We start from the raw sequence: 72089 nt of genomic DNA on the forward strand, positions 1-72089 counted from the left end.
CTTGTACCCCAGTGTTTATAGCAGCACTTTCAACAATAGCCAAATTATGGAAAGAGCTCAAATGTCCACCAACTGATGAATGGATAAAGAAATTGTGGTTTATATACACAATGGAATACTACTTGGCAATGAGAAAGAATGAAATATGGCCTTTTGTAGCAACATGGATGGAACTGGAGAGTGTGATGCTAAGTGAAATAAGTCATACAGAGAAAGACAGACACCATATGTTTTCACTCTTATGTGGATCCTGAGAAACTTAACAGAAGACCATGGGGGAGGGGAAGGGGAAAAAAATGTTACAGAGAGGGAAGGAAGGAGGCAAACCATAAGAGACTCAAAAACTGAGAACAAACTGAGGGTTGATAGGGGTGGGAGGGAGGGGACAGTGGGTGATGGGTATTGAGGAGGGCACCTGTTGGGATGAGCACTGAGTGTTGTATGGAAACCCATTTGACAATAAATTTCATCTTTTAAAAAAAGAGTATAATTGTTATATATTTTTACAACCTTAATGTCTGGCTTAATATAAAGATAGTTGGATTCTCATAGCTGCTTCTGCATTTAGCCTGTTTTGCAATATGTTTTTTTTTTTAGTTAAAGTATATCAAGAAAACGGAACCTCACAGAGATACATAATTGGAAAAGGGAGGAATATTTTATATGTTCAGATAATTGTTGGTATTCTGCTTTGATACAACACCAAAATTCAACAAGTGGTAGTTTCTTAAAAGTTAATTGCAATATAAAATATCAAACCACATCAATGAGCTTTTCAAACTCTGTTACATTAAAATTCTCTGACCAATCTTGCAGTTTGAATGGATGTTGGTAACATCATCTATCGAATATTTAGGAAGTTTTGGTTAACTGAGATAAGCAGATCTTCCAAATGTTGCCTCATTTCATTAGACAGTACCCCAAACCCATGTTCACTAATCACCACCAATATCATCAGAAAAGTCTTTAAGTATTGGAAAGCTGCCAAGCCTATTGTGATAGAGACAAGCTTTCTAAACTTCTAATTTTTTGCTTATGAGCAAAAATTGCATTATTAGCAACAAATACTTCCAGTTAGCTTGAAATGACAGTCATTTACGTAGAGAAAATGTTTGCCAAATGCCCAAGTCTGAATAACCATAGTTCGTTTTCCAGCAGTGTCTGGAAGGTACAATGCTGTTCTGGAGGGGAAATCTATTTTAGCTCGCAACACAAACAACAGCACAAGTGCTTTTCCTACAGACAACAATTGTGTTCCAGGCTCCTGCATCAGTACGCACAATGGTTGATATGATAAAAATAATTATAATTTATTAATTATAAAATTAATGATATATATACACATACATTTAAGTAGGCTCCACACTTAGCGTGGAACCCAACGTAGGGCTTAAACTCATAGCCCTGAGATCAAAAGTTGGATGCTTCCCCAACTGAGCCATACATGCACCCTTGAAGATATTCTTGAATTCTTGTTTTTGGCTTTTTTCCTGAGAGTGGGGCAGGAAAGAACACAGTGACTACGAACACAATTTGGTGTCCCCACCCTGATTCATGCTGAGACACAGCAGTTTCATCCATCAATGCAAAAATCAACACGGTGGAAAAGACAAATAACGTCTTAGTGTTATTATGGAAATACTTTTGACTTTGCTGAATTGAGCAGGTCTTGGGGACCCCTGAGAGGGTCTTGGGGACCCAGCGTTCTGAAGACTACACTTTAAGAACTTCTGTACTAGAATGCATTGCCAGATTCATTTTTACTTCCTGCCTGCCACTGACTTCCAGAAAGAAAGGGAAAGCTGAACTCCGCATGGCCAGCTCCTTCTTAGTCTCAATAATCAGAATCCATATTTCTTCCCCTCCTGGAGAGTGAAACAGGTTTCTGTCAGTACTGAAAGTCCTCTCCCTTTCTTACTAGTTACCTTGCTTATTGCTTTTTTAATCACTCAGTTTACCTCTCTAGGTAACAAGCTGTTTGCAGCAGTGACCCTGCACCAAGAGGGGACATATGACCTTGTCTTAGACAGTGGGATGCGCTTCCCTGGGTGTCTCACACGTGTCTGGTTGAATCCTAGTCCCCTAACCACTAGATATTTGTCTTAAAGTTGCTTAACCAGTAGGTCTGGGGAAGCAGTTCCTCCTGGAACAAAGGGAAGGTCTGCTCGGGGCAGATGTCTTCTTGGCACTGTGCCTGCATGTTCTGGAATCAGCATGAGAATTTGATTTTGACTATCCAGCCCAATGGCAGGCAGTTATGGTGGGACTGCCAATCAAAATGCACTTCCTCCCAGGCGTAAGGGACATGTTAGAAAATCAAGCATATTTCCCTAGAATCTGAACCTTGAGTTAAGTGACTTCGAGGTTGAAAATGAATGATCATTTATCCTGAAAGCAGACCCAAAGAGACTGTCGGCTAGCTCTTGCCATCTGATTCCTAGTTCTAGCAAAAACCACGGTTCATCCATTTTTATTCTTGTTCTCTGAGCTACCCCATATCCTCCCGATAAAACCAGCCAAAGTCTGTTTCTGTTGCTTGTACCAGATGACTCTGATTGATACACCCCTGAAGACAAATTGCAAGCTCTACCCTAGGAAGCATAAACTGCTTACAACTCCCCAAATCATAATTTTCCAGGCTCGCAAATGTTAAGATCCACCAGCCACCCATTATATCTCACTGAGGCCCAGGATCTGGGACTTGTGCATATTTTCACGGCTGCTGCACTCATTTCCATGCCACCTACCATCAAGCCACAGTGGGAAATCTTTCCACAGCTATTTCCTGGGGAAGCGATGATATTTCCAGAACCCTTGCGACATAACGTTTTAATTATTATTTGATAAGGAAACATTGTTTGCCGGATTTTCGTATCATGCTTTCAGCACAGAATATGTTGGGGGAAATGAGCATTTATGCTTTGGTGCATGACCAGCTGAAGCCATATAAATCCACCAGGTTATTTAAATATCATGCAAAGCAGAAGCCAGAGAAGTCTGAGACGTGACACGAAATTTGCTATTATCCTGATCGCACTGGCTAGCCTCTATACAGATGATAATGTGTCTATTGATTCTCCACAGTCAGCAGTATGAAGCTTTGTATCACCGAACAGAGTTTGATATGGCAGGGATCGGAAATACACCACACGGCGTTCAGGGTCGGGCGAATATCCTATATGTTGGGGTCACAGATTTGGATGGCTAAGGAATCAGGCAAAACTGAAAGTAGCAGACTGATGGGGACAAGGACCAACCAAAGAGCTCATGTCTCCTATCAGGGGAGGAAGCTGACGTTCCACTCCAGACAAGGGGAGCCTTCCCTAAAAAGGAACATGTGAGCTTTGCAACCATTGCATATCACTTTTCACATCACAAAGGGGGATAGAAATAGAGTTGCTTTGAAGATCAAATGAGATAGGAATACTGAAACATGCTTTGTGAAACTCTGAAAAGGATGGGTTACCGTAAACTGTCTAGTCCCACATTTCCCAGCAGTTTACATGTCCTCAATGTAATTATTTAGTAACGCAGAGATGAAAGTTGCCATGGAATTCTGCTCTTTAAACAGAGACACTCGGAGACTTTGATGGGTCACAAACAATTTAGAGGGTCGAAAGTGTTAGCATAACTACATGCAGGCAGGGAGACACAGGGTGAAGTCTTCAACACGCTGATATCAGGATTAAGATGGTCCAATGGCAGTGCCTGTATTTTAGACCTCTCATAGTAGCTGTCTGCAGTGTCCTAAGTAGTGGTTTATTATTGTTGTTGTTATTATTATTACTACTATTTCCTCCAAATGTCACATGACCGGCTATAATTACAGTGAATTGACACCCTAAAACATAGTCAGATGATGGTGAGCAAAGAAGAAAAGACTGAAGTTCTTCTGGACAAGCTACTCTGTTTATTCTCAGCCTTAGCAGTAAGCAGACTGGTAAAGGGCATGCCAAAGCCCAGGGGAAAAAAAAATCCCCCACACAAAAGTTTTTTTTTAAAGGATTTGCATCTTAAAAGTGATCATCACGAGAAAACAGAATTGTGACTATGTATGGTGATGGATGTTAACTAGACTTACTGCATCGATCCTTTCACAATACATACAAATGTCAAATCATTATGCTATACACCTGAAACTAATATAATGCTATATATCAATTATATCTCAAATTTTTTAAAAAAATGATTTGTGGCTGGATTTCACCTGTGCTCACCCAGTTTATAACCATTGGTCCAAAGGGTACATCGGAAAAGAGCAGACCTAAGTATTGCATTCGTTGGACTGAATGCCAGGTGACAAGACATGCATGTTTTGTCAAATACCTTGTCTCTTTCAACATTCACAATAACCCTACCAAATATGTAAACATACCCTCATTTGCACATATAAGAAAAATGAGATTCAGACATCTTAAATACCCACTCCCTGTTACGTAAGCGGCAAGTGGTTTTGCCAAACTTTGTTCCCAGGTATGTCCAAAGCCCTTGTTTTTTTCCACAACAAATCAATGGCCTAAATGTGCACCCTGCACAAAGAGATGTTTTGGTCAGTCAGCCTATGAAACTTCAAAAGGTTAAATTCATTACAAACGTCCCATAACCAATAATTATCACATAAAAATCTGGGTTTCCAGTTTGGGAGAAAGACAAAATATTACACTATCTGCCAACCTTGAACGTGCAGTTCCCATCATTTCTGTCCACAGATGCCGGATGGTGGCTTTCCGTCTTTCATGGGGCCACATCTACCCTCTCATATCCCACTAACTCATATCAACTGTGCTTCATTTGCTAACCTTACTTGCCTGGTTCCTGTGGACACTGCAGTTTGCCCCATCTCCCTTCTGTCCAGCATGTGTTTTCATCCCAGACAAAGGGCAGCTGTCACATTCTCCTCTACCATCCCTGGGCAGAAAGTCTGGGGAGTACTGGGAAATACACACTGTCAAAGTACAGCTAATTTGCCTGTGGGGTTTCTTGAAATTGTGTGCTTTTGGCGATGTTTAAAATTGGAATGCTACTTTGGGGCGCCCGTGTGGCTCAGTTGGTTAAGCATCAGACTCTTGGTTTCAGCTCAGGTCATGATCTCACCGTTTGTGAGATCAAGCCCCCTGTCAGGCTCTGTGTTGACAGCATGGAGCCTGCTTGGGATTCTCTCTCTCTTTTTCTGTCTCTGTCTCTCTCCTCTCTACCGCTCCCCCGCTCATGTTCTCTTTCTCTCTCTCTCTCTCTCTCTCTCTCTCTCTCTCCCTCCCTCTCTCAAAATAAATAAACTTTAAGAAGGTTTTGAAGGCTACTTTAATCAAGGTACACTGAAATCAGTGCACTCTTCCCTTTCCTTACTGACCAGAAAGAAATGTGCATCTTTGTTCAGACTTTAGTCATGTAAATAGCCATTTTACTCCAATGGCTTTGTCCCTAGAGAATGCACAAAACTTAACTTAACCCCACTTAACACGTGGGGACACGTGACTCTCTTCAGTTTGTAGCCAAATCTGCCATTGAGGTACTTGTCAAGTTGAAGCAAGCAAAACTATGCCCCCTCACCAACTACAAACTCTGAATGCTAACAAGATCACCCTACATAATGTCTCATGTAGAGTCTTAGAGTGCCAAGGGTCATTGAGATCTACACAGATCAACGGGCTGCTGGGTTAAAATACACACACACACACACACACTGTCCAGTGAAATAATTCACTGGTAACTGGCTTTGCCTTACTTCCTCAGAGTCTTCCTTAACTAATCCAGTCTCCCCCTCATATCATTTGCTCTGAGCAGTCATGTATTCAGTCTGTTATAGGATTTCATACTTGTTGAATTATTAGCTCTCGGAATGGAATTGTAGAATTTAAGTGCTGAAGGCAACTTAAAGGATCATTTAATCCAGGCCTTTCATTTTATAGATGAACAGTGAAACCCAGAGCATTTAAATGGTTTGCTCAAGGTCACAAAGATAGCTGAAAAAGGGCACACTTGGGGCGCCTGGGTGGCGCAGTCGGTTAAGCGTCCGACTTCAGCCAGGTCACGATCTCACGGTCCGTGAGTTCGAGCCCCGCGTCAGGCTCTGGGCTGATGGCTCAGATCCTGGAGCCTGTTTCCGATTCTGTGTCTCCCTCTCTCTCTGCCCCTCCCCCGTTCATGCTCTGTCTCTCTCTGTCCCAAAAATAAATAAACGTTGAAAAAAAAAATTTTTTTTAAATAAAAAAAAAAAAAAAAGGCACACTTGACCCAGTTCCATGGTCTTTACACCCCAACATGCATCCATTTATGATGCACCCTCCCAAGCACAAGTCTGAAAATAGGGTGGCCTGGTTATGAGGTCTGTGATTTACTTTTAAATACTTTAGCTCAGACAGTGTGATATAAACGTGTGTGTTTGTTAGTCTCAGTGCACACTTTCGGGGACACTTGGTTGCCCTGATCAAGAAGTCGCAGCTAGCATTTAATCAAAATGCCACACACCAAAGAAGAGTATCACAAGGCTCTAGCTACCTTCAATCAACACCGGAGGCTTTGCTAATTATCATAAATGTTATTAATAGGCTTTCATTGGTGAAATTAGTGACTCTTTTATTAGCATAATGGATACTATAAATGGACCGCCACTGGTAAAATTGCTGAGGTTCAAGAGAAAATGTTTTCGAGACATTCCTCACCTTTTCACAAACAAGGTGAACCCTTCACCTTTGCCCAGAAGGATGGCATCTGGGGCCAGAATCAGAAATGGTCCTATGTCCAGCCCTGATTTCAGATTCTGGTTGGCTGATACCACTGTAGGGGCAACTGAATCCTGCCTCTAGCTGGGACATCTGCCCCAGCGAATCCTTCATTTAAGATGTGGTTAGAGCTCCTAAAGAGAAGAGAACTGGGGCTTCCTAAGATTATGGGACAGATTGCATGAACTCTTCTTGACCCTACTTACTAATGCATGTTTATTAAATTAATGTCCATATGTGGCTAGAATATGGCTGAACACTCACTTTATATATAAACTAGTTATAGTGAGATTGTCAGGAAGCGTCCACTGTCACTTACTTCTTATTGGCAGCTACTGACACCAGGAAGAGTCTAAGAGTTGTGAGTGACTACTACGAGTTGAATCGTATCCTTGAAAAATTCACATGTTGAAGTACCAGCTCCCACTACTTCACAATGTGACCTTATTTGGAGACAGGATCTTTACAGAGGTTATGAAATTAAAACGAAGTCATTAGGGTGGGCTCTAATCCAATATGACTGGTGTCCTTACAAAAAGGGGAAATTGGGAGACAGATCCAGGCACAGAAAGAACCCATGTGAACCAAAGGCAGAGAGGAGGAGGATGTGTCTATAAACTAAGGAATACAAAGATTACCAGCAAACCACCAGAAGCTAGGAGAAGGGCATGGAACGGATTCTGTCTCAAAGCCCTCAGAAGGAACCAGCCCTGACGATACCCTGACCTTGGCCTTCGAGACTCCAGAATTGTGAGACACCTGTGAAACGGTTGTTAAAGCCACCTTGTGTGTGGTACTTTCTCACGGTAACCCTAGCAAATTAATACAATGACCAAATAGGCATAGATCTGTTTGTAAAAAGACTTCAATAATTGTTTGGGCTGATAAGTCCAGTTTCACAAGGGTTGTAAATAGCAAATAACTGTGTAATTCCCCAAATATCTAATTGTGTTAAGTTGTACCCCCGCTTAAAAATCTACCCAACAAACTCGATCGGGGAAGGATGAGGTTGACACTACCTAAACCACTGTCAGTGCTTTCTAGCCAAAGTCTGCCAGAAACACACGGACCGTCAAACAAAGTTGTGCGCATTGTCTCATTGCAACAAGGGAGAAAGCACACCAAAGGCCGTCATGAGGTCTCACCCTCAGTAAGAGGGTGTTCGAAAAGACTTGAAAGATTTGGGCTTGGTAATGATTTGGGGGATAGCTCAAGGAAACGGAGCTTCGAACTTAATTGAGTGCTGTCAGAAAGCAGGATGATTCTATTATTGGATATTTTAATAATTCTCATCTGAAAGGCAGAAAGAGCAAAATGAAGCTAGAGCTGTAACTGGTAAAGAAGCAACAGCCACTCATATTAGCCCATAAAGGGGGGAGTTTTGTGGTTTAGGTAATGTTCTCCCTTTTACGTATGCTCAGACATGATTATGAGGTTGTCATCTTTTTCTTTTGCCCCATTACGGTCACAGAGTGTCTTGCATGATATTCGTGTTCTGTGAAATTGTTGATGTTTTAGCTGGGCGTGCCCAGCAAAGTTTTAGCTGGGCGTGCCAACTAGTCCCATGCCCAACAGAGCTTGCTTTTCTCTTTCTCACCTCACCTCTGATCAATCTTAACATTATTAAGAGACAGGGCAGCTGGATGACACATGTCGCCAGATATGATGCAAGAAGAAGTACATCACATTATCTTGGTATACCACATTATCTTGTCAAAGAAGAAAAAAACTGAATCTAAATCTAATTCAGCTTCTCAGCCAGCACTGTCCAGTGGAAATATAATTCAAGCTACATGTGTGATTTTAAAGTTTCTAATAGCTACATTTAAAAAGGCAACAATAGGGGCGCCTGGGTGGCTTGGTTGGTTAAGCATCCGACTTCAGCTCAGGTCATGATCTCACGGTCCGTGAGTTCGAGCCCCGTGAGCCCCGTGTCGGGCTTTGTGCTGACAGCTCAGAGCCTGGAGCCTGTTTCAGATTCTGTGTCTCCCTCTCTCTCTGCCCCTCCCCTGTTCATTCTCTGTCTCTCTCTGTCTCAAAAATAAATAAATGTTAAAAAATAATAATAATAAAAAAAATAAATAAATAAAAATAAAAATAAAAAGGCAACAATAAAGAGGTGAGATTAATTTTACAATATATTCTATGTAACTAATATATCCAAAATATTATCATTTTAATATGCAATCAATATAAAAATATTAATAAAATATTCCATTTTTTTAATCATAAGTCTTTGAAATCTGGTATTTTATACTTATAGTCATATCAAGTCAGATAAACCACATTTAAAATGTCCATTCACAATGGGGCATCTGGGTAGCTCAGTCGGTTAAATGTCTGACTTCAGCTCAGGTCATGATCTAGCAGTCTGCAAGTTTGAGCCCCGCATCGGGCTCTGTGCTGACAGCTCAGAGCCTGGAACCTGCTTCAGATTCTGTGTCTTCCTCTCTCTCTGACTCTCCCCCACCCACACTCTGTCTGTCTCTCTCTCTCAAAAATAAACAAACATCAAAAAAAAAAATTTTTTTTTTAAATGTCCACTCTCAGGGTGGCTGGGTGACTCAGTCAGTTAAGCATCCAGCACTTCATTTCCAACTCATGATCTCACAGTTCATGGGTTCGAACCCCACGTCAGGCTCTGCGCTATCAGCTTAGGATTCTCTCTCTCTCCCTCTCTCTGCCCCTCCCCCACTCTCTCTCTCTTTTCCTCCCTCTCTCAAAATAAATAAACTTTTAAAAAAAGGAAAATAATCTATCTTTAGGTTTATTATTTTAGTTGTGATAAAGTTTCACTGGTACATAAATAGGTCAAAACTTATCAAACTGTAAACTTTAAATATGTTTGGTTTGCTTCAATAAAGCTGTTTGATAAAACCATCTACTATAGGACCACAGATACTTGGGAGCCCAGTACAGATTAGAAATTTTCATATACATTAGCTCAACTGATGAGGGAGACAATTTACTAGAACTTTTTGTTGCAAGTGACAGAATCTTAATTCCTTCTGACTTAAGACACAAAAATGAGGAAAGGATTATTGTCAGGCCTGGTATTTAATTGTACCCTACTTATAAGCTGATAAATTAGCCTTTTAGTATTTCATGGATGCTGGCAGAAGACACAAAGCTCTAGGATCAGAGACACAGGACTTTACTACTCATGGTACAATAAGTAGCACAAGCATTAGCACACTTACTTTGGTTCCCTTAACCCAGAGTCCTTCAGGGTTACACAAAATGGCTCAGATGGATGCTCTGCACCCAGTAGGTTTGCACCACAGCTGAGGAACACTGAGCTTAGGAAATCTATCACTTTTCTAGCAAGCAGTAAGAAAGCTTGGTGGTTTTGTTGTTGTTGTTGTTGTTGTTGTTGTTGTTGTCTTTGTTCTTTTTGTTGTTGTTTTGTTTTGTTTTTGTCCCGGAGGCAGACACCAACTCATCCTTCAAGGTTGTTCACTGCAAATAGTACTCTGAGAAATGGCCCAGTAAAGAGTGGCCAGGGCCTTGTATTCTTGGCCGTAAAATGTATAGTGGTGAGAGAGACCCATGGAGGCCTCTCTCTCAACAAGTATTAGGTAATGTAGCTGATAAATTCCTCTAGAGACATTAAGTCTGTAGCTTCAGGATCAAGGAGCTCACATGATGCATTCATACCTCTCTTTATCTCTGAGCCCTTTTGTCTGCTGCGTTGGCATTATTCTCAGACAGACTCTTTTATGTGGTACAATGACCTCCCCCTGGCCAGACTTGGGTCACTCCCCTTTCCCTGATTTGTGGCCAGGGGGTAGACTGCTTTAGTCGGCCAGGATCAGAGCAACTCTGTATAGTTGGGCAGATTATACAGTAGACAAAATAACCACTTGTAAGAAGGTGCCCTTCATACTAGATATAGATCTGTATATGAATTGCAACAATTTACAACAGATATTCTGAAGAAGGTACTGTATCGGTTGTCCTGGCCAGGGCCATGTGTCCATCCTCAAGCTGGGAGGTGGGGTCAGTCCTACCCAAACTAGAGTGATTATCCAAAGTGACACTGAGGAGCATTTTCAGGAGTGGGAATGGATGCTGGGCAGACAAAAACAACCAAAGCTCGCTAGATGTGAGTACTATTACGCCTATTTCCTAGATGAGGATACTAAGATTCTGTAGTTGAGAAACCTGTTTAAATTATATAAAACTACAAGAAGGGACAGACTCAAACAGAGATGTGTCTGATTCCACAATATACTCAGTTTCCATTCAACCATCCCATTCACTGTCCTTAATAGGTCAAGTCTAAACTTACTTGGTATGCAAATTCCTCCAATGGATATTCTCACCTTACTCATCTAATCTCAACCCTCTCCATTCAACATTGAAGCCACCCTACAAAAGGAGTCTTTACTGCTCTCACACATTCCTGCTAGGAACCAATGATCCTTCTATTCTACTCAATAACCGTTCGCTCCAAAACTCGAAACCTATGCTTCCTTAAAGTCAAGTTCAAAACTTGCATCACAAACTCCAACTTCTTTCCACAAAAGGAAATCTTTTATATTAGTTTGAAGTAACCTCAACTCACCACTCAACGTCCCCAATGGGGCTTGCGTGCTAAGAAGCTAGAGATCATGCTTTTCCTTACCATACATAAGAGACAGCTTTTAGAACATCTAGACAGCCCCAAACTGCACTTCTTAGAATTCTTTCTACCCCCTAACAAGAATGGGCAACTAGCCGCCATTTTCACATTGAGTGAGGCTGTGCCAGGCTGGCCTTGGTGATTGGACAGGATATTTCCAGCTGACCTAACCCGAGTCGATCAGATTTTCATCTGAGACATGGGCTTGAATCCAAGACCTGGCTGTGCCTCATCCTTTAGGGGAAGGAGCTGGAATAGAGAAGACCATAAACTCAAAAATGTACAGGCTGGCTACATTTGACCTTGCGTTCTGGAAAGCAGTGAGAGTCAGTTTGCAGAAAGAGGAAGAAAAATAGACTCTTTATGAGGAAGAATCAAAGAACACAAGTTGCCTCTTCCTGGAGGCTTTCGGTTCCTGATTCCAATGTCAAGACCTTCTAGCACTGCCTACCCTTTTTTTTTTTTCCATGTGAGACTCCTGGGTTAGTCTGAAGTAAGTTCCATCTTCTGCAGTCAAAGAGCCTAGGCAGACCTAACCTAAGGCAGGGCATACAATAAGCACTTAATTTTACACTCGGTGAATGCAACAGTAGGGTAAATGATTAGCATGTTATTTCTCATTACGCGGCATCCAGCCACTCACTTACCAGGGTTTGCACTTTAGAGGTGGCGAAAGAGGTGCTGGAGGAGGGGGACTGCTGGCAGGTGGCAGAGTCCCCAGGTGAATTATGCGGAGCCTCCGTAAAGGCAGGGCCGCGGGAACGGCATGGAGGTGTATGTTGTAGGAGGCTAAGGAGACAGAACTAGGGAGAAGTGAGGATGACTCTCCAAGTCCCCGCCAGGTAACTAGGGGCCATAACGAGGCCACTCACCCAGTCCAGCCAAATAGAAGGGGAAGGAGCACGTGCAGGAAAGTAAGGAGAACTGGGGAGAAGCTACATGCACAGGCTTTTCTACCTTTCCTCAATTTCCGTAGCATAGACAGCTGGAGAAACCAATTTTAAAAATCACCTGCTTTCCATTATGGAGTCAGATTCTCCCTTTTATTACCATCTCTTTTCTCAGGCTCAATGACAGCCTGTTATTGGATTTTTAATCTGATGAAATTGATGTTGAAGGAGAGGAATGTATTATTTGAGGCCTCAAGGTTATGTCAATATTGCTGGTTCTCAATGATCCACATTCTGTGTTGGGCCCTACCTGAATGAGGCTCTCTGTGGAATCCTAAATGATGCCGGGGAGTTGGGGAGAATGGGGAGGGTATTCAGAACTGTCTCTCCCCTCTGCCTTTCTTCACTTCTCACTAAGGACTAAACCGTGTCTGTCTCAGTAAGGGAGGGATCTGAGAATAAATAGTCCAGGGAGGGTGGCTGACGTGCAAATCTACCTCAATAGCCAGCTCAGAAAGAGAGGGATGGGGGGAGGGGGGGGTGGCTAATTTGGGGCAGTATGTAAAGGGACAGGGCAGAAGCCTCCCCAGGTAAATAAAAGTTTTAAGAGCTCCATACCTTCATGTGTGCTGCTCCCTCTCCCTGGACTGCATTCTTTACCCCCTTCTTTGCTTGTCATACTCCTACTCCTGCTTCAAGACTCAAGTGAACAGAAACCACCCAATCCTGTACATTGTTAGTTATGTTACATACAAGGATATAAAGAAAAAAAAAAAAACCCAACTGGAATAATGTCCCTTTTTCTTAATATCTTCCTCATACTTATCCAGGAAGCATGAGTTTCATCCCCCTTTGTTTTCCCACCTCTACCATGGTTTTTATCACACTGTTTGAAACTTTCAAAAGGATTTCTGGCAGGATGGCTGAGTGATTAAGAAGGGCACAGATACTGGAGCTAAAACTATCTGGATCTAAATCCTGCTTCTGCCATGTACCAGCTGTGTGACCTGGGGCAAGAAATTAATTCTCCAAGGTCCTTACTTTATTCACTTATAAAATGGGATAATAGTACATGCATCATAGGGTTCTTATAAGAATTAAATGTTATGTGCCTAAAAGGGTGTCTGATGTACAGTTAGCGCTGTGCAAGAGTGAGCTCTCGTTAATACTATTCCCCTTTTGGGCTACTAACTCGCCCAGAAGTCAAGCCTGGGTCTAATTTTATCTGTGGCCTCCAAACTAAATAAATCTTTGCACTTGCTCAGCTGGCCGATGGCCACAACTACTTGGCTCACAACTCCACCTTTACCTTTGCCCAACCTTTGAATTTTGGCTTCTGCCAGGAAGAGTCCTTTGGGACACCGGGTCCCCCAGCTGCCTATTTTCTTCCCTCCATGGTCTCCAGGCTGCAGTCACAAACTGCCTTCGAGTTATTCTTATCACATTACCAATTTCAGTAAGTCATCTCCCAGATGCAAGGACCACCTTTCCTGGCTGGCTGGCTGATCTTTCATATATCATTCATTTTGACACCAACCCTACAGCCAAAGCAAGGACAGATGGGCAAGAACAATACTTTTATTTTTTAATTACACACAAATAAATTTTCATTTCAAAAAAAGGGAAAGAATAAAGAAACAGAAGCAAAGACACATGAAAAGGTGAAACTACAGAAACATAGAAAAGGCAAAACAAAAGCTCCCCCACATCCCCTCACACTCCCCTCCCTAGAAACCATCACTGTCATCAGCTCACTGTCTCCTTCCAGGCCTTTCTATGCCCTGTTAGGCATGCAAGGAAATAGCAGTTTTGTTTTGCTTGCTTCTTTATACATAAATGGGATTGTTTGAGGGTTTCTTGGTTGCAGCTTGGTTTTTTTCATATAGCAGTTTGTCTTCGAGACCTTGTCCAAGTTTCCAAGTTGCAGAGGATTTTGTAGGATGGTTTACATAGTCCATTTTCCTGTTAGTGGACATTGAGGTTGTTTCCAAATGAAATAATGATTTCATTCTAACACATTTTCCATCCTATGAAATTATCATTAAAAAGTATGAATTCAAATCAAAATAAGAAACAAAAGTATGAATTCTGGATTTTTTTGGTATTCTCTTTTTTTTTTGTTTTGTTTTGTAGCTATATACAACAATAATCGTAAAAAATTTATTCCTAGATTTGGTTCTATATACTTAAGTAGCATTAGAATAAAAATAATTTAAGATAAAGTAGGGGGTCTATACTTTGCTTTTTTTTTTTTTTTTTTACAGACAAGCTTTTGGACCTTGGACAGGTGTACAAGTTATGTAATGCTTTGTAAAAAATCATCCCCAAACTTAATAGCTTCAAACAACACACGTCTATTGTCTCACCATTTCTGTGCATCAGCCTAACTGGGTCCTCTGGCTCAGGGTCTTATAAGTAAATCAAATTGTCAGCCAGGCCTGGAATCTTCCCTGGCTATTGGCCAGACACATCAGTGCCTCGTGATGTGAGGCTTTTCTTAAGGTTACTTGCAATGTGGCAGCTGGCTTCGTCCACATAGTATACTCAGCAACAGACAGAGAGCTGGATGGAAGTCTTAGTCTTTTTGTAACCTAATCTCAGAAGTGACATTCTATCACTTTGGCCACATTCTAGTCATTTAAAGTGAATTAGCTGGTCCAGCTCTCACTCAGCCGGAGGGGATTACCTAGGGGGCAGACGCCAAGGGGAGGGACCACTGGATCCCTTTTAAAGGTCACTTACTACAGAGTCCTGGCCTCTCTCTACCTGTTGTATTATCTATAAATATATACCTGATAGGTCATGGTGAAGTTTAAAAGAATTAAAATATTAAGGTGCTCAGAACAGTGGCACAGGGTGAGCACTGGAGAAACATTAGCTAAGTATGGATACAAAAATAATGCAAATGCATACACCTACACTGTGCAATACACAGTACTAAGTACATGATGGTTGTTCAAGAAATACCCATCATTACTCAGAAGAAGTTTGAGCATGTGGAAATTACCCCAGAAACAAAAGTATTTTATAAAAGTAAAAGTTCCTACCATAATTACCAGAGGCCTCACAGTCACCTCCAAAATTTCCCACGAGCTTTCCCCTTATCAGAACTTTCCACGCAGCAAGCTTCAATGCACTCCTGAGTCATCTTTAAATCTCAACAGAAGCCAATCACACTTCGCTCTGAAAATGCACACCGTTTGCCTGATTGCCGAAGTTGCCCAATTTGCAAAACCGCACAATTTGTAAGTTACAGAAAGAAGGGCAAGAGCTCCTCTGTCTAGCTGGAGCAGTTTTCATTGTGCTCAGCAGTTTAGGTGAGATTAGGGGCTCACCTGGGAGGTTTTTTTAAACAAGACCTATCCTGATATTTGAAGGAAAGAAAGGTTTCTCAGCACACCCCTCACCATTTTTTTTTTTTTTTTTTTGAGAGAGAGAGAGAGAGAGAGAGAGAGAGAGAGAGAGAGAGAGAATGAGCAGGGGAGGGGCAGAGAGAGAAGGAGACACAGAATCTGAAGCAGGCTCCAGGCTCCACGCTGTCAGCACAGAGCCCCACACGGGGCTTGAACTCACAAACCGCGAGATCATGACCTGAGCTAACGTCAGTTCAACCAACTGAGCCATCCAGGCACCCCAGCCCTCATCTTTAAATGGTAGTACAAAGTGGGAGATGGGATGAGGAGAGGTGTCTGCTTCATACGTGTCCCTTTTGTGCAATCTGGGGCTCAGTGGGCGGGGAAGGAGGCCAGCCTGTCATCCAGCAGATGTGGTAAATGAGTCAGTAATCAGGAGATGACAAAAGATTGAGGACCCCCCACCCCCCACTCCCAGACCACAAAGTCACGCATACAACACAAGCTTGGCAACAACAGGAACCCCCAAGGGCAAATAACACAGTTCATCTTAGCATACATGCCCTTGTGACAGAGTACTCTAGCTCACAGTGCCCACTGTGCAAAGGCCACCCTTCTCTGATTCAAAAGCCCCATGCAGGCGCCTGGGTGGCTCAGTCGGTTAATCGGCCGACTTCGGCTCGGGTCATGATCTCCTGGTCCATGAGTTCGAGCCCTGTGTTGGGCTCTGTGCTGATAGCTCAGAGTCTGGAACCTGTTTCAGATTCTGTGTCTCCCTCTCTCTGACCGTCCTCTGTTCATGCTCTGTCTCTCCCTGTCTCAAAAATAAATAAAACATTTGAAAAATTTTTTCAAAAAACAAAAGCCCCATGGAAGGAGCAAGAAAGAAGTAGGACTAGAAAAGCCAGTCTGGCAGCAAGCATGGAGAGGCGATCAATGTGGGTCAACCAGCAGGCCTGTCCACTTTTGTCCTACCAACCTTTAGCAACTGCCCAGAGGAGTTGTTTTTGTTTTTTTTTTTTTTTTCTTTAATCACCCTAGTTGACTTAATCAAGAATGCATTGACGTAAAGGAGGAAACAAGAAGAAATTTCTTCATACCCCGGGAGGCATCTGACAGGGTAAGAATGGATGGGTCAGCTGTATTTTTAGAAAAATTGTCTCTGCAGAGAGCTGGTTTTCCTGTTCTTTGTTTCAACATCTCCAAAACCAAACTGCTTTTTGAACAACCACGGCCTAGCGGGCTGGAGAACTGAAGGCTCACGTAAACATGGCCAGAGTAGGGACCCTGTTTCTTCAGTATAAGCTCTGGGAGTAGAGGGCACCTGAACTGAGAGGCCAGGGGTGGAGGGAAGGAAAACAAATTCTGGTAATAAATTCGACACACTTGGGTTTTTTGGTTTTTTTTGTTTTTTTTTTTTAATTTTTTTTTTTTCAACGTTTATTTATTTTGGGGACAGAGAGAGACAGAGCATGAACGGGGGAGGGGCAGAGAGAGAGGGAGACACAGAATCGGAAACAGGCTCCAGGCTCTGAGCCATCAGCCCAGAGCCTGACGCGGGGCTCGAACTCACGGACCGTGAGATCGTGACCTGGCTGAAGTCGGACGCTTAACCGACTGCGCCACCCAGGCGCCCCAACACACTTGGGTTTTAAATTAAAAGTGGAAAATGTTATATTTTCCCAGATAAAAGTGAAACTATGGGTGAATTTTTCTGTTGTTGTCACTATTATGTTCGATGTGCTCTAAAAAGATAAAGATAAAATAAATACAATTTAATTTTTTTTCCGCTCAAGATCAGCTAAGGAACGAATTTATGTAAAGTGTACCCACAAAATTCGGTGCTTTATTACAGGCTCTACCACTATTTTCTGACTGTTGAGTGCGCTGATCTCAACTCCTTAACCAGGCTATAAGTAGGAGTTGAGGATAAATGAAAGGGATATAGACGAGTAGTTAGAATGGGGCTCTGGAGCATTTTCCAACATTATTAGCTGTTTCATCTTGAGCGAATTAATCTCCCTGTGTCTCAGTTTCCTCAAGTATAAGATGGAGATAACAACAGTACCCATCACGTAGGGTTATTGAGAAATCCTTAGAGCCATCCACGCCTGGCACATAGTGGGCACTCAGTAAATATTAGTTATTATTTTGTATCCCCCCAGGGTACCCTTCCACAAACTCAGCTTCAGTCGTATTATTGTTTTTCAAAAATCTACTGTGGTCACTGCCTCCCTTTGAGGTTAAAGGTCTTAAGAGGCCGACTGAGGTTCCCATGCTGTCCACTCGCCCAAGTCTCAGAAAATCCCCAAGTGCATTCTCTCACTGTGCTTTAACTCCTGATGCAATGTTTTCACTCCCCACCCCCAACCTAGTAAGCCGAAATCTTCTCTCATGAGTATCTGGTTATTGGCATTGCTCCCTCACTAGAATGAAAACTGAATAATAACCTTTCTCAGAACCCAAACAATGGCTGGCACATAATAAACGTTCAGGAAACACTAAATGATTGAATGACACCATGTCTATTAATTGTTTTTCAAGATTTAGATCAGATTTCACCAATTCTATGCATGTAGTCTTTCTAGATGTCTTTATAAGATTACATTTTATTTCTTCTGGGCTCTAACAGCTTTTTTTTTTTTTTTTGGAGGATTTTACTCATTACATATTCACTATTAATTTTTTTTAAATAATAGCTAACACTGAAGAAGTGCTTAGGATAGGCCGAGTTCTTCACATATATCAAACTCACTTAATCCTCACTGTCCCATTTATAAGGTAGGTACTATTTTTATTCCATTTTTACAGATGAGGAAACTGAGGCACAAAGAAATTAAAGACTTTGGCCGAAGACACACAGATGGTAAATGGAAGGCACCGTTCTTCACCCAGTCCAGACTTGTTCCTTTCCACTCACTGTCTCTCCTATGAAGAATCATCCGATTCCCATTTCGGTAGCACCTTTCCCCAGTTTCAGCGTCAGTGGTTCATATTATGCAGAACAGCAATTCCACGCGGCGCATACAGCATACATTAAATTAACATGTGGTTCACTCTAGAGTATCATCACCTCTCTAGGGCTTCGCGGGGTGTGCGGAGTCAGCGCCTACAACTTGCATTGGACTTCCGGGGGATTTCAAAGATGAGGATGCACCGCGTTGTACTGGAGGGTCACCTAGTCTTCCTGAGGCCTCAAGACCCAACCCACATTTCTGGCACTTCCAGTGATCTTGAACTCTACTTTTCGCCAACGCAGTCCATGATCTCCATCCCTGGCCTGCTATGCAAGTCAGTGGCTCTCAATTCAACGTCGCCAGGTCCGCTGGTAAATTAATAGAGCTTACCTCCTTCCCACCCTGGGACGCAGGACTAAGGAGTGGTCCAAACCCATCTTTAACAGCCCAGCACCAGGTCCTGGGCCCGTTGCAGACCCAGCCGGAGCCCCCTGCCCTATCCCCGCCCAAAGCTGACCCAGCGTTCCAGACTCGGCCCGCCCGCTGGCGCCACCCGCCTCCCCTCTCGCGCGGGTGACTCAACCCGGGGAAAGAGAAACCTCTCGGTTTTTTCCGACCTGGGCAGGGGCGCGCGTCCCGCCCCGCCCACCACCCTAGCCCCCGCCCGCCCGAAGTTGTCCTTCTGGTTTGCGCCCGGGAAGCGCCGGCGTGGCTCCCCGGGGTGTGGCCACAGGACTTCAGCGACGCCTTGCCAAAGGGCGGCCCCCTCCCCAACCCGGAAGGCAGACCCCGCGCGGCCGCGGCGAGCCGGGCATGCTCACTGGCGCGGGCCGGCCCGCAGCCTGGGCAGGAGAGGCCCTCGCTAGGCTGCCCCCCGCGCTGCCAGCTGGACTCGGGCGGAGCCGGCGCCCCAGCGCAGGGTGGCTCTGCCAGTCCCCGCGCGCCTGAGCGGCCGCACACGTGTCCAGGCGTCACGTCCGCGCGCGCCCCCGGGGCTTGCGTCAGCTGCCGCTCCAGAAGCTAGTGGGCCGGGGTTCTGCGCACCGCTCGGGTTCGCGGCCCGCGACGCCGCCGGGAGGAGGAGTCTGGGGGCGCAGAAGACCGTTTGGAACGCCGGGGGCCGCGGAGATCGTCGGCGCAGTCCAGTCCCTCTCCTGCAGGAGCCGGCCGTTTCTGCTGCTCGGTTCTGGGCTGGGCGCGGTGGCGTTGCCTCGGAGCCTGCCGCCCGCGGGGCGCGCACCGCCTTGACCCCGGCGGCCCCGCGGCAGGCAGGCACCCGCAGTTCCATGGTTGGTTCGGAGCGCGATGAGCCGCCCGTCCTCCACCGGCCCCAGCGCTAACAAACCCTGCAGCAAGCAGCCGCCGCCGCAGCCTCAGCACGCTCCGTCCCCGGCTGCGCCCCCGGCCGCCGCCACCATCTCGGCTGCGGGCCCCGGCTCGTCCGCGGTGCCCGCCGCGGCGGCGGTGATCTCGGGCCCCGGCGGCGGTGGCGGGGCTGGCCCGGTGTCCCCGCAGCACCACGAGCTGACCTCTCTCTTCGAGTGCCCGGTCTGCTTTGACTATGTCCTGCCCCCCATCCTGCAGTGCCAGGCCGGGCACCTGGTGTGTAACCAATGCCGCCAGAAGTTGAGCTGCTGCCCGACGTGCAGGGGCGCTCTGACGCCCAGCATCAGGAACCTGGCTATGGAGAAGGTGGCCTCGGCAGTCCTGTTTCCCTGCAAGGTAAGCCCAGGTGCCACCCGCGCACCTCCGCCTGGCGACCTCCCAGAACTCCTGTGTCCTCCAGCCCACTCGTATGAGCTGAGAGGCAGGTGGCATCTCTCTTATTTTAAAAAAAGAAATGTTTACACTTGTCCACCCTCCCCCACGCCCACCTGTCCACTTTGGGAGTAACTCTGAGCTGACAGTTGCCCGAGTGCTGACCCCGGAATAAATGGCACGCGATCGTTTTTTTAGAACGCATCACAGCTCTCCCCTCCAGGTGCCTGCGAACTCTGTAGACTCTGTGCTTGGTGTGCTCGGTAGGGTTAGACTGGACAAGAAAAACTTGGACCAGGAAGCTGGCGGGCGGGGTGGGGGGGGGTGTTGGGGAGGGAAGAAATAAGCGAGCTAAACGCACCCTTTACCAGCGCCCCGCTTGTAAGGATCGGTACTGGATTCCCCCTGCACCCCGCGCCTGCCCTCTGCGCACGCCTGACACGTGGGAGCCCTCGGGAGTGTAGCTAAAAAAAGGGCGCCTACAGCCTGTTTTCCTCCAGCAACACGAAAACCCTGCAAACCACGCCTTTCCCTCTCCTAGCCTTCCAAGGACTAGGGAGATGTGTGTTTGTACTAAGTGGGGTGAAAACAAGAGTTGATCAGGAATTTATCAGGAAGGGCACATAGGAGCTGTTACAGTTCTCCCAAGCCCGTGACTTTATTTATTTAGTTTAAAAAGTTAGCAATGCTCTTGCAAAAAAAATGCAAACCACTGAAGAAAAGTCACATGAAAGACCAAGACCTCTCACCCCCTTTCCCACCATTGTTAGGCTTACTGTGTATCTTTATGGATTTGTGTAGCCACGTTTACACTTTCACAGCTGAATATAGAATCCTGGATGTCAGCGGGTGTCAAGAAGCTTCCTAAACACACACAGACATAAATTCTTCTCCAGAAATAACTTGTGCAAATTGCTGTTGTAAAGTCGTATTATTATACGTATTTTTTCTATGTCTGAAACCGAGCTCTACCTCATTGTATTTTAAATGGCTGCCTAGTTTTTCATTGTGTGGACATATTATATAGCATCTGTTTACTTACATCTAGTAATTAAAAATCTTCAGGAGCAGTTTCTGAGACATACCTGTCTATAGTACCTCATGATCATCTAGATCTGGACCATAAAGTTCGTTTTCTAAACTTAGAAATGGAAATCATGTCATTAATAGTCTTTTTTTTTTTTTTTTTTTTTAAAGTAACTGTTCTGCCTCTTGGGCCATCTAAGCTGTCTTGCATTTCTCCTTGGTGCTGCTTATTTTTATAGGGCAAGAGCTTATTTTTAAATTAAAAATAATCCACCAGAGAATTGAAGCTTGGGACTCAAGTCAGTAAAATGAGTGATTTAATTTGGTCTGTGCCCTGCCACAAATCAAGTTTAAAATAGCATATTCAAATACAGGTTTGAATCCGTGTTTGGGCTATGGGTTTTCAGTTAACCTTAATAAATTACTCTGCTTTCAACCACCTCTCATATAATGTTGACTAATTCATCCAGCCCAGTAGTTGTTTCTCATGAAATTTGGATGTTTCTATAATTTTTTTAGGGTGATGAAGAAGATGGAAGCCTTGTGGTCAAGAAAAGATTTGGTGATAGTTGACATAAGAGTGGGTATTTGATGTTTGAGATATATCGTGGGGACTGCACGGGGTGTCCCATAGGATTTCGGAGGAGCTACCTTTTCAGCTCTTCGCTTTGTCCCAAACGTTCAGTGGCTTACAGAAGAAATGGCTTTAGGTGAATTACAGTTCACAGAGGGACATTTGGTTTCAGTCAGTATTCCATAACTTATTTTTAAAAAGCAACCTCATAAGAGCATTGTGTTGCTCCCAAGAAGAAGGGAAGGAAGCACTTATGCTATATAAAGTGTGAAGTTTCACTTTGAGGACCTAGGATTCTGGTTCCTATTGAAGCATGTTTTTTGTTCCTAATGTGTAATATGCTAGTGAAGCCCTTCTTGAAGAACAGTTCTCTTGGGAATCAGGGATATTCAGTGTTTCTAGACATGTCAGTGGTTTTCCAAGTCCCTATTCTATTTGAATGCATTTAAGGAAAGCCATCACGTTGCAAGCTGAAACTAAACAGGGTCAACCATTCCCCTACAGACCAGGCACCAAGTTTAGAAAGTGATCTTGGAGTCACTCTTGTGTGAGAGATTCATAAAGCTGGAGAATGCATGCCTCAACTTTGACCAGTAATGCAAACTATTGACAGGACAGCTCAGCCAATTAGTTTAGATAAACCAAACTTGGATATTATACAGCAAGCACCAAAGATAGGTCAGTTGAGGGTTGAGAGCAATAGGGAGTGATCAGACCTATGTCAGACTTCAGCAAGATAGGTCTGTGTAGCGAGCCCTTGGCTTGCGCTTACTCCTGGAAATCATAGGGACTGTCTTGTCACTGCCCCGTCACTGCCCCTACCTGCTCTCAGAACTTCTCTTATGGGCTGGCTCATGTGAGAAAAACAATGTTGGATGATATACCAGAGCCCAGATCTCAACTGTAGCCGGGAGCTGCCATTGTTTGCCTGAGAGACCATCTCTTGGGGCCTTGATTTCCTCATCTGTAAATAAAGGGATTGAACTGCTTGACTTCCAAGGACCTGTAGCTTCTAGAATACCGTGAAAAGAAGGAAGGCTATGTGGAATGGTTATTGGGTGCCTGTGTCCCAGCTATCTTTCAAGGGTCATTTATTAGTTTGCCTTTCTTTTTTTCAGGTAAAGAAACAAATGTCTATAGAGAGGTTAGGGTTAAGAGACTTGTCAAGATCAGTAGGCCTGTTCATGAACCTGCATCCCAAAGGCACACATCCTTTGTGCTACGTAGGGATTTTTGCTTTTTATTCCAAGGCCCCAGACTATAACTTAAGGTTGGCACCCACCAGGAACAAACAAACCATCTGATCAGATAAGTTTACCAGATGGGCCTCTGATGGGAACATCCCAAAGAGACAACATACATATTTGCTATGGAATTCACTGGGAGGAATTTTGTAGGACATGTGGGATGGGCAAGTCAGGGGGAAATAGCCCACAGATCTAACATTTGGGGGTATTTCATCACAGCTCTGAACTGCTCATGCTTCAGTTGGCTCACAAATGGATTTGTTGCCAAATAGCTTCCTTACATAGGTATGGGGCCACTTAATTAAAGGCTAAAGTGTTGCCAGCACCTTTGACAGAGGGAACCACATGCATTATTAGCTCAGGTCTCCTTTTAAGAAAAGGATCTCTATCAAAGTAGGGCTCTCTTGCACTTGTGCTATTTTTAGTCCATTCTATGGCTTGCTCTATGCCTGAGAAGTTTTGACATCCTCTTCCCATATCTCAAACCCACCAGCTCTCAGTGGAGCGTGGGTGTAGGGGGAGAAGTGAAGGTTGACACATTTGTACCCCCACTCAACAGTGTATGTTATCTGAATATCAGCCAAGTATTTCTCTCCACAAAGGTGGGGAATGCTAAACCACTCCAGCCCACTTAGACTCTGAAGCATTTTCTCTCCATTTTTTTCTTTGTTTTCTCTAAAAGTTTCTAACAGCGTGTCTCCAGATAATCACTGAACTGGAAAGCCTCAGTCAGACAAGTCTTCCCTTGCAGTTGGGTTGTGACAGTGTTGCTTTTGTTCCTGAAAATAGAAAGTTAAAAGCCCCTCAGTGTGGACAAACCTAAAAGGCAGCGGGGACAGGTGAAGTGAGGGAGAGAGGTGTCTGACCCGTGGCCAAGGGTTCAGGAGACCTCAGGGAGCAGTCGAGACACTTTCTGCTCAGCCCTGGCTGATCGGCAGGGGTGAGAGTGTGGATGCAGCCTGCCAGACCTTTGGATTTTTTTTTCAAGAAAAGCCAGAAATCTGGATTTTTTTTTTAAATGTGAAGTATCTCAATTTTTTTTTTTTTTTTTTAACATTGGCCAAATTCATATTGAAGGCCAGAACGTGCAAGCCAAACCACCCCTGTCTGCAGACCAAATTCCAGCTGCCAGCTTGCAACCTCTGGTCTGGTTCTCTTTTAGAAAGCATTCGCTGAGCCTGGAAGTTTGCCTTTAACTCTTACTCTCCGTGAACTTCGGAATTCTGAGCGGTCCCAACTGTAGGTGGTTTTATAGCTTATTTTCATCTATGTTTTGCCAAGAGAATAGTCTATCCTGGCCCCCTGGGGAGTCTGAACTGTTGTCCCAGTGACTAGACATTTGACTTTGAACAGGTCAGTTTATGTCTTTGGACCTGAGTGTCTTTAAGAGAAGGAGTTGGACTAAATCATTTTACCATTATTAAATCATTATACCATTAGGAAAAATGTTTTTCCCCCTAAAATTTCACAATCTAGGGAAAAGAGTACTAGGCAAAAGACAGAACTGGGTTCTCATCCTGGCTTTGTATGACCTTGGTCCAGTCACATACTTCCCTGAGCTTGTATGTTCATCAGTTAACAAGAATGGAGATAACACCAAGCTGGTAGGTTGCTCCGAGATGTGACTAGAATTGCTAAGTCTTTTGCTTCACCAGATCAAATGGAAGGTGGGTGGGATCAAGGCGGTTGCTGGGTGATGGATGATCAGTTGCCCAGAAGTCTGAGAGGATAAGCCACTTTGCCAAAACCTTTTCAAAGGTCTTTTCTTCATCTTGAAAACTCCTCTAAGACAAAGACCATTTACTTTGGCTATTTCCCCTGTGGCCTTCACTACTGACCGAAGTTGGCTAGGTTTACTCTTGAAAGCGTGTGCAGGCAAGCACCAGAGTCCACGTACATCTACGGTGAGGCTCCAGATTTTCAGGAACCAAATTGACAGAATTTTTGAGTGTAAAATTAAGAACAGAAGCACTAGAGGGGCGCCTGGGTGGCTCAGTCAGTTAAGCGTCTGACTTCAGCTCAGGTCATGATCTCACGGTCTGTGAGTTCGAGCCCCGCGTTGGGCTCTGTGCTGACAGCTCAGAGCCTGGAGCCTGCTTCGGATTCTGTGTCTCTCTCTCTCTCTGCCCCTTCCCCACTCTCTGTCTCTTGCTCTCTCTCATACATAGGGGCACTTGTACCCCAATGTTTATAGCAGCACTTTCAACACTAGCCAAATTCTGGAAAGAGCCTAAATGTCCACCAACTGATGAATGGATAAAGAAGTTGTGGTTTATATATACAGTGGAATACTACTTGGCAAAGAGAAAGAATGAAATATGGCCCTTTGTAGCAACGTGGATGGAAGTGGAGAGTGTGATGCTAAGTGAAATAAGTCATACAGAGAAAGACAGATACCATATGTTTTCACTCATATGTGGATCCTGAGAAACTTAACAGAAGACCATGGGGGAGGGGAAGGGGAAAAAAGTTACAGAGAGGGAGGGAGGCAAACCATAAGAGACTCTTAAAAACCGAGAATAAACTGAAGGTTGATGGGGGTGGGAGGGAAGGGAAAGTGGGTGATGGGCATTGAGGAGGGCACCTGTTGGGATGAGCACTGGGTGTTGTATGGAAACCAGTTTGACAATAAATAAATAAACTAAAAATTTTTAAATTTAAAAAATTAAAAAAGAAAAAAAAAAAAGAACTGAAGCACTAGAATGCTGGGTAGGAGCCCTAAAGTTTATGCTGATTCTACACATAGTTGGCAGGCACTTTTCACAGGTCACCACCTTCTAGAACTAGGAGTAAATCACTGTGACTCAAAGTTTACATTTGGGACAACCAGAAGGGAGGAGAACTGAAAGGTACGGCAAGTCTGGTCTGTAAAATGCCTAACCTGAGATTGGATTAGATCCTCCTGTTCTGTGTTAGATCCCTTTTTTTTTTGAAGCTCCTACAAAATACCATATGCGTATGACTACAGTAAGACCTTATAAAATGTAAGAGCCAGACTCGTGCAGACAAAATTTGTGAACGATGGCACTTTTCACGCAAACTCATAAGGTCCTCACTCCTTGAAAGGGACACACAGTAGGTACACATTTGCTAAAGCGAACGCCCGGTGCAATACATGGTGTATTACTGGCAAGTCGTGCAGGGTGGGATCATACATGGGGCATCAGAATATGACTCTGCTCTGCACATCCTGAAGAGGAAAATAAGAAAGCTAAAAAGTTTTCCTGATTAAACGTATCTTTATGTTAAACCTGAGAATGTGCTTTCTAAGGCTCACTAGAGATAGTGAAAATTCTCTAGCAGAATTTCATCACTTTTAACCCAGGTCCTCATCTAGCTCCATTAGCTTTTCTTAAACATTGGGAAACTGTTGGTCTCATCTCCAGTTGGGTAAAGGTTTTCTGTAGTGATTTTTAGACTATATGGTGTCTGTGAGATAAAAGATTACCCCTTCCCAGTGTTTAGCCACAGACACTGTAGACGGATGAAAGATATACCTGTGTTAAATGTGTGGGCCTGGGCCCTACTTTAAAACTTCGAATGGACAAAAGTAGTATCTTTGGGTTACTCCTATCCCCAGGCTGCCTCTAGTAGTTTTGTACTACTGTAGTTTTGTTTTGTTTTTTTAATTTAGTTTTGAGAAACAGAGACAGTGCGAGTGGAGAAGGGGCAGAGAGAGAGAGAGGGAGGCACAGAATCCGAAGCAGGCTCCAGGTTCCGAGCTGTCAGCAGAGTCAGACACGGGGCTCGAACTCATGAGCTGTGAGATCATGACCTGAGCTGAAGTCCGACGCTTAACCGACTGAGCCACCCAGGTGCCCCTCTGCTAGTAGTTTTGAGGGAGGCCCTTCTCAAACCTCCTAGTCCAGATCCCCGCTGCATCCCCACATGAGGGGTTTGGTGACTTCTCCAAACCTCAGCAGCTCCTTGGTAAAATAGGGTGCACACTGGGTTGTTGTGAGCATCAAACATGGTAATAATTCATGCAGAGTGCCTAGCACAGCCCCAGCACTGAAGAACCACAGCACGGTTAGAAGCTAGCAGAAAACAAATGGTCAGTGTGTGAGGTCAAGTCCAGGCATAAACTTTAAAAAGAAAAAAAAAGAACCTCTTTTCTCCCACATACTCTCCTACTGAGTTTCTCTTCCCTCCTCCTTATCAGGTAGGTTTTCATACAGCTGAGTTACTCTGGCCCTGGCATCGGTTTTTCAGTGACAAGGCCTTATGTTTTTCATTTCTATAATGCTTTCAGAGGAGAAAGCCTGGTTAGATTAGGCACTGTTTTTTAACATGTATATTTTATTTTACACATTATAAAGTATGTTTTTAAAAGTTATGATCATTATTTTAAAATGTAGAACATATAAAAATATAAAATTAGGGGCACCTGGGTGGCTCAGTCAGTTAAGAATCTGCCTTGATTTCAGCTCAGGTCATAATCTCAAGGTTGTGAGTTCGATCCCCACATTAGGCTCTGACCTGGACATGGAACGGGCTTAAGTTTCCCTCTCTCCCTCACTCTCTGCCCCTCCCCCACTTGCACTCTCTCTCAAAATATAATATATAGTTAAAATATATATTTATATATAATATGTATATGCAGTTAAAATCTCTTATAATCCTCCCACCTAGAAATAACCACTATACCATTTTTGCATTTGTCCTTACAAACTTACATCGACATCAGTGGGGTTTTTCACTCAAAGAAAAGCAGGTAAGATAAACCACACACAATGTCATAACATATTTTTTCATCTAACACATCGTGACTGCTTTTCAACATTGGTAAATAGTCTTTAAGTTCATGTTTAATGGCTGCATAGTATTCTAATAGTACCAGAGATGTTTAAGCAAGCTCCCATTTGCGGTCATTTAAATCATTCTGTTTTTTACGGTTAAAAAAAATTTTTTTTAAGTACTGCTAGAGCAGTTCTTGTGCATAGGAAAGTAATTATTTCCTAACGGTAACTTCCTAGAAGTTGGATGGTAGGGCCAAAGGGTATGTGTAGAAATCAAAAAGCTTTTGATAGCAGAGCCAAACTGCTTTCTCACTTGGAATCCTTCACAATTGAGTGTCCATTTCTTTCCAGCATCACCTACAATGGGTGTTATCCTTTTGGCTTTTTTTTTTTTTTTTTTTTTTTTTTAAACACTACTGCCTGCTTTTTCTCCCTGATGGAACCTTGGGCCAGAGCTGGCTCTTCCTGATTACCTACTAACTTTCATATCCTCCCGTACCTGGGAATCTCCTGCAGCCTCTCCCTCCTACAAACCATCTGACCAGCTAGTCCTTGCCTCCCCCGCAACCCCCTCCTTCTGAAGCTACGAGTCTAACAGAGGAGACAGATGTGCCCGCAGAGCCCTCCTCAAGCAGCAGGAGCAGAGGAGTCTGGAGACCTCTCAGCAGTGTTGGGGGACAGAGCCACATTATATAGGATAAGCAGCTATCTACCCACAAAGAAGGAAGGGATGGAAGGTCCTGATGGGGTTACGCAGGGAGGCCAGCAGAGCTGCTTGTACAGAGTGTTGTTTACCTTGTCTGAACGAGGCATATTATCTCATGTTATCTCCTCCTCATCACTTTGTAAAGGAAACAGGACACAGTATCCTGCCTAAGAGATTTGCCCAAAGTCCTACGGTTTATAAGTTCAGGGAACACAAACTCCAGGACGGGCCTTGTAATTACACACACAGGGTCTTTTCCCCCTCAGCCTCCTGCCTTTCCCGTTATCCGCTTCGCCCCTCTCTGAGGAACAACGATCCCCCCTCCCATTCCAAATTCACATAATGGCTTCTGGCGGGATGACCGCGATATCAGGAGGGCCCTCTTATTAAGGTTGCCAGGTAAACTACAAGGTGCCCACTTACATTTGAATTTCAGATCGACAATATTTGGTGCAATTTCAGGTAATTTTCTTTTGGTGCAAGTATAACCCAAATGTCGCCTGGGACATCCTGGGCATCTTGTGTTTTTAGTTGCTAGATCGGGCAGCCCTACCACTTAAGTCTTCTGGTGAATTCGATTCCTTTAGTTGAGAAATAAAGACTGCAGAGGGATGCAGCCCTGTTGGAGGCGGGTCGGAGCGGTTAGTGTGATTATGCAGGTGGGAGCCTGGCTCGGAGGGGTAAGGGCGTAGTGACAAAGAGCGGGCGAGGCACTGGTAGGGTGGCAGAAAGCCTTTAATTCTGGCTCTGACCCTGAGGTGCTTTTGTTTGCTTGAACCCACGCTCTGAAGGCACCTCACAAAACTGCTTCTCCGGGAGACTGTGTCGTTGTCTGCTGACTCTGGTCTGGCCGTGGTCAGATGAGAAGCGTGTTTGGTCAAACGTCAACTTTTGTTTAAAGTTTCTGAGATTAAAAATAACCCCCTGCCAGCCCAAGGAGGCTTTGTACGGCCAGATGCGCTCCCCTCCCCAACGGCAGGATGTTCTCAGATGACCGGGCTAACATCGCCCCAGTCTGCCCCCAGGACACCTGTCGTAAAAAAGCCGTCTGCACCGTGGGGTTTGTCAGCCTTCTCTCAGGCAAACAGAGGAACTCTTGAGCCCATGACTTTATTTTTTTTATTATTATTATTATTTTTTTAATGTTTATTTATTTTTGAGACAGAGAGAGACAGAGCATGAATGGGGGAGGATCAGAGAGGGGAGACACAGAATCTGAAACAGGCTCCAGGCTCTGAGCTGTCAGCACAGAGCCTGACTCGGGGCTCGAACTCACGGACCGCAAAATCATGACCTGAGTCAAAGTCGGCCGCTTAACTGACTGAGCCACCCAGGCGCCCCAGAGCCCACGACTTTAATTAGCATTGCCTTCTCCAGCAGAAAGCTCATGAAGTTAGATGTCCGTGTTTTCGTAGTCTCGCCACCGTTTGACGGTGCTGGCCCTGAGTGATACTGTCTTCTCATAATAATCAGTATCCATGGAACCGTTACGGAACCTTTGGCTGAGGATTCTTTCTTTGCGCTGCCTCACAGTGGAGGTAAGGAATCCGCCCTCCGGGTTAGTGCAGATCCACTAAGGTTCTTAGAGGATGGTGGCTACACAGATGCAGGTTGAGCATCGTGACTGAGGCACAAGAAGAGAGTTCACTTTCTCCTGTTGCCCAAGTCTAACCTTAATGAGAGTCCGCGGATGAGTGGTTGACGGTTTTGTAGATCCACGCAGAGGTGACATGGTAGGCTCAATTTGTGCTACACGGAACGCAAGGTAACTGAACTCTAACTGGTGGTTGTAACCCCCCCCTTTTTTTTTAATGTTTATTTATTTTTGAGAGGCAGGGGGGAGAGAGGAGAGGGAGAGGGGCAGAGACACAGAATCCCAAGCAGGCTCCAGGCTCTGAGCTTTCAGCACAGAGCCCAACGCAGGGCTTGAACTCAACGACTGTGAGATTGTGACCTGAGCCAAAGTTGGACGCTTAATGCACTGAGCCACGCAGGCACCCCAATAGACTCATTTTAAACAAGAGGGATATAGAGCTGCTTGAATGACAACCGTATCGTTTCCCCATCTATGTACGATTTCAGAAAAGCTTCAAACACCCCCACCCCGAATAGTTTTTGTAAATAAAATATGTGAAATGCCTTTATGAAAAATAACAAAACCCATAGTGACCGAAGTCTAATAAAGACATTTTTCCTTCTTGATCTCAAGATATATTGATTTTTTTTAAATTCTAAGTTCCATAGTAAGACTTTTAATTAAAGTAAAATTAATACGGTGGAGAACAATCATCTGCAGATAAACCTAATGTCTATTCATTTACCAACAAATGTCAGGTGGGCAGGAAGTAGGCAAATCAGTAAATCAATGAACAAAATAAATAGACCCATAAATTAACTAGAAAATAACCTGTGATCATCCACTGATATTTTGAGGGCAGAGTAACAGACTTTTAGTCATGAAGGAGCTAGTTCGACTTGCTAGAAGTCCTTTTAGAAAGTGGTAAAATTGGGGCACCTGGGTGACTCAGTCAGTTAAGCATAGGACTTCGGCTTAGGTCATTATCTCGTGGTTCGTGAGTTCGAGTCCCACGTCAGGGTCTGTGCTGACAGCTCAGAGCCTGGTGCCTGCTTGGGATTCTGTGTCTTCCTCTTTCTCTGCCCCTCCCCTGCTTGCACTCTGTTTGTGTCTCTTAAAAAAGTTTTTTTTAAGTGGTAAAATCTGGGGCCACCTGCACGGCTCAGTTGGTTGAGCATCAGGGTCTTGATTTTGGCTCAGGTCCTGATCTCACGATGCCTGAGATTGAGCTCTGCATCGGGTTCTGCACTGATGGTGTGAAGCCTCCTTGGGACTCTCTCTCTCCCTCTCTCTCCGCCCCTCCCCTGCTTGCACTTTCTCTCCCTCTCAAAATAAACATTAAGAAAAAGTGGTGAAATCTAAGTTTAACTGCCAGTTAAAATGTAATTTCACCATGCTTTGGTTCTATATGAGGTTTAACTACAACTGCCATTCAAACAAGTTTTTTTTTAATTCTTTTTTGATTTTTTTAAAATATTTATTTTTGAGAGAGACAGACAGAGCATGAGTGGGGGAGAGGCAGAGAGAGAGAGGGAGACACAGAATCCAAAGCAGGCTACAGGCTCTGAACTGTCAGCACAGAGCCCGATGCCAGGCTTGAACCCACCAACCAAGAGATCATGACCTGAGCCCAAGCCGGGAGCTTAACCAACTGAGCCACCCAGGCACCCCTTTCATTCAAACAAGTCTTAAGAATATTGAGGGGCGGGGGGAAAGAATGTCAAGAAGAGAAAGACCTCTACCAATAGTCCCCTAATTATCTGCTGATCATACATAGTAAGTTATACCGCCAAGAGATCATCCTTCCACCTGAACTGGTATAACCCAGATTCCATGTGTGAGTTCACCTCCCGGTAGTAAAAGAGGTTTACCTGTGTAAGAAAAAGGGGGCATGGGTAGCTTCGTCCTGGAGCCTCTTTCTTACATGTCTGGAATCAAGTAGAGGAATTTCCCTTGGACCACTAAGCGTTGTAGATAATGAACCTGCAGTGGCTAGTTAGGATAATAATGAGACTGTAGTCCAGGGCCAACAACTTTTAAAGGATCAGAGGAGCAATGGAGAAAGCTTTGTCTTCCATGAGGGGCAGAGAGGGCAAAGAAGTGTTGGTTATTATAACAACTGATGTCTTCATTGTAAAAATTTATTGGTTCACTAAAATGACTCCCAAGAGCTTCTAGTAAATAAAAAAGAAAAATTAAGTAACTTAGTTGCTTTTACCGGTAGGTATGCAGTTAAAAGTATATATTCTTTGAAAAAAAAAAAAAACAAACAACACCCTAGTATAAAATTTAATTCATTCAACCAACCCTGCAGAAAGAATCTCTGCCCCATGGAGGATAAATATGCTAACTCAGTCCCTGAATTCTGTAACACGTTTTTATTTTTATATGATTTCAAATTTCCACAACGGTTGTAATAATAGTACAAAAATATTCCCATATGCCCTTTATCCAGACTCAGCAGTTGTTTCCTCTTTGCCCCATTTGCGTTTTCATTTTGTGTTCTTACTTCATACATACAGTTATTTAGCCATTTTAATATAATTTGCAGACATTTTGCCCCTTTCCCCCAAATACTGCACTGTTTCTCCTAAAACCAAGGAGGTCTTCTTATATAATTATGGTCCCGTTATCAAAATCAAGAAATGTGACCTGCAGTAGATACTATTGTCTAATCCACGGTTCATATTCAAACTTCAGTTGCTGCCCCAGTAATGCCCTTTGTGGCAGTGCTGGTTTCCCGGTCTGGGGTCCTACGTTGCATTTAGCCGTCTGTGTGCATTTTGTGATCATTACAGTTTATTAGATGGACAGAAGAGCACACTTTGCTTTTGCTTGCTCTAAGACGACGAGGTCGTTTCTTGGATTAAATTCAAACGTTTACGAGCATCAACAACAAAATATTGATTGTGCTTTGTTTTTCCTGAGACACTCTCCTTTGAGGCGCAGGCAGATGGTTTGCTAATAAACTTCAGTTTCCTAGGAGGTGTAAGTGGGCGGGGGCAGGGCGGTGACCCCACAGTCCCTGAGCAGGGACATGCTTCTGCTGGAGCTCAGGGTGCCTCCATTCTAGTAACTTGTTGGTTGTTGGAGCTCAGGAAATTGTTCTTGAATTGCAGGGACTCACATTTAATGAAATAGATTAAGTAACCTGTTCTAAACGAGTCACAGGATCTATGACCTTGACTAGCACTCTGGCTAAGCAGGGTTATTCTGTTTATGTGCTCATTCCATAAACAAATACAATGTGACTGCGTTTATTAGGTAAATAACAGGTGTCTAGTGTTTGTTTTCTGGCGTATCTCATCAGATTTGCATGTGAATGGGTTCCTCTGCCAGAAAAGGACAAACCCTACCTAAATTCCAACTTAAATACACCCTTCAAACCCCATGCCCAGGGAAAAAAAAATGGCACCATTTCCTGCTTTCTGCAAAGACTTAAAAATGAGGCACCAGGTCACACGTCGCCTCTCACGGCAGAACGTGTTTGCACCAGACTTTTGAGCCACCGCAACCTGAAAAGTTTCTAAAGCGCAGTCAGAAATGTTACGTCAGCATTTGTTTCTCATTCTGCCAGGTCATCTTCCCCCTCCCTACATTCTGCTTTAGCTCGGGGCTTCCGTGTGCGGTGTATCCCTGTGTCCTCGCTCCCAAAAGAGGTTTGCTTAAAGGGAATTCCCACTTCACCTCACCCCACCCCCTGGGAGACCATGAGCAGCTGTGGCCCTGTGGAGAAATCTCGTTCATAGGTGTGGACGTGTCCCCAGGACACACAGGCAGCCCCAGCGCTCTGTCTCAGGAAGGAGAGTGTGCAGCAAGAACCGGGGATCCCAAGGAAAGCTGGCGTCCTCTGGATCCTTACTGTTTGGTGGGGCAAGCCCCAGCCAGGGTGTGAAAAGTGAAACCTCAGGACTTTCTTGCCAGGTACCAGAGAAGATGGGAGGGCCTCCTTACTGGTTACTTATTCGTGACGTGCTGCTCTGCTCTTCATTCCTTAGGGAGAAGCGTTGTCATGAAGGGCTGTTTTTTCTCCTTGCAATCCAAGGAAGAAGTTAGTATTAGGACCTGCCTGCTTCCAGAAGCAGTGTGTCTGCGGACCCTGGGTTTGGGGGTTGGGGGGTGGGTTGGGGACTGGGGGTTAAGGCAGATGTAAGTTCTTTGTTTCTTTTACTGAGAACATTGATTCTTTGACTCCAGAATTACCTCCCCTACCTTGAAAGAGCACTCGAGGAGGAGCACGGGAATGCAGGGCTGTGCCCCGAGTGTGGTCAGAAATGGCCATGTGGCCGTGATGAGTCAGTCAGTCTGTGGAACGGGTAGAACTAGCACCCTGGCCTACCTCCAGGATCTGCAAACCACCAGGTTCTCCTTGTGTGTCTCGTCACTGGCAGCTGGCATTCCCGAGCTGCCCTGGGTAGTACCCGTTGGGTGGGGAATGACCAGCCTGACCTGCTTACTGGTGTGGGCCCCTTCTCACAACTGGCATTGTGGCTGCCCAGCTAGGTTTTGTCATTCATCAGAATCAACCCCAGGCCATTTTGCCCTTCCCCAGACGTTTGGCCATGCCTGTGACATTCCTGGGTGTCACAATGGGGGAGGATTGCTACTGGCATCGAGTGGGTAGAGGCCAGGGATGCTGCTAAACATCCTACAGTGCACAGCACAGCCCCCACCATGAAGGATGATCTGGTCTAAAATGTCAGTACAGGTGTCCCCCACTTTTTCAAAGTCCATTTGACATCATTTTGCTTTTACAAAAGACCTGTTTTTGCTAACCAAAAGAAATCTGAAGAGGATTTTCACATCTATGAAAGAAGGTGGAAAGGGAAAATAGCATTCAGCGTTTCTTGGGCAGTGCACATCCTGAGCAGCAGGAGTGGCCTCACCTAGTTTCTTCCCTGGGACCTACACTCAGCGTCAGGACTCCATAGCTTTGAACTGCATCTGTGAGCATCTGTGCTTTATCTCAATTGATTTTGTGCATCTGTTATCAAGATGTGTCCTAAGGTATCAGAGAAGCCCAAGAGAGGTTATTTCTTGGCACTAGGAATGCTGGAAAAGTTTTTCATCTAAGTTAATGGCAACTGCTTCTTTGCTTTATGTCATTTTGTCTCACAAAGGGTTTTGTAGAAACACTGTACGTTCAGATAGTGGGGAAAACCTGTAGTGCTACTGTACAGGAACCCAGAAAACAAACTAAATTCTCAGTAAAGTCCCCGAGGGTATCTGGACCTGCCTTCTCATTTAGGTTTTATCCCCACTGTTTGCTCCGCTCCCCCAATGCTAGAACCGGTTGGAGCTGTTCCAGCCATAGTCCACTTTGCCTACAGTAAAGCTTTCCCAATCTCCTCCTCAGCCCATCCCCACTTTGAAATCGACTGTCACCACCACCACCACCACCACCACCCCCCCCCCCCCGCCCCACCAATCTTTGTTTGCATAGTTGTCTGTACTTCTGATAGTCTTGAGTTATTTGTTGTTGCATGACATAGCCCCTCTCGACTGGAAACCCCAGGAGGGCGGGATCTGCAGTGGATTCCCTCTGTGTGCTCCAGGACAGAGGTTGGCAGCCCTTAGGAACCCTCGGAGCTGGTCAGGAAGACACAAGCGAAGGGCCGGTACAATTTGGGTTTGCTGCTCAGAGGCACCTACAGAGCCTACAGCGACAGGGAATTCAGACTCTGAACCCTCCCTCTTAACCCCCGGATGCGAGCCCCTATTCCAGAACAATGCCGCAACAAGTATGCAGTGTAGCCCAAGAGCGCATGCGTCTGTGTGCGTGTGAGTGCACGCATATTTAAAGTTTAGATCTTTTCTTTTTAGAGATCATCTCTTATCCAGTCGTCATAAAAGTGGCACCAGTGGTCATGAAGACACGCCCTCGCCCATGATGGAAAAGAGAAGGAATAGATTGCCTTTAAAGTTCAGCCTGTTTAGAAAAAGCAGAGTAAGCACCTAACACTTTAAAAATATACTTATTTAAGTTAATAGAGGCTGTAGCAAGATATTTTTTTGTAAGGTCGTTGTCCACACGAATGCTAAGTAGCGCCTTTTCTATTTGTGTAGCTTGGGGGAGGTTCCCTGTTCTCTATATTGGGCTGAAGGAAGAGTGAGTGGTTTGTAAGGCAAACCAAATAATTCAGAATGTAAAAATTCCTACCTGAGCTACACAGGAAAAAGTTCTAAAATGATTGCTAGACGATAAATATTTGTTGTACATCTGAGTTTGTGAACACGGAGTGGTTCCGGGCTTCGGGTCAGGGATACAGGTGGTATCCTTCCCTACACTCTTTGCCAGAGTTCATCTCGTTCTTGGAATGATTCGTGGGCAGCTGCGATAAATGGCCCATTCCGAAACTTCTTCAGATCCAAGGATCGGGGACTTGTTTCAGCCAGAGAATCTGCCAGAGAATCTGGACTAATTCTTGCTATTTTTATTGTGGGTAATGTGTGTTTTTAAGCTGGGCAGAAATGCCTTACCCATCACTCACAGAAAAACACCAGAACGCTCTGTATTCCTAACCACACCCTAGATTTAAAACACAGTTAGTAGGGATTTTGTTTTTTTAGGGGCCTTAAACTGTGAAGAACACAAAGTAGAAATACATATGGATAAATAAGTTTGTTTCTCCTTCTGATTATAAAGTTTTTTTATACCCATGCTTTTAAAATTAGACCATGGTTTAAAAAGATGAATAAACATTCCCTATGGGCAAAGTAAATAATGAAAACATTTCTGCCAAGTTCTCTTGAAGGTTATTATAATCCACTTTAGGTGTGGGGGAGAAACCAGCTGCATTTCTTTCTTTAAGCCACCCACTTCCTCATGAGGGGAGACTCCTCTCCCTAAGAATGGAGACTGCCTTCTCGCCCTCCTCTCAGTGAGTCCAGTTTAGGGTCCTGTGTGGAGAAGGTCCCCAGTGCCTGCTTGTTGCTAGTGACAGATTCATCTGCGGAGATTAGGATTTGACCGACTTCAAGTTTATAAGGGGTTTACCCCTGGGCAGTGTAGCGACCATCCAAACAGACATGGGGCTTTGTTTTGTTGGCAAGTGGGCACGGCATCTTAGACACACGGCCTGGCCCTGCCCACCTTCGCTGTCTTTATGTCTCGGTAGCGGGCTGGGGGAATCCAAGTGGGGTCACACAGCCAGTGTACCTGCCACCACGAGCTTGAGGGGGATGCGGCCGGCTTCTAGTTTCACCCAGAAAGGTGATTCAGGTTTTCTGATTCGTTACAACACACCAGCACAGCTCTCTGGGGAAGTGTCTACCTGTGGGCTGGTGCCCCATCTGGTATCTAGGAGTTAACAGTGTCATTCTTGGGAGGGTTGGGAGAAGTCTGGTTCTTTGCCATGTGGTCTTTTCCCAAGATAGGTGTGATTTATTCATCGGGACTGTCATCCCAAGTGCAAGGGAGAAAAAGGTTTTGTTCCTACCCTATTAAGGCAGCATTTGAGGGACAGACTGACTATCAGAAAGCTCGTCTGGGACAAGTGCCTGCCCTGGAACCTGAGGAAGTGGTCTGGGCCCTCCTCATTTTAACCTCCACTGGCTGGAACCCACCTGGCCAGCAGGTTCCCGAGCTGGTACAGTAGCTCTTGGGTATGATTTCCCGTCACCCAAAAAGTGTATGTGGAGCCCCTTGGGACTGGGGATGGGTAAAAGGTGAGGAGAGTGAGGTCATAGTTCCAGCGATGTGGGTGGCCTTCAGCCCCCTTCCGCCCTGACTGCTCACTCCCCCAGGCAAGAGCAGGGAACTGCGGGGGCAGCCGGCCCGCAGCCGGCCTCTCAGTCACCAGCTTGAGCTAGGAAGAAGGGGCAGGGGACAACCAAGAGGAATTAAACTGTTTTCATAATTGTCTCTGGGTGAAAACTAGTCTGGAGGTAACCTGTTCCTTGCCCAGCCGTACACCTAAGCAATTTGAAGTTCTCAAAAATTCTTTAGGTTTCACAGAAAATACGGGGAAGCCCCGGTTTCCTAGGTCTGGCTCAGCAATGCCGTTTGAGATGTTAATAGTAAGGAGCACTTCAGTTCTCACGTTTTCAACAATGTGGGAGTGAGGACGTGGCCTGCCGTCCCTTCCTGGTGGAGGACGTTCCCAGTTTTATTATGTATGGCAAGACTGAGGATGAATACGAACTGAGACTTGTGGTCTTAACTCCTCTCAAGCGAAAGTAGTTGAGATAAGAATTCAGTTTAAGCCCCGGAAACCTAAGTGAGTGAATCGTCTTAGAGGTTTGCACCAGTAGGAGTTTTGAGAAGGCGTGATGGCTCAACGTGTTAATCTTTCTGTCCTTGCAGTATGCCACCACGGGCTGTTCCCTGACCCTGCACCACACGGAGAAGCCAGAACACGAAGACATCTGTGAATACCGTCCCTACTCCTGCCCTTGTCCCGGTGCTTCCTGCAAGTGGCAGGGGTCCTTGGAAGCCGTGATGTCCCATCTCATGCACGCCCACAAAAGCATTACCACCCTCCAGGGAGAAGACATCGTCTTTCTGGCCACAGACATTAACCTGCCGGGGGCTGTCGACTGGGTGATGATGCAGTCGTGCTTTGGCCATCACTTCATGCTGGTGCTGGAGAAACAAGAGAAGTACGAGGGCCACCAGCAGTTCTTCGCCATCGTGCTGCTCATTGGCACCCGCAAGCAAGCCGAGAACTTTGCCTACAGACTGGAGTTGAATGGGAACCGGCGGAGACTGACCTGGGAGGCCACGCCCCGGTCCATCCACGACGGGGTGGCCGCGGCCATCATGAACAGCGACTGCCTTGTTTTTGACACAGCCATAGCGCATCTGTTTGCAGATAATGGCAACCTTGGAATCAACGTGACCATTTCTACATGTTGTCCATGAGGCACCGAGGTTATTTGGGCGCAGTGCTCTGTGGTTAATAAAGGTTTTTATAGATGTTTTATTCACTGTGTCTTCACAAGTCAAGACCCACAGTTACCCCCCATGTTCTGTTTGAACAGCAGCTTCCCATCTGGCACTGGCCCAACAAAGTTCACTAAACAGGAACGAATGGGGTTGGCCTATTAGTCATTTGGAGTCGGTTCTGTGATCTGAAATCAACTTTCTTATGAAATTGTACTTACTTCCTGAACAGCACTTGACAGGTTGCTCAGGGTTCCTGTAGGCCAGTACTTTAGGAATTAGAGGCTCCTTCCTGTCTGACTCTCTCTATTGGTCTTGCCAAGTTGACAAAAGCACAGTGACTGTCGATAGATTCCTTAACCTTAACGTTTATCTTGTTTTTAGGGAGTAGGAATTGTTTTAGTCTTTCTCAAACTGGATGGCTGATGGCTAACCAATATGCACAGAGCCCCCCGTAGTACTCATCTTAAACATGCAGATTTGTGGAGCCCGTGCATTTAACAATCTCGTCAAGTGATTCTGTTCGACAATAAAGTTTGAGAATTACTGAGTTAAATTGTGGAAAGGGTCCAGATTTTAAAGGTGCTTTACGACTGCCCTCTACTGATACCGTTTGTCTTTCTACGGCTTCATTCCCTCCTCACCCCCGAGCTGCCGCTCCCAAATTAAAACCAGAACTGCAGATCCCCATGAGCACACTCCTGAGATTTGGTCACTGTCTTGTGTTTGGGGTGGATTGCCTAGGAAAGCGAATGGTATGGCCATTGATAGTTCTCACCTAATTAGGTTTTGCTCATCACTAATACAGATGACCTGTTTACACGTGGCTTCCCTCAGAGGCCATCCTTGACTGTAGCTGGTGGGAAAGACTAGATCAGTAGAGTTGGAAAAGCTTTATAACCAGTGTCATATGCTTGCTATTTAAAGGTATGTGTTGGGTGGTTGTTGTTGTTTTTTTGCCACATTCACTTTAGTTTTTTAATAAATATTTTCCAAAAATGAATATTCGGCTTTCTTTTCCCCGTTGAATAATGTTTATTTAGTGGGTGCCTACCACGTGCAGGCACATGAAACTTCACGGCTACGTTGGGCTTGGAGCTATCGCTATTTCCACACGAAGAAACAGCCATTTGCCCAAGGTCATGACACAGGTCCATATTAGATAGAACTGGGGTCCAAACTCACTTCCTTGAACCATGGACTGCCATTGGTGTTGCAGGTCTCTCCCTTGGAGATGTTCTTTTAGGTGCCAGCACCGTGGAAGAAGAGTATTTCTTCTGCTTTACAGAATCAGAAGAAGAGGCTTGGCCAGGGCTGATGTCCAGAGTCCTGGGTTTGAGCCAGGGTGATCCACTCCCTCAGTCCTGACCCTGAAGTCTCCAAGGAATTCGGAATATTAGCCCCAAATGCCTGATGAGGACTAAAGACTGCCTGAACTTAGCAGCCCAATGGCATTAGAGTAGCACCTCGTGGAAGGGATGGCTTTAGAGTTGTTTCGATTTTTTAGGTGCGATGTGGTATTGGGTTTTTATCCAGGATAGAGTTCTGGCAGGCAAGGAAGGTTCTAGAAAGTTTCACCGTACACAGCATGGCCATAGACGTTTCTGCCACAAGTGTTTTTGCCACATTTTCATTGCATAACTAACTGGCCATTAGGCAATTTTGCCATAAGAGACAAAAATGACAAAAAATTAAAGCGGGACATTCATTAAAAAGGACATAATGAAACATGAAAAATAACAAAATTAAGAAGACTTCATTGTGGAATACAAAATAATTGAATACCCTTAAAATGTGTGTAGATTCATGGCAATACGGTGCAAATAACTGATTTTACTTGGTGGATTATACCTAAACGTTTGTCCCCAAGTCTTTCACTCATAGTATTAACACTTTTTTGCTTGTTGATTAGTCTCCTCATTTGGCATTGTGCTTTTTCTTTTTTTTTTTTTTTTTTGCTAAAATTTCTTCCTTTATTAAGAAATGTATCAGCTTCCCAATACTAGGATTACATGTTTGTAATGGAGCTTTGTGTTGTGTTCTGAAAGCCTTTGTGCTGTTGTCTGTTCTTGGCATATTGTCACATGTTCATCGACCGACCTTCCAAAGTTATATGGGAAATGTTAAAGAAATGCTAATGTTGTGATGCACTGTAAATGAGCTTTGTCATCATCGTGATAGGCTATCACTTTCTAACATAGGATGTCATCTAGCTTTATGCTCTTTTCACATTTCCTGTAAGTTTTATCACCATACTTTGTTAAGTCGATACATGTACTTGTTACGACTCACTATTTCATCTACTTGCCCTGTACGGACCATTATGAGGGCTAGCTAAGATTTATAGGAGAACTTTGTCAATGGAGAAATGAAATGAAACTGATAAGTAGTTTCAATACATTAACTGCCAGAGGCAGTTGATTCATTAATGGAGGAATGAAACGAGTTATTTGGTCTTTTATAGAAAAATTGCCTTCTGGACAATTAGTTACATGACAACAATGCTTGTGGCAAAGATGTTTACAGCAAAAATACCAGACACACTTAAGGAATTGCTAAAGTAACTTCTCTTCTAGGCTATTCTTCCAATAAAGGCGAGAAGCAGTGCCCTTAGCAAAAAGAAGGTGCTTATAATGTGTTTGGTAAATGGATGAAAACTATAGCTCTTGTTACCAAGAAAATCACATTTACTACACGGGGGGGACCTGTGGAGGCAAAACTAGGGTCCAGGAGCAGGTGGACTTTGACTCTCAGAGCTGGAGCTGGTCCAGATTGGCTGTCCATTGTGTACATGATGCCCAGGCAATGTGTTTTGTGCATCAGCTTCACTAGCTTCTTTCACCACCACTCGTGTCCATATCCAAGACTTCTTGTGATGTGTGATGGGGAAAATCAGGACCAATTGGTCAACAAGGTACCAAAGGTAAAGAAAGTTACGTTCAAAAGCCCTGTGAAGACGGACATTGTGGAGTCAAGTTCTTCCTAAAGCATAAAACGTTAGGTTTTCAGCCTTGGGAGGTAAAGTGATAGGCTAGCGGCCATAACGGAGCATTAGTGGCAACACCAATTCTAGAATTCAGACTTCCTGACTCCCAGTTCAAACATGTTTCCAGAACTTGACAAATTAAAGTTTTAGGCAACAAAACTCTGAACATCTACTTTCCAGAGCTACTTAGCTCCCTTGAATCTCTGTCACTGGAAATCTGTAAACTTAACTTTTACTCTCTTTTTTGAAAGTAAGCATTTTCTGCCAGTAAACAAAAATCCCCAGGTTATTCCCTGTTTTAAGAGGAAGTGAAAACAGCAAAAAAAGGTTATGTAAATTAAAGCGCCTTTTTATGTAGTTCCAGTTGCAAACGCAATTTACAACACAGTGGTAGTCATTTGTCAAAACTCATCACATGGTCCACTTCTGCACCATATAAAAAAAGAATCTCTTTCCCTTTCATGTCCTAGTTGTATATTCTAATTTGACAGAAATCGGGCTGATCAAGCAAGATAGTAAATTCGGCCTGTGCCTTCCAATGCCTGAGCCATTCTGAAGAAAAAAAGATGCTCAAAATTCTTTGGGAGAAAATGTTCATAGTTATTAATTCTGGGTGGCAAGAACCTGAGTGTATGTCATGTTTCTATTTCTGTTGTTCTATACTTAAATTTTTTTTAAACCAACTGACCTTGGGATCAGAGGTTCTCAGCCTTTCCGTGAGCATGATTAGGTCTTGGTTTCCCTGGTTCCTTAACATCTAGGGGATTAAGAAGGTGATGTCCCTACAGTGAACTATCCGGTGCACATTGTCAGGAGTTTGCGAGGAGAGGCCACTGAGGCATCAACAATTGAGTTGGACCTAGAACTACCAACAGATTCGGGGCGCCTGGGTGGCGCAGTCGGTTAAGCGTCCGACTTCAGCCAGGTCACGATCTCGCGGTCCGTGAGTTCGAGCCCCGCGTCGGGCTCTGGGCTGATGGCTCAGAGCCTGGAGCCTGTTTCCGATTCTGTGTCTCCCTCTCTCTCTGCCCCTCCCCCGTTCATGCTCTGTCTCTCTCTGTCCCAAAAATAAATAAACGTTGAAAAAAAAAAAAGAAAAAAAAAAAGAACTACCAACAGATTCAAACGAATGGCTGAGCGTCTCTGTCTTGTCAGCAGAATTACGCAACTTCTCTACCATATTGTCCAAGGACATTTTCCTTGTGCCTAACTTCAGGTTGTTGGGTGTTGCCAAGTGACAGCAGTGTGACCTTAGGTTGGTCCCACATTTGGGACCACATCTCTGGTCCCATATTTCCTAACCTGCAACGTTAGAAGGTTTGTTTTTTAAATGTTTCTACTCTATATCTACTAAATATACGATCATAGTAGTCTAGTAGAAATGTTTCTACTATCTCATTTCTGTGAGACAATTGAGCTATTTAGGGTGTGTAAATCATTCCAGCCAGGTTTTATATGAGGTGATTCTGGGATAATTGTGACCCAGCATGTGTCAATTGGTGTTAGCTGGTGACTCATGCTCCAGCTGCCTCTTTGATTCCCACAGTCTAGAGTCAGGTACGGCGCCTGGGGACAGAGACCTGTTTTGCTTTGTAGTTCTGGCTTGAGCATCCTGTGGCCTTGACCTTTCCTGACTCACACAGCCTGTGCTTGAAGTACGATTCTAATTTCACTGACCTATGCTGGCCTGAAAGAGAGGAAATCAAGAGTTCTTAAAGAATAGGAAATCCATGGGGCGCCTGGGTGGCGCAGTCGGTTAAGCGTCCGACTTCAGCCAGGTCACGATCTCGCGGTCCGTGAGTTCGAGCCCCGCATCAGGCTCTGGGCTGATGGCTCAGAGCCTGGAGCCTGCTTCCGATTCTGTGTCTCCCTCTCTCTCTGCCCCTCCCCTGTTCATGCTCTGTCTCTCTCTGTCCCAAAAATAAATAAACGTTGAAAAAAAAAAAATTAAAAAAAAAAAAAAGAATAGGAAATCCAACTCTCTGTATTGTTAAAGCTGCTTCAGCTACTAAGTTTGAAGTTTTACATTTTGTACTTGTGCATTCTTTTAATTTGTACTGGAGTCCTCAAATGACAGGGCAAGGAAAAATGTTAGACCCTGTGATACCAATGCCTGCTATCACCACCCACCACCGCTATTTTACAGAAGAAAGAGAGAAAGGAAAGGAGGAAAGGAGGGAGGGGCCTACAAAGGGAAAGCCACAGAACCGGTTGGAATTTTTCATGACGACAATATGGTGTCTTCTACATTGAGCAAACGGGGAAAAATTATAAAACTATTACACCTACAAGCCAACATTTTATGATAAGGCAAATGAAGGGAATTTGCTCCAAGTCTTTTAGAGAAAGAGAGAGAGACAGAGAGAGGGAGAGGGAGAATCCCAAGCTCATCGTGGAGCCTGTTGCAGGGTTAGCTCTCACAACCCTGGAATCATGACCTAAGCCGACATCAAGAGTCAGACGGGACGCTTGACTGACTGAGGCACCCAGGCGCCCCTGCTCCAAGTCTTGATCCCGCCAACTTTTCCCAGGCTCCCCTGCCAGCACCCGGGCCTGGGCACCTGTTAAGAGCTTCTAACTGCTTGTCCTCCCACTTGCCCCGGTCCAGTCCATTCTACACATACACATGGGCAATCAGAGGCTCTTTTTAAATGAAAGTTGGTTAGTGGCACAAGCTCTTTAATATTTTCTTTCAGGGTACCCTGTTCTTTTCCTTCATAGCACTTTCCACAGTTATAATTGTATATTTTATTTGCTTAGTGTCTACCTCCCCTCAACAAACTGTGAACCTTTTGTTCATCCTTGTATCCCTGGTACCTGGGCACATCATGAATATCTGATTGAATAAGTTACTACCAACATTAGTCTGATGACAGCATTGAAGAAAACACCTCAAGAGTTAACGTTGTCCGTTTTTATAGCAAAAATCACTGGGGGATTTGCCTCGGACAGGCAGGCAACAGAGATAGAGAGATAATCTAACAGTCCAGAGAAGGGAGGAAATAGTCTCTCTGTCCCAGTCATTCCCTAGGCAACGGCAGAAATGCTAGCCTGAAGGGCCTGTATCATAAAATTTCTTACGTCATAGTGTCACCTGACATTCATATCAAAGTGTTTGATGATCCTTGCAGAGGACACAGATGAGGATCCCTTTGACCTACAGGAACTGTGTTAGAAGATTAGATCAGCTTGCAAAGTTCACCAAGATAACAGCAGTTGCCATTTATTGGGCATCTATTTGTGCCAAGTGCTTCATCTAGGTTAACCCATCAAATCCTCCCCGTATCCCAAAGAGGATAAGAGTTTATTAGCCTCAATTTGAAGTTGAGGAAATTAAAGTTCAGGGAGACAAAGCAACTTGCTTAAGTTCACAGCTGGTGAGCAACGGAACCGGGATATGAGCAGGTTCTAGAGTCCATGACCCTTCACCATGTTACACGATGCACCCTTACTGATGTTTGGCTTTCACACATTTTGACCACCAAAAGCAATACTGCTTGTTTGCGACAGATAGCGATGACCAGGACATGGGGAGGCAGATGTTTGCTGGATACAGAACACCTGTGCTTGAGAACTGCTTTCTCTACTGTCACAGCATGTTCGAAGAGGACAGTAACCTAGAGATCATTCAGACCCTCATTACTCAAAGTGTGTTCATGAACCAGCAGCCTCAGCGTCACCTGGGAGCTTGTTAGAAATGTATCATCTCCTGGCAAACCATAAGAGACTCTTAACAATAGAGAACATACTGAAAGTTGATGGAGGGGAGGTGGGTGGGGGGAGGAGTTAAATGGGTGACGGACATTAAGGAAGGCACTTGTTGGGATGAGTCCTGGGTGTTATATGTAAGTGATGAATCACTAAATTCTACTCCTGAAATCAACACTACACTGTATGTTAACTAACTTGGATCTGAAAGAAAAGAAAAAGGACAAGAGGAAAAAAGAAAAAAAGAAAGAAATGTAGCATTTCCCATCATACCCTAGATCTACTGAATCGGAATCTGCATTCTTACACAATCCTGGCTGATCTGGATCCCAAGTTTGAGAAGCACTGGTGTAGATCAGGGTTCTCAACCCACCTGCCCCTCAGAATCACCTGGGGACCAGAGCACCAGAGTTAGAATCCCTGGCAGTAGGGCTGAGTTTCCGTCGGCTTTCTAAAGCCTCCCCGGAGAACCCAACAGCAGTTAGAGTTGAGAACCACTGATCTGGTCTAACCCCATCTTATTTTTTCCCTTGTTTTATACTTCTGTTAAAATGCAAAGCAAAGTGACCTACCAAGTATAATGAAGAGTGTAGACTTTAGAGATTAAACAGATCAAGATCTGGATCCTGATTCTGCCACTAATTAGCAGTGAGACTTTCAGCAAATCACTAGCCTTACTGGGCCTCAGCTTCCACATTTATAAAGTGGAGACAATAACACCCACCTAAGAGGATCACTGTGAGAAACATACACGCAAAGCTCAGAGATGAAGACGTTGGTGCCCAGATGGACCCTGATGAATGGCGGCTACTCTGACTGCCCGTCAGATCGCTTGGGCAGCAGATGGCTGTCCGAGGAACAAAGTGCTGAAGCACTGAAATTCCTTCCCCCAGAATCATCTCCAAGTGTGGAGCCAATGTGTTCAAATAACTTTTGTTAAGACTATGATGAAAGGCGTGCGGGAAGAAGCAGTGGAAAGCCAGGCGGCAGGGAAGGAACTTAAAAGGGGTCTCCTCTTCCATGTGCTCCCCACGCTCCCAGTCCTTGCCTCTAGTCCCCGACGGTTCCACCTGCCAGTCTGCTGCCCCGACTGCGGAACCTGCATGCGCCAGCCATCACACGTCTCTTCATTTAGTTAGTATTTTTTAAACATACAAACAAAAGCCACTTTCTGTATCACGTGTTGACCTGTATTTATTAGAACAGGAAATTAACATGGGCGGAAATAGCCCCTTGGGAAAAATGCCTTCACTGTGGCTGAAACTAAGAAAACACAAAATGTGGCTTGCATCTCTACCTGAGAAAGTCCAGGGCTCAAAGAGTGTGGGAAAGGAAAGGTGTTCTCACTCTCCCGTTAGTTTCTTTCTTTCTTTCTTCTTTTTAACTTTTGGGGTAAAATATACTCAACAGAAGATTACCATGTTAACCATTTTTAAGGGTACAGTTCAGTGAGACTAGGTACCCGCACATAATAGGCATCTTTCTAACAGTTTTATTCTTACATTTCCTTCCCTTCTTGCGCCCACCTACACATATACATACACAATATCGTCACGATGTTGGGGCTTTGGAATGTTTCACCTGTATAATTAGAAATGATCTGAAAAGGGGTCCCAGGGCGACATGCACTTTCTTCTCACTGGAAGGAAATTTATTTGGTGACAGTCATGTGTCAGGTGCTTTCACATACTTTATTCAACATATTCAACAACATATAAGCATATTCAACATATTCAACAACATATAAGCAAGAGAGAGTGTGTTCTATTCACTTTTTACAGATTAGGAAACTGAGGTTCAAGGAGGTAAATTAGCATATACACAGCCACAGAGAGAGAAAGGACTATGGCCAGAATTTACACTCCTATCTGTGAGATTGCAAAGGCCATGCTGTTTTTACCTTTTAATAAGAAATACGTTTTTTATTATAAATTATATGAGCTCTTGTTTTTTTTAACAAAAACCCTTTTTAATACAGAAGAATGTAGCGAAAACATAAAAATCACTCACAAATTCCTCTCCCAGAAATGATCACAGATCCATATAGAGGCCTTCCTGTATACCAGTACCTTTACTTCCCTGGCGTCCCACTGAAGATGGGACAGGAGAGGGGGTGGCAGAAGGATGTGACAGGGAAAGATGAGAACTTCTATGTGTTTGTTCTCTCTATATGTATATGTTGCTTGAATCTTTTACAATAGACGTATTCACGAATTAGTTGTGCATAAATGAATAGAAGATAATTGGAAGTGAAATCCAGAGGAGAAAAAAGAAATTGATCAACAAGGGAGAACTGTCAACCTGGAAACACTGAAAAAGGAAAGCCCGAGGGGCAAAGATTGGCTCATAACCAAGAGCTCTTTAGGGTAAACAATAAGGCTCAAGCTGATAGGTATGTTTCTAATATAAAGACAGATGCATCAGGCTTTTAAACCAGGAGGTCATTAAACCTTCCTATCACCTAGCAGTGTGGTAGTGTTGGGTCTAATTCTGTACCTGCCAGACAGCTTTCCGAATACAATTTAACTTCCCGTGTAATTTGCTTACAGAGTGAGATTGTTCTGGGTAGATTACTATAAATTTTCCAACTACTGACAGTTAAGCCTTTCTGCCAATTAAATTAATTGGTTTCCAAATATTTCTTCATTCTCTGAGAGCTCTATTGGTCAGTCAGCATCACTAAATTATGTCAACCCAGCATACTGTCAATTTGAACTTGCTTTACAAATCCATAAGTCTGGACTCCGGATTAAGGGAAAAGTGAATTGAATGCCATTCCTTAGAGTACTTTCTAGGCTGAGAAGCAGGAGAACAACAACAGACATCCTGGTCTTACACGTCCAATATGGACCAGAAAATGCCATTGTTAGCACCATTGTTCCTCAGGTCACGTGTTTAGACAGGGCCAACCTTAGGCCATTTAACAGCAGTGCAATGTGGTGGTGGGCCAGGGCAGGTTCTAAGGAGATAGACCCAGTCACCGACACTGGGGGAAATCCCACCCAGCAGGCAGATGGTATCTGGCTCAGGCATTAGCGGAAGGTGCTACCAGTTCAGCGTGCATTCAGCTTCAGTTAATGCAGGTAAGCGTGAGGTGTCATGAGGGCTGAGAAGAGTAATGGTGAAGGGAATCCAAGAGTACATGATAGGCAGGGATCCAGGCAGATATTGACCTCAGGTGAATCTACCTGCAGGCATCAAAACCTAGTACCTGGGCACAAGACTAGGTTTCTTTCATTCATTCCTGTAACTAATATTTGCGACATACCTTTTGGGGAGACACTCTTCTATGGAACTCTCATGCTCCTACATACCTTGTTTAGTATACCAGGGGTACAAGGCCTGACTGTTCTTTACCTGGGCCATTTCTCAGGGTGGTGATGCCAGCAAGCAACCTGGAGGAATGAAGTAATGCTTTCTTTAGGAACAAAGAGCAGGCTTGCTTCCTCCTTACTCTAAAAGTCACGAATTCCCCAAGTTCAATGTTCCTCACTGCAAAATAAACTCACTGCATGTACAGTCTCCATCTGGCCCATATCATGTCTCCCGTGAGAACTGGAGGCAAGAACTCCCATGAGAACTGGATCTGATGCAAGCATGCTGATGCTATGCTGCTTGCTGTCCTGGGAGTAATAAACTCCTGTGTTTCTGACCCTAGAGTCTCATGTCTCCTCTAGCATTCATGAAATAGTAAAAGGCTAGCGTACTAGCTTGTAAATTGGGTAACACCAAATTCCAGACCCAACAGCACCTAGTGTGTGCCGGGCCCCATACTAGGTCTTGAGGATGATCCAGTGTACAAAGACAGACCCATGCCTGTTCTCAAGGAATGGGCATTCAAGTAGGGGGGACAAACAATAGATGACAAAATAAACAAGAAAATATCAGAGAGTAAGAAGTGCTCTGCAGACAACATAAATGGAATGATGTGCTAGAAATGACCAGGTGCCTACATTAGACTGAGGGGCCACAGAAGGCCAAAGAATGCAAATGAAAACAAAAACCACCTGGAGGGAAGTGTTGAGGCAAAAAGAGAATACCAACTACAGAAGGCCTACGGCAGAAGCAGCCAACGTGGCCAGAGCACATTGGACATGGGGAAGATGGTTTGAGGGCAGGTCAGTAAGGAGCTAGATCCTTGACCCATGAGGCCAAAGCTAGGGGTTTGGGTTTCTTTCCAGGTGCCATGGGAAACCACTGGAAAATTTTAAGAAGGAGCACAAATGATCTGATTTAGGTTTTTTAAACTGGCTCTAGCTGCTCAGAGAAGAAAAATGGTTGCCATGGGCAAGGATGGAAACATTTAGGAAGCTATGGCATTAGTCCAGGTGCAACATAATTATGGCTTGGACAAGGATGGGTGGAGGCAATGTAAACAGAAGTGGGCAGATTTGGGCTGAGTTTTAAAGGTAGAGCTGGCAGAAGTTGCTAAAAGGTTGGACGGGGAGATGGGGAAGGAAAAGGGAAAAACGATAGGTGATCACTCCTAGGTTTTTACCCTCAGAAAAAGGTGAGTTCCAGTTGCTGAGATAAATGAGACCCCCTAGAGGCTCTGGTATCACAAGCCCCCCACGAAAATATCAGGTTCAAGTAGAAGAGAGGGGTCAGCTACTGAACATCGCTGACATGACTGTCCATTTCCATTTGCCCCAGTTCCTGAGTCCGCTCCCTGGGACAATGATATCAAGTAAGAGGCACGCTATAGCCCAAAGGCAGAGTTTCCATTACAGCGGACAAGTGTGTGGGGCTGCTTGAGTCCTAGAGTTACAGAGGCTTCTGCTGACAAGAAGTCATGTCCCATCCAGAATGTGACACACTTGCTGCCCTTCTCCCTAGCCAACCCACCCTCCTCCCCTGTCCCCTAAGGGACTGGAGGGCATACCTCTGGGTATGTATTTTCCTCTCTCTCATCTTTTCAGCTATGCTAATGTTACTCACCTTTCAGGGCCTAACCTGGTCCTCCTCATTCAATACACATCAATCAATTGTTCTGTGCTCAGTTCTGTGCTCTACATCTGTGATATCACTCAATTCTCATAAACACGTTGAGGTGAACATCATTTTCATTAACAAATGAAGTGAAACTCAGAGAGGCTAAGTCACTTGCTTAAAGTCACACAGCTGCCAAGGGGTGAACATGGGATTCAAGTCCAAGACTGTGGCCCTTCTAACAGACCTGCCTACTTGCAAATGTGGCTGGAAAACAGACTCTACAGTCTAGCACAAGTCCGCGAGCAGAAGACAAAGAGGTAAATTATAATAACAAAATGTGCAACTACCACGACGACATAAACTATGTCATTATAAAGCAAATTACAGGGTGGCTGAGTCTGGTGAAGCCTCTGACGTTGGTTCAGGTCACGATCTCACAGTCATGAGTTCGAGCCCCACATCAGGCCCTGTGCTGACAGCTCAGAACCTGGAGCCTGCTTCAGAGTCTGTGTCTCCCTCTCTCTCTGCCCCTCCCCTGCTTGCACGCTCTCTCTCTCTCAAAAATAAATAAACATTAAAAAGTAATAAAGCAAATTACAGTCAGAGGCTATACAAATTGATACAGAGTTCAAAGGGAGATGAGAAATGCTTCTTGGAAGAAGCAGAGTGTGCAAGGGGCCTTGAGAGTTAGATAGGATTTTGCAGGGCTGAGGCAGTTGGGAGGATGTGCAAAGAGAAAGGAGCAGCCTGTCTCTGACCAGCCCCAATGCACTCAGTGCCTAAACCCAGCCTCGTCCACCTCCCCATCCCCGTTACAGGTTTTCCATCTCAATTTCCTTTATCCCTCTGTCCCCAGCACCTAGCCCAAGGTCATGCACCAAGAAGGTGTCTAGTGAATATTAGTTGAGCTCAAAGATGTCCTGTCTGATCTCCTAATTCTAGTCTCTCCTTTACCCAACCATCCCTGTACCAACTAGGTTTCACGGCTAACCCTGTCCACCATTAAACCTACTCCTTCTAGAGAATTTGTCCAGTTTCTGGAAAACTCCATGTGACCTCCCAAGAACTCACACCCCCACAAACTCACAAGCTCGCCTCAGTTGGTATGACCTAACCCAAGGCCAGCCCATTCACTGGCTGAGCGGCAACCGATCAGATCCTCTTGAGAGAGTAGGATACTGTCAGTGGTGTGGGCAATGTACCCACACACCCCTGGGAAGTTGGGGCTGTGCCAAGGTGAGCGTAGTAAGAGAAGCAGAGACATGGAAGCAGAGGGAGTGGCTGAGAGGTGGAGGGAGGAGCCGCACTGCCCAGCCTTCCAGGCCTCGTCCTCAGCGCCAGGAGGCCCAGCAACTCCTTTTCCAGTTTTGAGCTACCTAGGGGACAGCCTGCTATGCCTTCCAAATTAATCCCGCGTCCCATGTTACTTTTTTCCCTTTCTCAATTTTAGACTGTATTTATTGACACCCCCCCCCCACTGTTACAGAAAGTGACACAGTTTCTTGCTCTGATTTTAATTCTATGATTGTTGTTGTGGAGATTTATAATGTTTTTAAAATCTTTTATTATGTCCATTTTCAAAATGAGGAAGGGGGAATAATGCAGTGAATTTGATGGACCATCACCAGCTCCGACAATTACCAACCCCTGGCCAATGTTGCTTCATCTATACCCTCACCTACACCCACAGGCGGATTTTTAAAATCAAAGCTCAGGTATTTATATCATTTCATCTCTCCTTCAGTACAGAATATCTGAAGATTGCAATTTTTATAAGACAATACTGTTGTCACACCTATTAAAATTAATAACTCCATAATAGAATCACATACCCAGATTTCATATTTCTCTGGTTGATGTATTCTGTTTGATTTGGAATCCATGTGAGATCCTACATCATTACTGATGAAAGGTTACATCTCTCTTAACCTATAGATTCTCTCTCCATCATTTTTCTTTCTCTGAAATTATTTATTCAAGAATCCAGGTTTCTTATAGTTTCATTGCGTCTTCACACTATCATTTAACATAATCTTCTGTGCCTTGTATTTCTTTTAAATCCGAGTTAAGACAAGAGGCTTGATCGAATTCAGATTTGATTTTTTTTTAACTAAGGCTGCTTCATAGGTGGTGGGGGTATTGTGTATTTCCATAACAGGAAGGACAAAATCAATCAATCAATCTCTCTCTCTCTCTCATCAGCCACTGAGCCACTTATTGGGTATTACAGAATCAGATTTCAAATCCATCATTCCATCTTTATCAGCTGGAAAATTTCTGTAGTTAGGAACGTCCCCTTTTCAACTATTTGAAGGTACATTTTAGAAGGGCAACGTAAGATATATGCTTATTTTCCTTCATGAGTTTACACAACAGTGAGATGATTTTTTTGTCATCCTCCGAAGTAACCAGTGAGGGAACAGTTTTTAAAAATATCATTATGGGGGCGCCTGGGTGGCGCAGTCGGTTAAGCGTCCGACTTCAGCCAGGTCACGATCTCGCGGTCCGTGAGTTCGAGCCCCGCGTCGGGCTCTGGGCTGATGGCTCAGGGCCTGGAGCCTGTTTCCGATTCTGTGTCTCCCTCTCTCTCTGCCCCTCCCCCGTTCATGCTCTGTCTCTCTCTGTCCCCAAAAAAAAAATAAAGGTTGAAAAAAAAAATTTTAAAAAAAATATCATTATGGATCATGAATTTAAGTATTTTGTATGTATTTCAACCCATTACCATTATTATCCTTACTGACATACATACCATTCCATCTTGGTCTGCTGAAAGCTTATTCTGCTTGATTCCTGGGTCCTTTTCATATGACTGAAATAGTAGTCTTGGATGTTCCAGACTTATCCCATTCTTTTCCTGTCCTCAACCTAGAATCAACTATTTCTCCAAGGACTCTTCATTTCTTTTAATGGGAAATAATATTTCAAGATCACAGTCTAATGTACACTATACTATAGTCTGTTAAGTATGCAATAGCCTGGTATTTAAAAAAAAACAACGTACCTAACTTAATTCAAAATAGTTTATTGCCAGGGGCACCTGGGTGACTCAGTCAGACAAGCATCTGACTCTTGATATTGGCTCAGGTCATGATCTCACGGTTCATGAGTTCGAGCCCCACATTGGGCTCTGCACTGCGTAAACATGGAGCCTGCTTAGAAGTCTTTCTCCCTTGGAGGAGCCAAGATGGCAGAACAGCATGGAAGTTTGTTTTTTTTTTTATGTGTCTCGCGTCCATGAAATACAGCCATCCTGCACACCTAGAAAACTGACCTGAGAATTACCACAACAATCTGCACAACCTGAACCACAGAATTCAGCAGAAAAGAGAAAAAATTCATTTTTATTTTTAATTTTTATTAAAAATATTTTTCTTTAATTTTTTCTACTATATTTTTTACTTTTGTGTAAATTTTTTGATTCTATTTTAGTTCCATCATTTCATTTTAGTCTACTTTAGTGTATTCATTTTTCCAAATTTTCAAATGATTTCCTTTTTCTCTTTTTCTTTTCTTTTTTTCCCCTTTTTCTCTTATCTGTCAAGTCACTCTCAACACCCAGACCAAAATACACCTAGGATCTAGCATCATTTATTCGATTTGTGTGTGTGTGTGTGTGTGTGTGTTTAATTTTTTTAAATTTTAATATTTTTTTTTAATTTTTCTACCTCATTAATTCCTTTTCTCCATTCAGAAGTCTTTCTCCCTCTCTCTCTGTCCCTATCCTGTGTGTGCGTGCTCTCTCTCTCTCTCAAAATAAATAAATAACCTTAAAAAATAGTTTTTTTCTTATTAAAAAAATTTTTTTTAACACTTATTGATTTTTGAGAAAGAGAGAGACAGAGTCTTAGCTGGGGAGGCACAGAGAGAGAGGGAGACACAGAATCCAAAGCAGGCTCCAGTCTCTGAGCTGTCAGCACAGAGCCCAACAGGGGGCTCAAACTCCCTAACCAGGAGATCATGACCTGAGCCAAAGTCGGAGGCTTAACGGACTGAGCCACCCAAGCGCCCCCCAAAAATAGTTTATTGCTAACAAATGCTATCATCTAATCTTTCAACAAATGCTAACTATCCTCTGATCTTTCAACAAGTCATAATCACTGATCACAGATCACCATAACAAATAATAATGAAAAAGTTTGAAATATCACAAGAATTACCAAAATGTAACACAGATACATGTATGAGCAAGTGCTGTTGGGAAAATGCCACCAAAAGAGTTGCTTGATGCAAGGTTACTACAAACCTTCAACTTGTAAAAAATGCAGTATCTTCAAAACACAATAAAATGAAGCCAATAAAATGAGGTGTGCCTATATTTACAATAGCCAAGACATGGAAACAACCTAAATGTCCATTGATGGATGAATGGATACAGGAAATGTGGTATATCTATATACAATGAAATATTTATTCAGCCTTAAAAAGAAATCAAATGTTGCCATTTGCAACAACATGGATGGACCTTGAGGGCATTACGCTAAATAAAACACAACGTACAGAGAGAGGCAAATACTGCATGATCTCATTTATATGTAGAACCTTAAAAAAAGGAAAAAAAAAAAGCTCATGGATACAGAGAGAAGATCAGTGGTTTCCAGAGATGGGGGTAAAGTGGGTGAAAAGGGTGAAAGGTATGCATTTCCAGTTATAAAATAAATAAGTCATGGGAATGTAATATATAGCATAGTGACTATAGTTAACATTACTGTATTACATATTTGAAAGTTACTGAGAGAGTAAATCTTAAAAGTTCTCTTTACAAAAAGAAACATAATTATATATAACTATGTATGGTAACAGATTAGTTAGCTAGACATAGTGGTGATCATTTTGCAACATATACAAATATCAAAACATTACATTGTATACCTAAAACTAATATGTTATATGCCAATTATACCTCAATAATAATTTTTAAAAAGTAAAATGTTAAATAAAAATCACAATCTGGGAAGTAGGAGCATTCCCTTTATTCTTGAACTGGTTTGAATGGATTTTATGCCAAATACTCTTTAACTAGAATTTTCAATGCTTCCAACAAAATTAATCACAAAGAAACAAATTAGATCACACACATCTGATTGACAATCTTCCCTTGTTTTTGGACAATGATATCAAGACAATTCAATAGGGACAGTATAGCTTTTTCAATAAATGGTGCTGGGATGATTAGATATTTGCATGCAAAAGAATGAAGTTGCATCCCTACCTCACACCACATGTTAAAATTAACTCAAAATGGATCAAAGACCGAAAATGTAAGAGCTAAAACTATAAAACTCTTGAAGGAAACCTAGGTATAAATCTTTATGAGTCTGGATGAGGGGATTGTTTCCTAGATATGACATCAAAAGAACAAGCAACAAAAGAAAATGGAGGTAAACTGGACATCATCAAAGTAAAGTGTTTTTGCTTCACAAGATACCCTCAAGAGAGTGAAATATAGCTCACAACTTTTTTTCACAAATCTAACATCTGATAATGGTCTAGAATTCAAAATATGTAAATAATTCTTACAACGCAACAAAAAGACAACCCAAATAAAGCAATTTAAAAATTTAAAAACCCAAAGAATCTAAATAGATATTTCTCCAAAGTAGATATACAAATGGACAATAAGCACATGAAAAGATGTTCAGCATCATTAGCCATCAAACAACTGCAAATCAAAGCCACAAACAGATGTCATTTCATACCTCTTAAGATGGCTATAACAAAAAAGACAGATATGAATGAGTATTGATAAGGATGTGGAGAAATTTGAAATCTCATACACTGCTGGTGGGCAGTTCTCCAAAATGTTAAACATAGAATATCACATGACCAAGCAATTCTACTCTTAGACATATATCCAAGAGAAATGAAAACATATGCCCACACAAACATGAATGTTCCCAGCAGCGTTATTCATTATAGCCAAAAAGTGGGAAAACTCAAATGTACATCAACTGATGAATGAGTAAATTAAATGTGGTTTATTCATAGAATGGATTATACATCAGTATAAAGAAATAAAGTACTAATACATGCTATAACATAGATGAATCTTGAAAATGTTATACTAATTGAAGGCTAGGCAAATCTACAGAGACAGAAAATAAATTAATGGTTGCCTAGGGCTGGGGATACTGAGAACCAGAGACGAGTGACTATTAATGACCATGGGGTTCTTTCTGGAGTGATGAAAATGTTCTAAAATTGATATTAGTGATGACTGCACATCTCTGAAGACACTAAAAACCACTGAATTGTATATTTCAAATGAGTGAATTATATGGCATATGAATTATATCTTAATAAAGCTGATATATCTATGGATATGTTATATATGTGTATATGTTATATATATATGTGTATATATATATATACATGTGTATATATATGTGTGTGTGTGTGTGTATATATATATATATATAAAACAGCTTGATATATATAAATAGATCAATATTGATCTATACATAAGTGTATCAATATCTATATTTTCACATCTCCCCCTGGTAACTTTGTGCCTCTAGGACTTGAAGCAATATTCATTCATTCATCTGTTTATTCAATACATATTTCCCAGGCAACCACTATTGAATCATTCATTTATTCCACAAATATATAGACTACCTACCTTGTGCTAGGCACTGTTTCATACACAGAAGATTCAGCAAAACATACAAAAACGCCTAGCCTTTGTGTTGCTTCCATTGTCATGAATTAAAATAGGCAATAAACAAAATATACAGGAGGATTTTATACAGCTCAATATATGGAAGTAATTGATGCTATGGAGAAAAATAAAGCAAGGAAGACATATTTTTACGGCATGGTCAGTGGGGGAACGGTAAAGGGGAGGGTTTGCAGTTGTAACTAGGTGGTCGGGGAGGGCTTCACTGAGAAGATGACATTTGAGTAAAGATTTGATGGAGGTGTGGGAGTGAACCATGCACACATCTAGAGGAAGAACGTTCTAGGCAAGGAAAATAGCAAGTGCCAAGGTCCTGGGGCGGATATGCCTGGTATGTTCGAGGAATATCTGGGGGCAGAGTCAATGAGAGGGAAGATGGAGGGGGCAGTGCCTAGGTGGCTCAGTTTGTTAAGCATCCAACTTTGGTTCAGGTCATGATCTCACGGTTCATGAGTTCAGGCCCTGTGTCAGGCTCTGTGCTGACAACTCAGAGCCTGAAGCCTACTTTGGATCCTGTGTCTCCCTCTCTCTCTGCCCCTCTTCTGCTCATGCTCTGTCCCTCTGTCTCATAAATAAACTTTGAAAAATTAAAAAAAAAAAAAAAAAGAAGGAAAGTAGAGGATGCAAAGTTAGAGAAATAAGGAAAGAGACAAACTCTGCTATTCTTTTGAGGTAGAGCCAAATGGAGTGTGTACATCACAAGAGAGCAGAGATTATTCTGGATACTGGTCCTCTGAGGGGTGCATAGGCAGCTTGCCTGTTTTCAAGATAAGGCTACAATTACTAAACTTACAATCACCGGTTTACTGAAACTGACACGGTTGGGAGCAAATGTTTGGGGAGTCCAGAGATCCAGTTGATAAGCAGCCTTTATTAAAAACCAATTCATATAAAATTACAATTAAATAAATTGTATTAAAAACAAAAGCATTATGGGAATGCAAGCTGGTGCAGCCACTCTGGAAAACAGCATGGAGGTTCCTCAAAAAACTAAAAATAGAACTACCCTACGACCCAGCAATTGCACGACCAGGCATTTATCCACAGGATATGGGTGTGCTGTTTCGAAGGGACACATGCACCCCCATGTTTATAGCAGCACTATCAACAATAGCCAAAGTATGGAAAGAGCCCAAATGTCCATCGATGGATGAATGGATAAAGAAGATGTGGTGTATATATACACAATGGAATACTACTCAGCAATGAAAAAGAATGAAATCTTGCCATTTGCAACTACGTGGATGGAACTGGAGAGTATTATGCTAAGTGAAATTAGTCAGAGAAAGACAAAATTCTTATGGCTTCACTCATATGAGGAGTTTAAGAGACAAAACAGATGAACCTAAGGGAAGGGAAACAAAAATAATATAAAAACAGGGAGAGGGACAAAACAGAAGAGACTCATAAATATGGAGAACAAACTGAGGGTTACTGGAGGGGTTGTGGGAGGGGGGATGGGCTAAATGGGTAAGGGGCACTAAGGATCTACTCCTGAAATCATTGTTTCACTATATGCTAATTTGGATGTAAATTTAAAAAAATAAAAAAGTAAAAGTAAAAATGAAAAAAAAAATTTTTTAAAGCATTAAATACCCCCACCTTTCCAATTATTTTGCTACATTAACTAGCACCCAGGTTGCTGAGGTTATTTGTGTCTATTGTGTCTGTATGGTGGAAATCCTAGAAAGGGTGAGCTGGGGTACGTCTCTCAACTCTACGTCACGCTCAGTGTGATGGCGCATAGGTAATTTGAAATGGGTCGTGGTCAGAGTATTTACACCACAGAAATCAGCAAATGCTCCAAATTGCCCCTTGACTTATAGTTTTGTTTTGTCTAGGCTTAAAGAAGTAAAGAAAAAATACTAGTCATACCGCTTTAACTAAAAAGTGTGTCATATCTGGAATCATTGCATCGTAAATACAGCAAAATAGGAAATATTTTTCCAGTACTTGAAAACTATTACACAATTTGGCAAAGAAGTCACTCACATCATTTGTGACATTGATAAACTAGTGAAATGCTGCCAAATGTCTTTGTTTCTTCACTTTGACCTTGCTAGTATCAACCAAGGTTTGTGTTGTAACTACACTTGTTCGTCAATTACAACCTCAGGTTGGTACAGATAAGTGAGTGCATCAAAAAGCAATGAAAACATCTGAGGGAATCAACGGACTATATAGAATTTACAATGAAAAGTATTACAAACATTTTTCTTTGTAAATTGTATGCCACAGGTCATTGGTAACAGTAAGATGTGTACTGTGTGTGTGTGTGTGTGTGTGTGTGTGTTTATATTTATTTTTGGAGAGTTGGTTGTTAAACATTTACCAGCTCCCAGCACCCCTCTGGCTCCAACCCAACTTCGAATCAGTGATTACGGATCATAGGGACCAACAGATAGAAGGGAGAGAGGTTTCTCAGGACAGCCAATCAGCTGAAAGGGATGGAGTTATTTTGAAATCATTCTGCTCTAAAATTCAGTTAGCCAGGCTGGACCCCAGGAATTTCTTTGCATTTCTACGGATGGTAACTTTATGGCAGGCGAGTCTAGCTCTCCATTTATGGTAGTGATACAGTTTCCTTTTCAAACACAAATCGCTTGAAGTACCCCCAAAAAGATTAGTTTCCAAAAGAAAAACATTCAGTGAATGATACAGGTAAAACACAGAAGGGGCAAAAATCCAAATGGTGGGCTGCAGTGACTTAACCACTTTGGGCAACACTAACTCAGTGACTAAGAACACAGGCTGTGAAAACATGCACCTGGGCTCCAATTCAGGCATTCCAAATGACCACTGGCTTTTTGAATTTACAGCCTCGGTGTCGGCAGGGACCTGAGTCAGTGAGATTAGGGAAGCCCAGGGCCTGGCACCAAAGCCGCAGCCTCCAGAGGGGACCCAGGGAGGAGCCTGGGCTGGTCTCGGCCTCCTCCCCAACCCAAACCAGGCAACGCCTTCAACCTCCTCTCTCCTGACTTGTGTAATGTAAATGCTATATTCACACACACGCACGGAATTTTTGCTTCAGTAAATCAGCCCAGCAGCCAGCGCCCTCTCGCAGTGACTCAGCGTTCCCAGTGCAAGCTGCCTCTCCACTCCTATCTGCTGGAGGCCCCAACAGAGCAGAATAAAAATCCCACTGCCACAGTTTGACTTTTGCTTTTCATCTTTTTTTTTAACTTCCCAAAGTGGGGGATTAAAGGGTACTTTTTGAGTGGGTAAAATCAACTTTGAAAGATAAGTACAGTCAGACATTGGTTGTAAGAGTTTTCATCCCTCTGTATTGGCTTTGAGGGTGAATCAGAGCTTGTGGTTTAAATAAAACGTCCTGATGCTTCTCCCAGGTTCCTTCAGGTAGGGCCCATCAGAGTGCCTGGTGACATGTGCCTGGTCCTGTGTTAGGCACTGAAGTCATAAAGCCGAAAGGCCTCTGGCCTTGCCTGCAGAGTTTTGACCAACTAGTGAGGGGAGCAGCTGTCAACAGCAGTGTGCGTTGTGATCCCCACCAGACCAGGTGGCCCCATAGGCCTCACCGTTTGTTTTCTGATGGTGCTGGGCTGTTTGGCTTGCGAGGAATAGAAATCAGTTGAGTTCTTAGGCGACAGGCATTTACTGCAATCATCACAACAGCAGTATTTGTGTCAGTGGGCATTTGTGCCAAAGAGACTCCACAGGCTGTGCGTCCTCTCCCCACCCTTCACCACCTGCTCTGGGCCCCGGCAGGTGGATTTCTGCGTTGTGCATCCGTTGAAATGCCTTGCACTTTGGCTTCCAATTGGCTGGAGCTCAGAGTGAAGGAGGAGAGGGCTTGGGGGTCTGTGACCCCTCCGCTTCTTCCCCGTAGGGCCAACTGGCCCAGCCGCACCCGGAGCCCACAGTTCCTGTCCCGCCATCCTCTTGAGAGATTGCTGGGTGTCTTGCCCCTCCCCCACCCCATCAAGCCAGGAATGGTAAAGGCCCCCTGCAGGCACTAGCCCCAGGCTGCTCCACCATCCTTTGTTGGTATCCCTGCGTCTCACCCACGCCCATTTGTAAATGGTCCCTTACACTCTCAATTAGCCAAATGAGGGTCCACTCCAGACCCAGACTGCTACCTGGTTAGAGAGTGTTCAACGTAGGCCTGTCTGCTTTCTGCCTTTTCTATCCGTTAACTCATTCAGTCATCATCACAGTCCCATGAGGTACATACCAATATTAGCCTGGTTCACAAAAGAGGAAACTGAGGCACAGAGAGAGCAATATAATTGCCCAAGTGCACCCAGGAGTAAGCGGCAGGGCCAGCATCACACTCAGGCAGTCTAACTCCTGATGCTCTTCTGTGTTAGGATATGTAAGGGAATAGGAACATATGTGTCTGTTTTTGCTGAGAGCACAGGCCCAGCCATACACATAGGCTTCTGGAGCCTGGAGTGTCGTTCAGAAACAGAAAGACCCTCCAGGCCACTTTGACCTCCCTATCTCATAGCTCCCAGTACTGCCGCATCACCGTGACTCAGCCACATTGTCTCTGCCCCTCCTGTCACCAGCACCCTGCCCCTCTCTGCTCTCCTCTTGCCCTCAGCGCTTCTGCCCAGAGCCTTCTCTGCGTGCCCTTTAATTTCTAACCTCCACCACCTGCTGCTGACACAACCCACCCCACCCCCACCCCCGCCACTGCCCTCCACAAGAGGGGGCCTGCTTGATTGGGCCAGCCACCAATCAGGTGGTCTGTTCCACTCTGAAAGTCACTGGCCTGGCCCCGGGTCAGGAGCTGCATGGTCACCACAAAGGGATGGGGGTCAGTGGAAAGCCACCATCAGCTGCGCTGCGGGATTGTTTCGTGGCTGAGAAAACAGAAACCTACACGAGCCCTTCTGCCAGGGCAGAGATACGGGCATTCCCGTGGGAGATGAAGGATAGACCTTCTTACCACTTCTAACAGTTCTGGAGACACTGGTCATGTGCTGGCTCTCCTTGAGAGCGAGAAGCTGATACTAAATAACTCCCGTATACTACCACGAGCTAGGTGAGGCAAGACTTAGTTTCTCCGGAGCATGGCGGCAGACTCGGGCCTCAGGCCTGTCCCAAGTCCATCCCTGTAGATGTCCACCTCAGGCAGTAGCTATGGCCAGAGTGGATGGGCCAGCTGTACAGAAGGACGAAAGCAGGCTGGTGACACACAAGAAGCCACTCAGACCTTCTCTTCTCTGTACCTTCTCTGACCTCTCCGGGTGTCGCAAGCCCCCAGATTCTGAGACACTCTTCTGTGAACATTCTTCATGCGCCCTCCACTCTGGTGTCCCTGAACTTTCCACAGGTTCCAAATATAAAGCATTCATAACGTTCCCTCAGACTAGAAAGTTTTTCTCCACTTTCCTCCAGCAAATTACTTTCCACTCAAGAAAACCTCCCCAGATGCTCCAAACTGGATCAGTTGTCCCCTCGCCTGTGCCCCGACTTCTTGGTTTTCTGGAACAATACTCACCATGTCCCACTGCCAGGTTTTAGCTGTCTGTCTCCTCTTAAACCACAAGCTCCTCACGAACAAGGCTAGTGACTGATTCCTTTTTATATTTTAGGGCCCTTCCCCAGACCAGGAACATATTAGATGGTCCCCAAGTGCTATTAAAGAAGTGAATAGATGAAGAGCTAGGAACATAACCAGAAAATAACAGACAGATAGGAGGGTGACTGTTGTTTCCCACAGGGAATAGAGGGGAGGGGGGAACAGGCAAGGAGAGAAAGCCAGCCCAAGGGTGTGATATCAGCTGGTCACCGTGGGGATTATCTGGGGCCTAATCCCACTGGAGGCTTCTGAGGAGTCATGTAGAAGGACCTGAAAATTACCCACCTAACAGACAGAAGCGGGGGGCCTTCGCCCTTCAGTTCCCATCCCCCATTGACCAAAGTTTGCCCCGCAGCATGGTGAGTCCCTCACATACCCAGAGGGCAACCAGGAGGCAAGCGTGTCCACCCTGCAGGGTCAGGCAGCAAGTGTGTGATTCCCAGCGCGGTTCAAGTGAGAGCTGTTGGGCCGCACGTGCACAGAGCTGTTGGCCACAACAGTGGCTAGAGTGGCAACTGCCAAAAAGGATGCCAAGCATCCATGCGTGTCTACAGAAGGCGTAGATATTGAGGCTAGAAAAGCAGGGTGAAGGTTATCCTGCGGAGGGCCTGGAAAATCAGCCTACGGTGTAACAAGGTAGGTTTCCCAGAGCCGTTACGAGTTTCTATACAACGCAGTAATGTATATGGCAGCACCAAGGGGTGGCCTGAGTTAGCTGTGGTCTGGTCCCTCCATGAACTAATAAGCCCTCTCCCCAGACCTCTCCAAATGAACAGAATTTAGCAAGAACCCGTGCAACTGCTATACTCCTCTTCCTATCAATCCATAGCCACGCCCAGACAGGCCCCTTGAGTCAGAAATACTAAGCGCCAGTTTGTACGGCCATCTCTCTCTCCCTCCCTCCCTCCCTCCTCCCATGACAAAATCCCCATAAACATATTTTTTAAATATTTCGTTCTTTGTGTTGTGCATCTTTAAGATCTAAAGAAAGAGGAGCTTGGGAAGCTTTACGAAAAAAGTCAGTCACGAGAGGCTTCCTTGTTGCAACCCAGCAGGGTCTTTAGCTACTGAGGAAGTAATTCTATTCTAATTTCCAAAAAGGTTTAGAAAAACATGCTAGGTCAAAGAAAAAAAAAGAAAAAAGAAAACACCTTCCAACTGGTAAAGAATCAAGCAGAATACACCTGGCAAATGCCATGATCCTACTCTTTCAATTTCTTAAGCAATTCTATTAGGACAATGAGAGCTGGCTTTGGGGGGCACGTAACGCTTACACTCTGTGTTCGCGGTGTTTCTCTATTTTACCTCCTGACTCTGGTGGCACATTCATATGAATCTCCTCCAGAGTTGCTTTCTTTGTTCTTTTGAGATAAATTGGATTCTCTTGAATAGTCCAAGATCAAAGGCAAGAGGAAAGATTAAGATTTTTTTTTTTTTTTTTTGAACATGAGTTCTAGCCTGGAGTTCACCAAATGTTTTCAGTGGTGATGACACTATGCAGACAAGATTATAGAGTTCTGGTGTGACGTTTAATCAAAACTTTATATCTGATCAAGGGCACGGTCCCCGTTGGTGACAATGGAAGTTACCCATCACCCAGAAAGTCTGCTTCTGGGAATTTATCCTGAGGAACTAATCAAGAATCTGGGGTAAGATTTAGCTGTAAGGATATTCACCAGAGTGCTCTTTAAAAGAAAATTTAGGGGGCGCCTGGGTGGCGCAGTCGGTTAAGCGTCCGACTTCAGCCAGGTCACGATCTCGCCGTCCGTGAGTTCGAACCCCGCGTCAGGCTCTGGGTTGATGGCTCAGAGCCTGGAGCCTGTTTCCGATTCTGTGTCTCCCTCTCTCTCTGCCCCTCCCCCGTTCATGCTGTCTCTCTCTGTCCCAAAAATAAATAAAAAAACGTTGAAAAAAAAGAAAAAAGAAAAAAAGAAAATTTAGAAGCAACATAGATTCCCAAAAGAAGGGGATTAGCTAAAGGTAGTATCACCATACAATGGAATAGTATGTTCCATGCTGCCATAAATGTAAACACTGTGTGTTTACATACACACATACACACACACACACATACACACACACATGCCCGGACATAAAGTGAAAACTAAACAATCTGTGGTATTCCTCAGATTTGGGGAGATGGGATTATGAGTAGTTTAGATGTTCTCTTTGGTTCCTTTTCCCATTCTGAGCACAAACTGCTTTTGTACTATAGAAAGAATAATTAAAGAATAGTCCTACTGGGGGGGAGTCCCATGGCTCATGTACAAGCTGATCAGCATTTCTCTCTTTTTCCAGGCTCCGCTCATGGAATAGTTTAGTCCAGTAGACATCCAGCTTCCCTAGGACATGCCAAATACAAATTTCTGGGCACACAACAGTGATGGTGTGGTATGGTTCCGGGTCTTGAAGAACTCGTGTCAAGTGGGAACACACATACCTTAATAAGAAGTCATCAAAAATCCAAGGGAAGCCTACGATTTCAAGCACAACTGTCCCTATCCCCCAAGATCAGATACTACAGTAAAGTGTTTGAAAGGCAGCTCTAGGGGCGCCTGGGTGGCTCAGTCGGTTGAGCGTCCGACTTTGGCTCAGGTCACGGTCTCGCGGTCTGTGGGTTCGAGCCCCGCATCAGGCTCTGTGCTGACGGCTTGGAGCCTGGAGCCTGCTTCGGATTCTGTGTCTCCCTCTCTCTCTCTGCCCCTCCCCTGCTCATGTTCTCTCTGTGTCAAAAATGAATAAACATTAAAAAAAAAAAAGAAAGAAATACGAAAGGCAGCTCTATACTAACATAGGCTCCCAAATGCCTCCCGTCATAGCCTCCCCTCAGAGGGGCCAGCTCGCAGGAAAAGCTAAGTCTTCTCACGAAGGCCAGCCAGCATATAGAGTGTACAGCATGGGAGAAAATGTCTAGAAGCTTCTTTATGGCAGACACATGTAGGTGGAATCTGAGTAATGCTGCGGTCAGCCTTCTAGCGGCAATACCCTTCTGATACAGTAATATTTCCCTCCTGTAGAAGAATACTACAAGACACTCTATTAAAGAAAGATGTTTCACTTTCCTTTATACTAGATGGTTTAGATCTGGTCTGCCTTTCAAGTGTGCCATTTTTTTTTTAATTGCAATTACATGTTGCCCCCTCGTGTTCATTGATATTATTGCACCCTGCTGTAACAGGGCAAGGACGAGGTGGAGGGAGGTCTGGGCCCTTGACTTCCCCAAAAGGGGAAAAATGAATGTAGTGGATATGTGATAGGACTTGCCAAAGTACACAAATAACAGCCATTTATATTTAAGCAAAATATAAGCCATGGCTCCATTTTTTTTCCTGTAATAATGTTAAATCTTTTAGTTTTTGACCCGGATAATAACAGGTAATATTTAGCGTGCACTTACCATGTGCCAGGCACGATGCTAAGTGTACTGCATATATTAACTCACTTAATGCTCACAACAATCCTAAGAGGGGAAAACTATTAGCTGCTCTGAGCTTGTGCAGTACCTCACAATTCAAGGGAGGATATAGGCATGAAATGTCACATCAAAACAAAGCAAACAAAGCAAACAAAGCCGAAGGGCCCAGGACCCGCAGAGAGAGTACAGGAACGAAGAGCCACATACAGATGGCTGGGGCTGTGTTCCATAATCTCGTCACATTCGTTGTCGCTGATGCTACCTGGATGATGTGCTTTCCGTTTACCCGCAAAAGTAAGCCATCTGTTTCTTCTTAACAGCTTATTGAGATATGATCCACATATCGTACAATTCACCCACTTAAAGGGCTGCCCATTAGCGGGCACTCTCCATCTCCCCAGCCCCCGCTGATCCTAGACAACCACTAATCTACTTTTCGTCTCTGTAAAATTGCCTATTGTGCATTTTCTAACAGTGGAGTCACATACTACATGGTCTTCTGTGACTGGCTTCTTTCACTCAGCACGTTTTCAAGGTTCATCCACGTCGTAGCATTGCGTAGGTACTTCATTCCTTTTTGCCGGCAAATAATATTTCATTGTATGGATATACCGCACATTGATCACGCATTTACCAGTTTATAAACATTTGGGTTACTGGGACGCCTGGCTGGCTTAGTTGGTGAAGCGTCCGTCCAGCTCTCGATCTCAGCTCAGGTCATGATCTCACAGTTCCTGGGTTCCAGCCCCGTGCCAGGCTCTGCGCTGACAGCAGGGAGCTTGCTTGGGATCCTCTCTCGCCTGCTCTCCCTGCCCCTACCCCACTGGTGTCCTCTCCCTCTTCAAATCAATACATAAAAACTTTAAATAAAAGTAAACATTTGGATTATTTTCACTTTTCGACTATCATGAATAATGCTGATACAGACATTCACGCACAAGCTTTCATATGGACATGTTTTCATTTCTCTTAGGCCTATTTCTAGAAGTGGAATTGCTGGGATGTGTGGTGACTCTGTGTTAACATATCAAGGAACTGCCGGACTGTTTTCCAAAGTGACAGCACCATTTTGCTTTCCCACCAGTAGTATAGAAGAGTTCCAACTTCTCCATTCTCCCAACACGTGTTTTTTTGACTGCAGCCATCTCAGTGAGTGTGAAATAGTATCTCGTCGTGGTTTTGTTTTGCATGTCTCTGATGGCTAATGATGTTGAATGTATAAAACCATCTCTTTTTTTTTTTTCAGTTTATTTATTATTTTTTGAGAGAGAGAGCACGAGCGTGAGCAAAGGAAGGACAGAGAGAGAGAGGGAGAGCAAGGATCCCAAGCAGGCCCTGCACTGTCAGCACAGAACCTGATGTGGAGCTCCAAGTGACAAATTGCGAGATCGTAACCCGAGCCGAAATCAAGAGTTGGATGCTTAACCTACTGAGCCACGCAGGTGCCCCTAAAACCATCTGGTTTTGATACTGGTACTACAGTAGCCACACAGGCCAAATTCACACAATCTAGTCTGATTTTTATGAACAGCCTAAACATATTGATAAAATAGGAGTAAGGAACAATCAGGAGAGATGGAGTCGAAAATTCTTAAGATGACAGGTCATTCATTTACTTATTCATTTATTTGAGCCCGTTGGAGGTAAGAGACCATTTGGGGTGCGGGAAACAAGGCCGGCAGCCACACCCAGAATAATTACTGCTCTTCTGGAGCTTAACATTCTATCAGGGGACACTAGCCAAGCAACTATTTACATAATGAAGTAATTATAGTCATGAACAGCTCTGTGAAAGACAAGTAGGGGAGGCTCTGAGACATTACAGAGGGTCCTGACTTCGTCTGAGGGCTCAGGGAAGGGTTCTCAGAGGAAGTGAAGTTTGAGTGGAGATCTGCAGGATGAGTTCATGGTCACAAGAGAGGGTGGTGGCATAGAAGGTGCTGAAGAGGTGGGGGCCATGTGGGGCAAGGAAGCTGAACAAGTGTGAGGGACTGAGAGCTGGCAGTGTGGCCACAGTATAGACACTGAGGAAGGAGGCCAGAGGCACAAGCCAGATCATACGAGGTATGACAACTTGTGTTCAGGGTTTTGACCTTTCTCCCAGAAAGCAATAAGAAGCCACTGTTTGAAGGGTGTTAAGTTGGGGAGCTGAGTGACAGGATTGGATCTGCACTTTTAAATGATCACTCTGGCTGCCATTTGAAGAATGCAAAGATAAGAAGGAATGCAAGCAAACCTTTCAGGAAGTGATTTTAACTAATCCAGGTCAGAGATAAAGGTAGCTCAAGCCCAGAATTGGGAACAGTGGAGATATTTGAAAAGTAACTAAGAGAAATTTTGAAGAAACCTAGTTAATGATTAGATTCGGGGGCCAGGAAGTGGAAGATGTCAAGGATGACTGTGCAGTTGGATAAATAATGGCGCCATAGACTTGATAATGGGATTCTGAGGGAAGGAGCAGGTTGCAGATGGGAGAGCTCATGAGTTTATTGCAGAGAAGCTAAAGTTAGGTGCCCAGGAAGCACCAAGACGAGAGGTGGAGTGGACAGTCTGATATACAAGTTTTGAACTCAGAGGAAAGATCCAAGCTAGATCTCAGGGAGAGACCCACGTGGGACACTCAAGGTACAGATGGTAAAGGTGGAGCCTTGGGTGGAGATGAGCTGATTTAGGGGAAAGGTGTGGAATTAGAAGAGAAGGATCCCACTGATGAGGCAAGAGTCACTGCAATATTCAAAGTCACATGGAAGAGGACTCACCAGCAGAAGAGGCTGAGGAGAGATTAAAGAGGTAGGATGAGAACAGGGAAAGTTACTTGAGTCATGAAATAAGAGTCTCAAGAGAGAATGATCAGCAATATTAGAAACAACACGATGACCACTGGATTTAGCAACACAGAGGTCACCGGTGACCTTAGCAGGATTCAATATGTTAAGTGGTAGGGGCTGAAGTCAGGCTGGAGTGAGGCGAGGAAACTGAGAGGAGACAAACAGGCAACTCCTTCAAGAACAAAGGGGGTGAAGGGCAGAAGAGAGGGGACAGCTCAAAGGAGATGTGTGGTCATGGAGGGTCGCATTTAAGATGGCAAGCTGAGGCATATTTAAATGTGGATGAGAAGGACCCACCCTACTGACAGAGACAGGAGGATGATGGCACAGAGGTGACAAAGCTGAGCGACGAAGAGTTCGGTTTCTGAAGCCAGACCTCTTGAATTCAATTCTGGCTCCTCTATCTGCTGCCTGTGTGGCTTTGAGTGGTATTTTGGCTTCTCTGTGCCTCAGTTTCCTCATTTCTAAAATGTAGGGGGGGAAAAACGGAACTACTGTTGGGAGGGCTAAATAAGAGCACTTACGGAGAGGGATGAGATTTGGGTAGAGTCACTTTGCCAACGCAGGATGTCGGAACCACACTGACCATCTTCACCAGTCACCTGAGCTTTGCTCTTAGAGACCCCCATTTGCTCCCTCAGAAATTCCGACAGCAACTACCAGATAATTCCTGATCCAAAGGGGGTGATGGTAAACTGTTTCTACAATTAAAAATAAAGCACCAACAGAACGTGAGCGTATGCTCACCAGAAGTCACAAACTAGAACGTTCAGAGAAGCATGATTCATAACCGCCTCAGATCGGAAACTACTCAAATACCCATCAACAGAATAACCAATAAATAAGCTGGTATATTCAGACAATGAATACCGTAAGGCAACGAGAATACATAATCTACCACGACACACAGCAGTGAGCATGAAGCCAGATGCAAAAGAATGTATGTTGTATGGTTCTATTTATATAAAGGACAAAAACAGACAAAACTAATCAACACTGTTAGCTACCAGGACAGGGATTTCTGTTGGGGGTGGGTAGTGACCAGAAGTGGGGGAGGTTTAGACAAAAGGGGGTTTCCTGGGGGGATGCTAACATGTACTGTAATCCTAATTTTTAAGAAAACATTAAATAAAGGACCTATTTGGAAAAAATACTGCTGGATATGCTCTGTAGGCATCTTTCAAGTTCAAGTTCCTTTATCGGGTTGGTGAAATAAATATGTACATTCTGAAACGCAAAGCAGTAACAGTTTTTGCATTGTTCCCACAAAGGCAATGACCCCAGACGCTATGAAAGGTGTTTAAGAGTCGCCACTTTGCAGAGGGAAAATCTCTCATGTTTTCTGAGGATTTGAGGTCTTTCATTTACTCCGGACATTCTGGATGGGTAGCTTTAAAGGAAGCGTCTTCCTGACTCAGCCTCAGGCAGAGTCACAGTGGAAGCCCCCACAGTCTCACCTACTTGTTTGAACCAGCCTCTAACTGCTGACCCTCTCACTATGGCATGCTTGACTGACAGTCACTTCTCGTCTCTCGTGGAAATCCCTGAATGTTTCTGAGACAAAGCTGAGGAGCAGTCATAGCCCCACCTCACCTTCTCCTGCCCGGGTCTCTTGACCTTATTTTTCTCTTCACTCAGAGCTTTTGCCTGGATTTCTGACAGAATGATTGGAGTGACCTAGCTCTGAACCTAATATCAAAATACTTACCAAATTTTCTCTCAAATTGTTCCTTCAGCTTGTTTCCACCATACTGGAACCCCTATGATCTCAGAAAATAAGAACTGCACTGCATGGGGGGGGGGGGGGGGGGTGCCTGGGTGGCTCGGTCAGTTAAGTGTCTGATGCTTGATCTCAGCTCAGGTCATGATCTCATGGTTTGTGTGTTTGAGCCCTGCACTGGGCTCTGTGCTAACAGTGCGAAGCCTGTTTGGGATTCTGTATCTTCCTTTCTCTGGCCTCCCACCCCCACCCCCAACCTTCTCTCTCTCTGTCTCTAAATGAATGAGTGCATGAACACTAAAAAAAAAAAACAAAAACTGCACTGGCTGAGTCACATGCTGCCTGGGACTTGACTTGAGGGGTGGCCTCCTCCCTGGGTCTTGATTCTGTCTCTCCTGATCCCTCATTTCTTGTACTCTTTATATTTGTTCTCCTTCCCATTTTCCGAGGTGCGTCTTCTCACGTCCTGCTTGGGGACGACTGTGACACTACAGGGTTAAAAATGTCCCCTCTCTCTTTCCCCTGCGTGCCTGCTAAATGCCACTTGGAACTGGAAAGAAAACAATCCACACTCAGCTAAGCTGCACCTACCTAGCAATCATCAAAAACAAAGCCTCTAAGGGGCGCCTGGGTGGTGCAGTTGGTTAAGCGTCTGACTCTTGATCTCAGCTCAGGTAATGGTCTCACAGTTGGTGAGTTCAAGCCCCACATCAGGCTCTGTGCTGATACTGCAGAGTCTACTTGGGATTCTGTCTCTACTTCTCTCTGACCCTCCCTTACTTGTGCTTTCTCTCTCTCTTTCTCAAAATAAATAAACTTAAAAAAAAAATAAAATAAAAAATAAAGCCTATAAATAGGTTCCTTCCAGTTTTTGGTAATTTCCTCAGGAAACATAATTATGTTCAAATTGATCTGCCTTTGTTTTTTATTTCATTCTATAAATTGGTATGTAGAAATTCAGCTACCTCAAGAAAGGGAGGAAGCAAATAAATCAGTCGTGTTCCTTTTTGTCCTGAAGAACCCAGTCCTCTATTCATAAAATTCTCATTAAAATATAAACAGCTATAAAAATAACACACTGCACGTATCTTTGTGAAATAAACAGACAGTGAAATCTGCTTATCAGAGATACTTCAAGTGAAGGGGTTTAAATGGCTTTCCAAGATATTCTATTGGAATTAGCCTGGAGAAAGAAAAAGAGTATTAGGAAATCAAAAGTA

At 44.1% G+C, this 72089-nt stretch overlaps 1 protein-coding gene across 1 annotated transcript; it reads left to right on the forward strand.

Moving 5' to 3' along the window:
- Nucleotides 1-19838: 19838 nt before the first annotated feature.
- On the forward strand, nt 19839-40055 carry SIAH2 (siah E3 ubiquitin protein ligase 2). The gene is made up of 2 exons (XM_045503282.1): nt 19839-20268; nt 38478-40055. Exons 1-2 carry the CDS (start codon nt 19852-19854, stop codon nt 39033-39035), a joined length of 975 nt encoding a protein of 324 aa, XP_045359238.1. The 5' UTR covers nt 19839-19851; the 3' UTR covers nt 39036-40055.
- Nucleotides 40056-72089: the final 32034 nt, after the last annotated feature.

Source organism: Leopardus geoffroyi, chromosome C2 (genome assembly GCF_018350155.1).
Source record: "Leopardus geoffroyi isolate Oge1 chromosome C2, O.geoffroyi_Oge1_pat1.0, whole genome shotgun sequence".
NCBI lineage: Eukaryota > Metazoa > Chordata > Mammalia > Carnivora > Felidae > Leopardus > Leopardus geoffroyi.

Bases quoted from the DNA above. Each gene is read 5' to 3' on its own strand.
- SIAH2 (XM_045503282.1), top strand. From the start codon at position 19,852: ATGAGCCGCCCGTCCTCCACCGGCCCCAGCGCTAACAAACCCTGCAGC. The intron at 20,269-38,477 runs GTAAGCCCAGGT...CTGTCCTTGCAG, and splicing joins CAGTCCTGTTTCCCTGCAAG to TATGCCACCACGGGCTGTTC.